General features: G+C 39.0%; 2 protein-coding genes and 2 pseudogenes across 2 annotated transcripts; all 4 read right to left on the bottom strand.

Moving 5' to 3' along the window:
* Positions 1-1,337: 1,337 nt before the first annotated feature.
* On the bottom strand, positions 1,338-12,197 carry LOC120738531 (myosin heavy chain, fast skeletal muscle-like). The gene is made up of 41 exons (XM_040039790.1): positions 12,128-12,197; positions 11,886-11,935; positions 11,570-11,792; positions 11,328-11,471; positions 11,086-11,242; positions 10,886-10,913; positions 10,695-10,806; positions 10,509-10,601; positions 10,358-10,421; positions 9,859-9,957; positions 9,665-9,768; positions 9,432-9,570; positions 9,228-9,346; positions 8,981-9,130; positions 8,726-8,896; positions 8,332-8,638; positions 8,122-8,198; positions 7,884-7,971; positions 7,684-7,801; positions 7,447-7,570; positions 7,240-7,376; positions 6,883-7,138; positions 6,445-6,687; positions 6,138-6,314; positions 5,879-6,024; positions 5,693-5,783; positions 5,200-5,589; positions 4,968-5,094; positions 4,723-4,841; positions 4,303-4,499; positions 4,027-4,210; positions 3,769-3,934; positions 3,511-3,635; positions 3,109-3,417; positions 2,817-3,020; positions 2,609-2,734; positions 2,351-2,521; positions 2,083-2,187; positions 1,897-1,992; positions 1,651-1,782; positions 1,338-1,462 (listed from the first exon to the last, which is right to left on the bottom strand). Exons 3-41 carry the CDS (start codon positions 11,771-11,773, stop codon positions 1,445-1,447), a joined length of 5,817 nt encoding a protein of 1,938 aa, XP_039895724.1. The 5' UTR covers positions 11,774-11,792; positions 11,886-11,935; positions 12,128-12,197; the 3' UTR covers positions 1,338-1,444.
* Positions 12,198-17,604: 5,407 nt separating this feature from the next.
* Positions 17,605-28,492, bottom strand: LOC120738515 (myosin heavy chain, fast skeletal muscle-like). Its single transcript, XM_040039786.1, has 41 exons — positions 28,461-28,492; positions 28,221-28,270; positions 27,905-28,127; positions 27,664-27,807; positions 27,422-27,578; positions 27,220-27,247; positions 27,029-27,140; positions 26,843-26,935; positions 26,692-26,755; positions 26,075-26,173; positions 25,881-25,984; positions 25,649-25,787; positions 25,445-25,563; positions 25,196-25,345; positions 24,941-25,111; positions 24,547-24,853; positions 24,336-24,412; positions 24,159-24,246; positions 23,959-24,076; positions 23,722-23,845; positions 23,506-23,642; positions 23,147-23,402; positions 22,710-22,952; positions 22,399-22,575; positions 22,143-22,288; positions 21,957-22,047; positions 21,464-21,853; positions 21,232-21,358; positions 20,987-21,105; positions 20,569-20,765; positions 20,293-20,476; positions 20,035-20,200; positions 19,777-19,901; positions 19,375-19,683; positions 19,083-19,286; positions 18,875-19,000; positions 18,618-18,788; positions 18,350-18,454; positions 18,164-18,259; positions 17,918-18,049; positions 17,605-17,729 (listed from the first exon to the last, which is right to left on the bottom strand). The coding sequence occupies exons 3-41, from the start codon at positions 28,106-28,108 to the stop codon at positions 17,712-17,714; spliced, it is 5,817 nt and encodes a 1,938-aa protein (XP_039895720.1). The 5' UTR covers positions 28,109-28,127; positions 28,221-28,270; positions 28,461-28,492; the 3' UTR covers positions 17,605-17,711.
* Positions 28,493-33,843: 5,351 nt separating this feature from the next.
* On the bottom strand, positions 33,844-45,120 carry LOC120738550 (annotated as a pseudogene).
* Positions 45,121-56,368: 11,248 nt separating this feature from the next.
* Positions 56,369-60,948, bottom strand: part of LOC120739214 — an 8,295-nt pseudogene continuing 3,715 nt past the window's right edge.

Genomic DNA, 60,948 nt, shown 5'->3' with positions numbered 1-60,948 from the left:
TTTGGGAACCGCGTTTTCGGGTGAAAATATCACAGTCCTTAAGATTAGTCGTTTTTAACATTTTCCAATAGCAGTTAAGTTTCTAGTTTTGGGTTGTTCTGGGTTTTTAATGCAGGTTACACGGAGCAACCACTTTATGCAGCCATCTTGGTCCGCGGCTCCATAGCGCCATAAATGAAAGTTAAACACAGCAGAAAATAAATAAATCAAAGACTCAGCGGTCCTGTTTCTCTATTTTCACCTGTATGGAAGGCGGTGCAGGTGTGCCGCAGTGGTCAGTGGAAGAATCCGCGAGTTTGTCTGTTGATTTCCCATTCTGTGGGAGCATACTCGGTGCTTGCTCGGAAGTTTAGGGGTTTTTTCGCTGTAAAAAAGAAGTTTTCTTCCCACACAATGAACAGCGAATGCTAATGTTTTTGTCACTTTTTACGGAATCAAACTCAAAGTAAGGCCAGTACTTCCACGCTTGAAACGCTGCACGCTCATACTCTCTCCCGCACTCGATATATTATCCATTGTTGATCTGCACACAGCTGTTGCCACGAACGTCGCATTTGCTTACGTCATTGTCATGAGACGCTCTCGCAAAAAACCACGGTTTTAGTAACGCAGTAATGCAGCGTGCTTACGGGAAAGTAACAGCAATCTAATGACCTTTTTTGCAATAGTAATCCCTTACTTTGCTCGTTACTTAAAGTAATCGGATTACAGTAACGCGTTACCTGTAACGCTGTCCATCTCTGGTGGACAGAGGTCACCAACTTTCTGGAGTCAGTCACTACAACACTCTAAACTTCATGTGGTCTTCAGATTAGCTCACGAACAGTGTTTAGAGAGCTTCATGGAATGGGTTTCCATGGCTACGCAGTTGCACTAAGGCCTTACATAACCAGGCACAATGCAATGCATAAGATGCAGAAAAGCACGCTGACACTGTTGCAGTATTCATGTTTTCTGGATGAGAGATGAATCGTACCGGTGTGAAGTTATTTTTCACAAGATGGCCTTGGCCCCTTAGAACTTGTGTAAAGCCAGAACAGCTGAAGCTGTTATAGCTGCAAAGAGTGAGCTGACATCAGGCGTTACGAAAAATGTATATTAAAAGTATCTTGGTTTGTGTGAAATATGTTTTCTTTAAAGGTTAACTTAACTCTGCCATCACTAATGCTGAACACAAGAAGGGAGAACACAAAGGGAAAAGTGCTGTCCTCATTTCACAGGACGATGTCATGTAGGTATGAATCACGATTATTCTGAAGAAACTATCGTGTTAAAAATTGTATATGTGAATGTGACTTTTTTTAGAATAAAGAATAAATTAAACTCTTTACATTTCATGAAATCATAATGAAAGTGTTTATTGAATTAATACATCATACGTGGACAATTTAACAGTTAGTTCATATTTTATGAACACTGCCAAAAAGTTCCAAAAGAATGTGTCTTATTCAGCACTTTCACCCTGAAAAAAATAATGAAAGGTAAAATTATTCAATACATGTTATCAACATTGAAACAATTCATTCTACATTGTAAATACAGTATCTACACTGTCTTCAATTCACAGAAAATTATTAACATAAAGCTCTTATATCAAACAACTCCATTAAACAACGGTACATTTTTTGTAAAACAAATTACATGAATTACCTTTCCAGCATCACGGCTCTTGGCTCTCAGTTTGTTGACCTGAGATTCAGCAATGTCAGCACGTTCCTGAGCTTCCTCCATCTCATGTTGGACCTTTCTCAGTCTGGACATGTGGGTGTTGGCCTGTTCCTCCTGTTCAGTGCAACAATATGTTTTATTTAAAAACATATCTGATCATATATGAGAGATATCTCAGTTATGAAGCTGTGAATTCCATATGTAAAAATCACAAAACATTGTACTTACAGCCTCCTCAGCCTGTCTCTTGTAAGCCTTGACTTTGAGCTGCAGCTTGTCCACCAGATCCTGAAGTCTGACCAAATTCTTCTTGTCCTCCTCAGTCTGCATAAACAACAAACTGTTACTGACGGCTGAAGAAGAAACAATTTAGGAACTTAAATGTAATAGATATTTAGGTAAATGTGTAATCACCTGGTAGGTGAGCTCCTTCACTCTCCTCTCATATTTGCGGACTCCTTTAACAGCATCAGCTCCACGTCTTTGCTCAGCTTCAACTTCAGTTTCTAGTTCACGGACCTTTAATGCCATGATAAGTAATCAGCTTTTAATAAATATTAAGAGTAGAAAGAAAATGGGTGGAGATCATGTGATGGCATCAAAGTGTTTATTTAATACTTGAATAATAACTCAAGAATATATGAATAATAACTATATATGCATATATATATGCAGTACATACCCTGGACTCCAGTTTCTGGAGCTGCTTCTTGCCACCCTTCATGGCGAGGTTCTCTGCCTCATCCAGACGGTGCTGCAGGTCCTTGACTGTGACCTCCAGGTTCTTCTTCATCCTCTCCAGGTGAGCACTGGTGTCCTGCTCCTTCTTCAGCTCCTCAGCCATCATGGCAGCCTGAAAGTATGGGTGGTGTTGGCATTATTGATCAAGCATGAACAAAAATTTTGAAAAGAAAAGAAGGCTTGTAAAGTACTAACTTACATCAGTGATAGCCTTTTTGGCCTTCTCCTCAGCATTTCTTGCTTCCTGAACTGCATCATCCACCTCACCCTGAACCTGGACAAGGTCAGCCTCCAGCTTCTTCTTGGTGTTCAAAAGACTGGTGTTCTGAATGAAAAAGAAACGGTTTTAATGATGTGATTCTCACTCTCTGATGTCTCAAAGTTCTTGTAAAGTAATGAATACCAACCTGAGAGTGAAGCAGTCCAACACGCTCACTAGCATCAACCAACTCCTGCTCAGCCACTTTGCGTCCTCTCTCTGTCTGCTCCAGAGCGGCTCTCAGCTCCTCAATCTCAGCCACCATTAGACCATTTCTGCGCTCCACCATGGCGACCTGCTCCTTCATGTCTTCCTGTCCTCTGACTGCGTCATCCAGGTGCAGCTGAGCATCCTGATAACAAACAAACAAAAGATATTATCATTGTTTGCTTGGAGGTTAATTAAAAATTCACACAAACACAAATGATCTACCAACTCACCTTGAGCTGTCCTTGGACATTCCTTAGTTGTTTCTGGGCCTCAGCAGCCTGTCTGTTGGCATGGCTCAACTGAATCTCCATCTCATTCAGGTCTCCCTCCATCTTCTTCTTGACTCTCAGGGCATCATTCCTGCTCCTGACCTCAGCATCAAGAGTGCTCTGCATGGAGTCAATCACCCTCTGGCTGTTCCTCTTGATCTGCTCCATCTCCTCGTCCTTCTCTGACAGCTTCCTGTCAATCTCACCTTTTACCTGGTTTAGCTCAAGCTGAACACGAAGGATCTTGGCCTCCTCGTGCTCCAGAGTTCCCTTTAAATAAAGGGTTATTTCAAAATAAACTGGAGAAGGGATACTTTTATAAATGTAATTACAAACAAAGTACATTTTTATAAAATACATTACCTCAGCTTCCTCCAGAGCTGTCTGAATTTCAGACTTCTCAGTCTCAACAGTCTTCTTGGCCTTTTCCAGCTCATGGATGCTCTTTCCTGTCTCACCAATCTGCTCAGTCAGATCTGAGATCTCCTCTACAGAGCAAACACAGCCAAGAGTTTTAGTACTTGGAGCTGATATATGCAAATATTTTTGCCACAACATAACATATAAATGAATATAAACATTAGAATCATATCCATATGATCTATAGCAAGATAAGCATACGCTGCAGGTTCTTGTTCTCTCTCTTCATGGTCTCAAGATGATCCAGAGCCTCTTCATATGAGTTCTTCATCTTGAACAACTCAGTGCTGAGAGAACGAGCCTCCTTTTGGGCTCCTTCCAGCTCTGCCTGGCTCTCCTCATACTTCTGCTTCCATTCTGCCAGGACCTAGATTAATTAAAAATTAATTAATTAAATAATTAGTTGTTGTAATGGGTGTAATTCTCCTTTGATGACAGAGGTTATGTTTAAAACTTTACTTTATCAAAGTTCCTCTGCTTCTTGTCAAGGTTGGCAGCCAGAGCATTAGCTCTCTCCACATCAATCATGAGGTCCTCCACCTCACCCTGCAGCCTCTGCTTGGTCTTCTCCAGTGAGGCACACTTGGAGTTCACAGCCTCAATGGATTCCTCAGCGTCCTGCAGGCGCTGGGCAAGCTTTTTCCTGTTGTTAAAAGAATTCTGTTTTTATTAAGGCTGAATTGGTTGGTTTTAAGTCTGAAAACTAATTTAAACAGTGAAAGTATCATGACTTACTTGGCCTCCTCCAGCTCCTCAGTTCGCTGGATGGCATCAGTCTCATATTTGGATCGCCACTGAGCCACCTCACTGTTGGCCTTGGACATTCCTCGCTGCAGCTCAGCCTTGGCCTCCTGCTCCTCCTCAAACTGCTCTCTGAGCAGATCACAGTCATGACGTGCTGACTGAACAGCATGAGCCAGGGCGTTCTTGGCCTGTTGAAGTGACAGTTGATTTCAGATTTCGATATTTTATTGTTGAAATCAATTTTAAAGTCTAATGCTGAGAGGATAACAAATTTAAGAGGTAAAACCTTAGAAAGAAATTAGAGGATTATCTGTCTCAGAGTTACTGAGTGTCTCTGTAACAGATTAAAACTTGTCTCTGTTTTTAGTAGTAAGTGATGAAATTTAACAGAAGAGAGAAAATATTTCAGACCTTCACTTCCTCCTCAACGTGTCTCTTCAGTTCCTCAATCTGCTGAGTGAAGGCCTGCTTGCCCCTTGTGAGCTGAGAAACAAGAGCTTCTTTCTCCTCAAGCTGGCGACTGAACTCACCTGTAGTTAACACACATGTATTAAGCCTAGTTTGTTCCATTTCACCCACCGATTGGTTGTAGTTTTAGGTACATGTAAATGACAAATTTCCAGAGACAGACTGTTTCTTTGTTATACATCACTTACCATTCTCTGTTTGAAGTCTCGCCTTCTGGGCATTAATGTCATTCAGCTGACGAACATTCTCATCATTTTTGGCTTTGAGTTCACTTAGTTGATCCTCAAGAGTCCTGCACATTTTCTCCAAGTTGCCCTGTCACCAAGTAATGCCATATCCATGTTAACAGTTAATGAGCTGCTTTGGCAGTCCTGAAATGTAAAAAAGAAAAAATCTGTTCTCTACAAATAATGTCCGCACCTTTGCTTTAGCAACAGCCTCCATGTTGCTGGAGAGGTCATCAATCTCCATCTTGTACTCGCTCTTCTCTTTCTCCAGCTTCTGTTTGACACGCTGGAGGTTGTCGATCTGCTCTCCGAGCTCTGCAACAGTGTCAGCCTGCTTCTTACGGAGAGCTGCTGCAGTAGCTTCATGCTGCAGAGTTGATTCCTCAAGATCACGACGCAGTTTCTGGAACTCAGCCTCTCGCTTCTTGTTCATCTCAATCTGAGCAGCTGTTGCTCCACCAGCTTCCTCGAGCCTCTCACTGATCTCTTCAAGCTCCCTGGAGAGGTCGGCTCTCTGCTTCTCTACCTTAGCCCGAGCTGCCCTCTCAGCCTCAATCTCCTCTTCCAGCTCCTCAATACGAGCCTAGTTTGAAATTATTTGGATTTATCGATTAGAACCTGCACTAAACTAGGTTTTTGACTTATAATGAACAATATTCTTTATGAACACTGGTCGTTAGTGTTACCTGAAGTTCTTTAATCTTCTTCTGAAGTTGAGCACCAAGGGATTGTTCATCTTCAATTTTGCTGAGAAGTTGGCTGATTTCAAAGTCCTTCCTTGGTGTGGAAGAAGTATGGTTTTACGATCATAGTCCATATGATTATTGCAATGCAATGTGTGTAAAGAAAATTATTTACAAAAAAAGCCCTACTTCTTGATTTTCTCATCAGACTGCTGCTTGTCATTCTCCAGATCCATTATGGATTCCTGGGCCAGTTTCAGATCTCCCTCCAGCTTCCTCTTGGCTCTCTCAAGGTCCATGCGGAGCTTCTTCTCTTGCTCCAGTGAACCCTCAAGCTATAAAGTCATGTCAGTTGATTCAAGTGGTTGGAAAGACAATGATTCAGCACTAAAATTCTTTCCATAAAAAACAAAAAACAACAACAACGTAATTTTTATAGTTTTCTTACATCATCAACTTGCTGTTCCAGCTTTGTTTTGGACTTGGTCAGAGTGTTGACTTTGTCTTCCTCTGCCTGGAGATCATCCAGTGTTTGCTGATGGGCCTCTTGTAAGGCTTTCTTCTCCTTAGTCAACTTGGCAATTGACTCATCTTGAGATGCCATCTCCTCTGTCAGGTTTTTCACCTGAAACAATGTGAATACATTAAGTTTAATTTTGTTCGAGAATTTGCTGATTACTTGAACGTTTAAGGTGTTTAAGGAGCAATATAACATGTTTTAATTGAACTAAGAATACAATCAAAATGAACTGAACCTTGTTTTCTGTGGCATGTTTCTCCTTCTCCACTTTGGCCAAGGTGAGCTCCAAGTCATCAATGTCCTTCTTCAGCTCAGAGCATTCATCCTCCAGCTTCCTCTTCTTAGCAGTCAGCTCAGCATTGATTTCCTCTTCATCCTCCAGTCTCTCACTTGTCTCTTTGAGTTTGGCCTCGAGCTGGATCTTGCTCTTAATGAGCCCCTCACACCTTTCTTCAGCATCAGAGAGATTGTCAACTTCCTATAATACATGTTGAACACACAAGTTAGATTATTTGTGAGTCACATTGTCCTAGTGTTTTCTTGATCGTACTTTTACCTACACTTTTGTTTTAGCAAATAAATAATCAGAGGATGAGACAAACATGTGGTCCTTTTATATCTACCTTATATACATGAACTATAGGTGCAATATATACTTTTCTCTACTACTTACTGCAGCCACTTGAAGTTGCAGGTCATTCTTCTCCTGCAGCAGGCTGACCATCTTCTCTTCCAGTTCCTTCTTCTTTGCCAGAGCAGTAGCCAGGTCTGTCTGCATCTTCTCATAGTTCTCCTTCATGTTCTGCAACTCCTTCTCAGTCTCAGCACTCTTCAGAAGAGGCTTGATCTTGAAGTATACTTTCAGCCATGGCCAGTTCTTGACATTCATGAAAGAACGGATGTTGTACTGGATGGAGTAGATAGATTCTCTAAAAACCAAACATGAGAGTGTTACTTTGTGTCGTTGAATCTTAATATGAGGAAGGAAATACAAAAGAGAATACAATAGAGTTTACTATGATAATATTACCTCCTCTCCATCATCTTCACAAACTCTTTCCTCATGACGTATCCTCTGCAGAGAGCCTGAGTCATGGTCACCAGCTCAGCCAGTTTCTCATCTCTCATCTCCTCAAGAGTGCCCAGCAGACCAGCTTTGAAGAACACCTATTTAATCATTGAAAACATAAGTACAAGTGCAAATGGACAGTGTTTTAATTAATATAACAAAGTGTACCTTTGTGTGCCCAAACATGTATTGTGTGTGATCCACATCAATGGAGCCAAGCAGCTTCTCTGAAGCTTTCTTGTTGTCAATGAACTGTCCCTCAGGGATGACACTGGCATTCAACACTTTGTATCTTTAAGAGAAAATCATGTTGTTACTTAGATTTTTCTTTCATCATATTCAAGTTTGTCCTTTACAAAAACAATGAAACAAATTTTCCTTTCCAATATTGTAATGTGCTGTCACCTCTGCTTGAAGTCACCATAGAGGATTCTGCTGGGGAAACCCTTCCTGCAGATTCTGATGCCCTCCAGTACACCATTACACCTCAGCTGGTGGATGACCAGGAAGTTCTCCATAAGACCTGAGAGTCAGAAATGCATAATGTTTCAAATCTTTTCTATATTCTTACTGTCATTTTTACAGTTAATATTACTGTGGGGTACCTGGGGTCTTTGTCTCATTGGGAATCAGGCAACGGACAAAGTGAGGATGAGTGCTTCTTAAGTTGGTCATCAGCTTGGCCAGATTCTCCTGTAGATCAGCATCATTAGATAATAGGTTAATACTATTTAAAAATGAGCATTTAATTTTATATATATATATATATATATATATATATATATATATATATATATATATATATATATATATATATATATATATATATAAATCTATACATACTCTGAAAAGAGCAGACACAGTCTGGAAGGAACCACCCTTCTTCTTACCACCCTTCTTGCCACCACCACCAGCAGCCTCTGTTTTCATAAACAGTAAATTTCATTATTGGAATTGAAAAAATATTTTTCACTGTATAATTTTAGCCTGCAGTTTGCACATCGTAGCTATCTGTACTGGACATGGGAGTTTGTGAGCACTTTTTTTTCTTACCTTCAGCTCCAGCATGGGCTGCGTAAAGGAAGCCCAGCAGTTTGTTTGAAGACTTCTGGTACAGCTGAACAACTGAGTCATTCAGTGGGTCCTTGTTCTTGTCCAGCCAGCCAGTGATATTGTAGTCCACTGTACCAGCATAGTGAACCAGAGCGAAGTGTGCCTCAGCCTTGCCCTTTCCAGGCTTTGGTTTCTCAAATGCTTTGGTCTTGCCAAGATGCTGATCGTGCAGCTTGTTCTTGAACGTTGTGTCAGAGGCCTTGGGGAACATGCACTCCTCTTCAAGGATGGAGAAGATGCCCATTGGCTGAGAAAATATCACAAATCATATTAAAATTTCAACAGAGGTAAGATATGCAACCACATGTACATTTCTTCCAGAGCAGCTGTTTACCTTCTCAATAAGCTCAATGCAGGCAGCCAAGTCCATACCGAAGTCAATGAACTCCCAATGAATGCCTTCTTTCTTGTACTCCTCTTGCTCCAGGACAAACATGTGATGGTTGAAAAACTGTTGCAGTTTCTCATTGGTGAAGTTGATGCAGAGTTGCTCCAAGCTGTTGAACTGTAATAGTACAACCATGTCTAACTTCATGGTAATAAAGTCTTTAAAGTTTAAGAAATGTGGTGAAATGTTTCAAGTGCTCACATCAAAGATCTCAAACCCAGCGATATCCAGCACTCCAATGAAGAACTGTCTGGGCTGCTTTGTGTCCAGCATCTCATTGATACGGATAACCATCCACAAGAACATTTTCTCATAGATAGATTTGCACAGAGCCGAGACAGCATTGTTGACCTGGCAAACAAGAATTTATAATTATACAAAACCATATGAATGCAGCTATAATGTTTATAAATATAATATGATAATATAAGGCCTTTTCATTAATTACCTGTGGGACAGTCTGACCTTTGGTCACCATCTCATTGCCAACCTTGACTCTTGGGTAGCACAAAGCTTTCAGCATATCAGCCGAGTTCAGGCCCAGTAGGTACGCAATCTTGTCAGCCACTGTTGGATTAAAACAAATCATTATAATACCTAATAAATACAAATACTTCAAACATTTCTCCATTATAGAAATTTTTCACAATACCCTCGGTGCCATCAGGTTCAGCCTGCTCTTCACGCTGCTTCTGCTTGAATTTCATGTTGCCATGATGCATCACAGCACCAGTCAGCTTGTAGATGCTTAACTTCTCATCACCACTAAAGCCCAAGATGTCAATAGCAGTCTGCAAGAAAAAAAATGAAATCAGCTATTAATAAATAAAACAAAAGAAGATATTTATGGTTAAGTATAAGATTCTGTGTCAAATGTGATTTTACATCTGTTGCAATGAACTCCTCCACATCATTGATGCTCTTGACAGTGATTTCACCCTGACTGATCATTGGATAGTCATAAGGGTTAGTTGTGATCAGAAGAGCCTCTGAAAGGAGAAATGAAGTTCACTTTTTTTTTGCTTAGAATGTGATTTTAATGGTTTTAAATTTTAAATTTAGGTGTCCTGTCAGCATACCCAGAAGCTCAGGCTTGTGGCCTGTCATCAGCTGATAGAAGATATGGTAGCTCCTCTCAGCAGACAACTGGAAGGTGACACGGGACTTCTCCAGCAGATCTAAGGACAACAGATTAATTTTGACACTGTAGACATGAGACATCACAGTCAAAACTGCAAAATGGATCATGTATGCATTCATTTCCTTGGCTGTCATTGGGCGTGTTTGAAACTTTTTTCAGTTCTGTTTCTTTACTTATAACGTGCTTCACATTATACCTTATTATACTTTAAATGTTCCGTGAAGTTGCAATATGTTCCTACTTATACTTACACATGATAACTGCTGGGTTACAGTATATAACTTATAATATATAGTGTAACCACACTGTTCATGCATCCGTGTGTTTCACCACAACAGACAATATTACTTCTTCTGAAATTAAGTGACTCATCTCTTTATGTGCTGTAAAATAATTTCTATCACAGATAATGGTAATTTACACTGGTTCAAACTTACATGTTTCAATATCAGCTGAAGACAGCTTGCCAGATGTGCCAAAGTGAATCCTGATGAATTTACCCTACATGGGTAGATCTTTATTAATATTGCCTTTCATGAGAGCAAGTAGTAAAAAGCTCATTTACATTAACTCGTTTTAATCACTTACAAATCGAGAGGAGTTGTCATTCCTCACAGTCTTGGCATTACCGTAGGCCTCCAACAGAGGGTTGGCAGCAACAATCTGATCCTCAAGAGAGCCCTGCAAGAATATATTGTTTTTATATGAGCTGATCTTCCAAAATTGATTTTCTTTTTCTGTCACAAAGACTTTGATGCAGAATAAAAAATCTACCTGCATTTTGCCAGGTGTTGGCTCAGCCTTCTTAGCTCCAAGAGCTGCAATTGTTGCAAAGTACTGGATGACACGTTTGGTGTTGACAGTCTTTCCTGCACCGGATTCTCCACTGGGGTTTATGGGACACATTGTTAAAATGCCTTTATATAGTTTTTATATATTTTGCATACAGTTTTTATTATACTCACGTAATCAGGACAGACTGGTTCTCACGATCTAAAAGAAAAACATATAAGCATGTCTTGAATAATCTTAGGATTCATTTATTTCCTATCACTTATAAGTAGCTATGTGCTAAGAAACATTTTTTCACACAATGATTAATGGTCATCTCTTTAAGTAGAAGTCCTAAATGCATTTAAAGGCTTTAGTAGGGAATTGAGCTTACCAGTGAGCATGAACTGATAGGCATTGTCAGAGATGGAGAAGATGTGGGGTGGAGCCTCAATCCTCTTCTTTCCTCTGTATGCTGCTACACATGTAGCATCATATACAGGAAGCCACTTGTAGGGATTGACGACAACGCAGAACAACCCAGAGTAGGTCTGTATCATAGACAATAAATATCATTTAAACATTTACAGATCAGCATGATACTTTCCTCTCACACACAGCAATGTGAAAACTTACGTAGATCATCCATGATGCATAACGCTCTTTGAGGTTAAACAGCACAGATGGCTCATTAAGGTGGGTCATCATGGCCATGTCCTCCATCTTATCAAACTTTGGAGGGTTTCTAGGGTGGATTTCATCCTCCTTTACAGTGACCGTCTGAATAGAAAATTAAGATCACTTAGAAAAAAATCAGCTTTCAAAGTTTGGCACTATATATTTGACAAATAGATAAAGTACATTGATAATTCATCTACCTTTCCGTCGTCTGTCTCAACAGTGGCTTTACCACCCTCCTTCTTGGTAAGTTTGCCCTTGACATACATCTCATCAGGAACAGTCACAAAGAAGGCCGTTTTGGCATCAAATGGAGCAGTCTGGGCCTCAATCCTCTCCTTTTCTGGCTTGCGGAGGTAAATGGCCGCCGCGCCATACTGCGCCATCTCCGCGTCTGTGCTCATGGTGGCACTTTACTAGAGACTGAAAATATGATGGATTGACACATAAATCATTTATTGTACTTATTATACAAACCATAATTGACATCCATTCTTTTTGATTCATGGAGTTTACCTCAGCTGATGCAAACAGAACTTCCTTGGTATCCTGTGTATGTCAAGGTGCTATAAAATAAGTAAACGTATATCAATGGACATTTTACTCTTTAGTTTAAGAATCCATTCAAAAAGTAAAATTTTCAGTGTCAAAAAAAAAATTTAATAACTGAACACTTAAAAATGTAAAATATAAACTTAATGAGAGCATATAATACACAGTAGATAAAACATGGTAGCTGAATCTTTTACTGTACTCACCCGTCTTAGATGCCTGTCAGTTAGAGCAAATGTCCAGAGCTGCTGCTTTTATACACAACGGCTCTGCTTCCTCAGCATTTACACTCTCCTTAGTTTGGTCATGAATGTCTGACACCTTGCTTCTTGATACTGATATGGTCAAAAATAAATTAATTGTTTTGATCCATTTTCCACATATGAAATCCCTCTTTTCTAATACAACATACTTTCAAAAACAAACAATTCAGCTGTATTCCTTAGTGAAAAAGATGTTGCGAATGTATTGTGGTTTATTTGGTATATTTCTTTAAGTGATTATGCTCCTAAATATGGAAAATATAAGAAATGTTAACAATATAGTTAGTGGTAAATTAAAATAGTGCTCTGCATGGTTTGGGGATTATTCATTCTAATAACTCTTGAAGATAAATGGATATTAATTTGATACAGTTTATACTAAGCTTGTGTGTGTGTCCAACTATCTTTGATATTTTGATAGCCAGTTTTAAACTTCTAGTGCCACTGGTGTATAATTACAGGACATAAAAATCATCAGACTTTCTGTTATTGCCAGAAGGGTGTTATATATAGCTACTGGAAACATAATATTAAAAAATTTATTACTATAAAATAATTTGTTATAAATACATTTAATTTCTGTGTGGATAGAAGTGAACGTACAGCTTTTAGCTTACAATTTTGATAAACTAATTAAATGATATATTCTTACAGGAAGGGAAATCTGGGATCATAGCAAGGATTAGCTTTTATTTCCAAAGCTTGCTCAAACTTGACTTAATGTTTGCTATCTTTCTAGCAGAACATGAGATACTATCATGGTCCAAAATAAATCCAGCAAAGGGTGGATGGAGGAGTGGTTTGTGGTTGGCACAAAAGACAGATATATTTATTTTTCAACAACACAGAAGTACCCACAAGTACCTATACCTATTGGTAAGGTAAGTCCATGGTCAAATATCAAATGCAGTATGTTGTGTGTTTTCACTGTAATTCCAAGGGCCAGTAGAATTGCAACAAAACTGCAGAGCAGAAACACAGCATTACAACCAAAAATGGAAACACTTTTTGATCTGCTTTTTATTCAGCCCTAGTAATACAGAAGAACACATTACATACAGTGCAGTCTAATGTCGCAGTGGTTTGTTAGGTGTACAGTATTAAGTGTCTTACTTCTTACTTACTAATATCTTAATACTTTTGTGAAAATACTATCGTAGTCCATATCGAGTCATAGATGAGTTTCTTTTGCTTGCACTTCTATCTGGACGAGTGCACTGAAATTTCTTAATTACAATGGAGCTACTAACTCTCTCTCATTAGAGAGAGCTAGCGATGAGTACTGTCTGATCACTTAGACATCTATGGATGCCACTAACATGCACAAAATCCCCCAATTTAATTGACAATTCTAGACATGAAGTCTCTGTGATCCCTTTACCATTCACAAAGCCTTAAACTCTAATGAGACAAGGATAAGATCCCTTTACTATGATGAATGACAAATCAAGTACTCTGCCCAAACGAAAGGTCTGATAACATTATCCGTGGCTTCTCCAGAACCTTTCACACGTGTCTCAAGTGCTCAGGATGAAGTCATTTGCAAAAAGCACAGAGTGTCAAATGGTGGGCATCATCCTCAGCCTCTCTGGTAGGGTCTATGCCAGCATGCTGCAGAGTGTGTCTTTTAGTTGAACCTTTAATTAAAGAGGAACAATGCCGTTTTCATCCTAGTCATGGAACACTGGACCTGATATTTGTGCCCTTTTTGCTATTCTTTTTATCCACATAACTTCATTATTATTCTCTTCTGTCACACCTTGCTATCCTGTTGTAGAGGTGAATAAAGTGTCAGGCAGGAACATGATTTTGAACCTGGAAATCAAAAGGATGATTCTGAATGTTGTCAGTACATATGCCCCACAAGTTGGATGTCAGTTAGAAAAGAAAAAGGAATTCTGGAGTAAGTTGGGTAAAGTGGTAGAGAGTGTTCCTGGGGAGAGAGTGGTGATTGTATCAGGCTTTGTAAAAAAAAATGGAAAGGGCTGTTGTGAACAGATATTTCAAGGAGAGGGATGACCATAGGGTGACATTAAAGAGCAGAGGAAATGTCCAGCTCAAAATTTCAAATCCTCTTCTACTCTTCATTTTACTGTGGGGATTGATGGTCCCCACAAGTATAGTAGTATGCCAATTTTCTGTCCTCACAAAAATGTCTAAACATGTACACACACACACACACACACACACACACACACACACACACACACACACACAGACACACACACAGACACACACACACGTGTATAGATAGATGTGCTGTGGGGGAGATATCAGATTTTGTTAGAGGTCTGTCCACATTTTCAGTTGAGGTAAGCTGTACTGCATGATCCGAAATAGAAAGTAGAAAGGCACCACCAATTGTGGCCTTATATGTGAGTGAGCATTACAGTATTATATCAGTGACACTGTTTTATGGTGACTTGCACTGCCTTAAACTCAACTTGTATTTTTACAAGCGAACTGGATTTTGGTCCGTCTTTTTTACTGCTTTGCCTTTCTCAAAAGTAAATGTATACCAGAGTTGTATATATAGAGCAGTGCAGCTACAAATACTATCCAGAAAAAATATGTGATGTTATTATGGCAGTTTTTGAATATACCTATTAAAGTTTGGTAATAAGATTAATTTGGACATTTTAATATAAACACATATATACAGCTCTGTCTGAAGGAATATTTTTATAACTGTAAATAGATTGGATGTAAAAGGTCAATCTCAGGCATTATCAGTTTTTGACTGTGAATTTGTGGTAATATTTAGCCTAAAATGTTTAACTTGCTAAAGATGCAAAATGGCATATTGTTCTACAGAGAAGTTTTTAATTACCCACCCAAGGCACTGAATTCAATTGTTTCAAAAACTTCCATGGCAACACATGTTTAAAATCAACCACTTAGGCATGCAGTCTTCTTTTCCAATCATTTATTGCAGAACGGGTCTCTCTCAGGAGCTCAGTGAATTCCAACATGGCAGCATTATAGAATACCACCTGTGCAACAAGTCCAGTAGTGAAATTTCCTTGTTTCTAAATATTCTACATTCAACTGTTAGTGGTGTTATAATGAAGTGGAAGTGATTAGGAACCACAGCAACTCAGCCGTGTATTGGTAAGCCACATAAATTGATAAAGCAGGGTCTCACATAGTGCACAGAGGTCACCAACTTTCTGGAGTCAGTCACTACAACACTCTAAACTTCATGTGGTCTTCAGATTAGCTCATGAACAGTGTTTAGGGAGCTTCATGGAATGGGTTTCCATGGCTACGCTGTTGCACTAAGGCCTTACATATATGGGGCGCCGTTTGTAAAGTGAAACATGCTGAAATTAACGGCAACATTTTTCCACATTTAGCTCAAAACCTTACAAAAACATATTTTTTTGAGTAATTTTTTACAACATTTAGTAAAATATTTGTAACTTTTCATCAAATGTTAAATATTAAATCTAAATGTTAAATATTAAATCTAAATATTATATTTAAATCTTAACGTTAAATGTTAAATCTAAATGTTAAAAGTTAAATCTAAATGTTAAATGTTAAATCTAAATATTATATTTAAATCTAAATGTTAAATGTTAAATCTAAATGTTAAATGTTAAATCTAAATCTAAATGTTAAATCTAAATGCTAAATGTTAAATGTTAAACCTAAATGTTTAGGCTAATATGCAAATTTATTGTACGGATCAACGGAAATACCAAAATAAAAGCTTCCCGAAAACCTCCGGTGCAAAATTGTGTCTGTTCTCCTCCTCACTTCTCCCCGCCATGTGCTGCTTCACTTCTTGCCTACAAGCATGTCCAGCGATTTTGCTGGACATGTGCTGCAGCGATTGTGAAGTGGAGACTGCAGCTGCTAAGAGTGCACTACTGCTAAACCTTTGGATGGCCGACAAAACGGATCTTCCGATGTTTTCAGCTAAATCGCCGGACCTGCTTTCTCATGGAGGGGTTATGGCTGAATTCCAGTGGAATGACGGTCCCGCCATAATAGTTCCATAACGTTCCAGCCCTAAACCTAACCTTATCCCTAACTATAACATTATTCCTAACCTTTACTAGCAGTTAAATGACGTAAAAAAGTGTTTTCCAAAGCGATTTTTAGAAAATGAACGAACATGTGTAGATTGAGTCCAAACGGTTCTCATAAGCTCTCCTTTTTCCGATGCCTAATTTAGGAACGTGTTGGGTACCCGAAAGCATAAAATGTTGACAATTTGTCACCTAGCGAAAATTATTACGCTTTGGGAGTGAGAACGTGTCTGACCACTACCGGCACACTTTTGCACCGGAGGTTTTCCGAAAGCTTTTATTTTGGTATTTCCACTGATCTGTGCAATAAATTTGCATGTTAGCCTAAACATTTAGATTTAACATTTAACATTTAGCATTTAGATTTAACATTTAGATTTAGATTTAAATATAATATTTAGATTTAACATTTAACATTTAGATTTAAATATAATATTTAGATTTAACATTTAACATTTAGATTGAATATTTAACATTTAGATTTAACATTTAAAATTCTGTTTTAAATATGAAAAGTTACAAATATTTTACTAAATGTTGTAAAAAATTACTTGTTTTGAGCTAAATGTGGAAAAATGTTGCCGTTAATTTCAGCATGTTTCACTTTACAAACGGCGCCCCATATACATAACCAGGCACAATGCAATGCATAAGATGCAGAAAAGCACGCTGACACTGTTGCAGTATTCATGTTTTCTGGATGAGAGATGAATCGTACCGGTGTGAAGTTATTTTTCACAAGATGGCCTTGGCCCCTTAGTTCCGGTGAAATGTTTCCACACACCAAGACATTTTGGACAGTTTCATGCTCCTAGCTTTGTGGGAACAGTTTAGAGACAGCCCCTTCCTGGTCTAACATGATGGAGTGCCAGTGCACAAATTGGATGGGGGAATTTGGTGTGCAAGAACTTGACTGGCCTGCCAGAGTCCTGACCAAAACCTGATTAAACACCTTTGGAATGAATTAGACTGTGAACCAGGCCTTCTCATCCAACATCATTGTCTGACCTTACAAATATATTTCTGGAAGAATGGTTGAAAATTCCCATAGATACATTCCTAAAACTTGTGTAAAGCCAGAACAGCTGAAGCTGTTATAGCTGCAAAGAGTGAGCTGACATCAGGCGTTACGAAAAATGTATATTAAAAGTATCTTGGTTTGTGTGAAATATGTTTTCTTTTAAAGGTTAACTTAACTCTGCCATCACTAATGCTGAACACAAGAAGGGAGAACACAAAGGGAAAAGTGCTGTCCTCATTTCACAGGACGATGTCCTGTAGGTATGAATCACAATTATTCTGAAGAAACTATCGTGTTAAAAATTGTATATGTGAATGTGACTTTTTTTAGAATAAAGAATAAATTAAACTCTTTACATTTCATGAAATCATAATGAAAGTGTTTATTGAATTAATACATCATACATGGACAATTTAACAGTTAGTTCATATTTTATGAACACTGCCAAAAAGTTCCAAAAGAATGTGTCTTATTCAGCACTTTCACCCTGAAAAAAATAATGAAAGGTAAAATTATTCAACACATGTTATCAACATTAAAACAATTCATTCTACATTGTAAATACAGTATCTACACTGTCTTCAATTCACAGAAAATTATTAACATAAAGCTCTTATATCAAACAACTCCATTAAACAACGGTACATTTTTTGTAAAACAAATTACATGAATTACCTTTCCAGCATCACGGCTCTTGGCTCTCAGTTTGTTGACCTGAGATTCAGCAATGTCAGCACGTTCCTGAGCTTCCTCCATCTCATGTTGGACCTTTCTCAGTCTGGACATGTGGGTGTTGGCCTGTTCCTCCTGTTCAGTGCAACAATATGTTTTATTTAAAAACATATCTGATTATATATGAGAGATATCTCAGTTATGAAGCTGTGAATTCCATATGTAAAAATCACAAAACATTTTACTCACAGCCTCCTCAGCCTGTCTCTTGTAAGCCTTGACTTTGAGCTGCAGCTTGTCCACCAGATTCTGAAGTCTGACCAAATTCTTCTTGTCCTCCTCAGTCTGCATAAACAACAAACTGTTACTGACGGCTGAAGAAGAAAGAATTTAGGAACTTAAATGTAATAGATATTTAGGTAAATGTGTAATCACCTGGTAGGTGAGCTCCTTCACTCTCCTCTCATATTTGCGGACTCCTTTAACAGCATCAGCTCCACGTCTCTGCTCAGCTTCAACTTCAGTTTCTAGTTCACGGACCTTTAATGCCATGATAAGTAATCAGCTTTTAATAAATATTAAGAGTAGAAAGAAAATGGGTGGAGATCATGTGATGGCATCAAAGTGTTTATTTAATACTTGAATAATAACTCAAGAATATATGAATAATAACTATATATGCATATATATATGCAGTACATACCCTGGACTCCAGTTTCTGGAGCTGCTTCTTGCCACCCTTCATGGCGAGGTTCTCTGCCTCATCCAGACGGTGCTGCAGGTCCTTGACTGTGACCTCCAGGTTCTTCTTCATCCTCTCCAGGTGAGCACTGGTGTCCTGCTCCTTCTTCAGCTCCTCAGCCATCATGGCAGCCTGAAAGTATGGGTGGTGTTGGCATTATTGATCAAGCATGAACAAAATTTTGAAAAGAAAAGAAGGCTTGTAAAGTACTAACTTACATCAGTGATAGCCTTTTTGGCCTTCTCCTCAGCATTTCTTGCTTCCTGAACTGCATCATCCACCTCACCCTGAACCTGGACAAGGTCAGCCTCCAGCTTCTTCTTGGTGTTCAAAAGACTGGTGTTCTGAATGAAAAAGAAACCGTTTTAATGATGTGATTCTCACTCTCTGATGTCTCAAAGTTCTTGTAAAGTAATGAATACCAACCTGAGAGTGAAGCAGTCCAACACGCTCACTAGCATCAACCAACTCCTGCTCAGCCACTTTGCGTCCTCTCTCTGTCTGCTCCAGAGCGGCTCTCAGCTCCTCAATCTCAGCCACCATTAGACCATTTCTGCGCTCCACCATGGCGACCTGCTCCTTCATGTCTTCCTGTCCTCTGACTGCGTCATCCAGGTGCAGCTGAGCATCCTGATAACAAACAAACAAAAGATATTATCATTGTTTGCTTGGAAGTTAATTAAAAATTCACACAAACACAAATGATCTACCAACTCACTTTGAGCTGTCCTTGGACATTCCTTAGTTGTTTCTGGGCCTCAGCAGCCTGTCTGTTGGCATGGCTCAGCTGAATCTCCATCTCATTCAGGTCCCCCTCCATCTTCTTCTTGACTCTCAGGGCATCATTCCTGCTCCTGACCTCAGCATCAAGAGTGCTCTGCATGGAGTCAATCACCCTCTGGCTGTTCCTCTTGATCTGCTCCATCTCCTCGTCCTTCTCTGACAGCTTCCTGTCAATCTCACCTTTTACCTGGTTTAGCTCAAGCTGAACACGAAGGATCTTGGCCTCCTCGTGCTCCAGAGTTCCCTTTAAATAAAGGTTTATTTCAACATAAACTGGAGAAGGGATAGTTTTATAAATGTAATTGCAAACAAAGTACATTTTTATGAAATACATTACCTCAGCTTCCTCCAGAGCTGTCTGAATTTCAGACTTCTCAGTCTCAACAGTCTTCTTGGCCTTTTCCAGCTCATGGATGCTCTTTCCAGTCTCACCAATCTGCTCAGTCAGATCTGAGATCTCCTCTACAGAGCAAACACACCCAAGAGTTTTAGTACTTGGAGCTGATATATGCAAATGTTTTGGCCACAACAAAAGCTGTAAATGAATATAAACATTAGAATCATATCCATATGATCTATAGCAAGATAAGCATACGCTGCAGGTTCTTGTTCTCTCTCTTCATGGTCTCAAGATGATCCAGAGCCTCTTCATATGAGTTCTTCATCTTGAACAACTCAGTGCTGAGAGAACGAGCCTCCTTTTGGGCTCCTTCCAGCTCTGCCTGGCTCTCCTCATACTTCTGCTTCCATTCTGCCAGGACCTAGATTAATTAAAAATTAATTAATTAAATAATTAGTTGTTGTAATGGGTGTAATTCTCCTTTGATGACAGAGGTTATGTTTAAAACTTTACTTTATCAAAGTTCCTCTGCTTCTTGTCAAGGTTGGCAGCCAGAGAATTAGCTCTCTCCACATCAATCATGAGGTCCTCCACCTCACCCTGCAGCCTCTGCTTGGTCTTCTCCAGTGAGGCACACTTGGAGTTCACAGCCTCAATGGATTCCTCAGCGTCCTGCAGGCGCTGGGCAAGCTTTTTCCTGTTGTTAAAAGAATTCTGTTTTTATTAAGGCTGAATTGGTTGGTTTTAAGTCTGAAAACTAATTTAAACAATGAAAGTATCATGACTTACTTGGCCTCCTCCAGCTCCTCAGTTCGCTGGATGGCATCAGTCTCATATTTGGATCGCCACTGAGCCACCTCACTGTTGGCCTTGGACATTCCTCGCTGCAGCTCAGCCTTGGCCTCCTGCTCCTCCTCAAACTGCTCTCTGAGCAGATCACAGTCATGACGTGCTGACTGAACAGCATGAGCCAGGGCGTTCTTGGCCTGTTGAAGTGACAGTTGATTTCAGATTTTGATATTTTATTGTTGAAATCAATTTTAAAGTCTAATGCTGAGAGGATAACAAATTTAAGAGGTAAAACCTTAGAAAGATATTAGAGGATTATCTGTCTCAGAGTTACTGAGTGTCTCTGTAACTGATTAAAACTTGTCTGTTTTTATTAGTAAGTGCTGAAATTTAACAGAAGAGAGAAAATATTTCAGACCTTCACTTCCTCCTCAACGTGTCTCTTCAGTTCCTCAATCTGCTGAGTGAAGGCCTGCTTGCCCCTTGTGAGCTGAGAAACAAGAGCTTCTTTCTCCTCAAGCTGGCGACTGAACTCACCTGTAAATAACACACATGTATTAAGCCCAGTTTGTTCCATTTCACCCACTGATTGGTTGTAGTTTTAGGTACCTGTAAATGACAAATTTCCAGAGACAGACTGTTTCTTTGTTATACATCACTTACCATTCTCTGTTTGAAGTCTCGCCTTCTGGGCATTAATGTCATTCAGCTGACGAACATTCTCATCATTTTTGGCTTTGAGTTCACTTAGTTGATCCTCAAGAGTCCTGCACATTTTCTCCAAGTTGCCCTGTCACCAAGTAATGTCATATCCATGTTAACAGTTAATGAGCTGCTTTGGCGGTCCTGAAATGTAAAAAAGAAAAAATCTGTTCTCTATAAATACTGTCCGCACCTTTGCTTTAGCAACAGCCTCCATGTTGCTGGAGAGGTCATCAATCTCCATCTTGTACTCGCTCTTCTCTTTCTCCAGCTTCTGTTTGACACGCTGGAGGTTGTCGATCTGCTCTCCGAGCTCTGCAACAGTGTCAGCCTGCTTCTTACGGAGAGCTGCTGCAGTAGCTTCATGCTGCAGAGTTGATTCCTCAAGATCACGACGCAGTTTCTGGAACTCAGCCTCTCGCTTCTTGTTCATCTCAATCTGAGCAGCTGTTGCTCCACCAGCTTCCTCGAGCCTCTCGCTGATCTCTTCAAGCTCCCTGGAGAGGTCGGCTCTCTGCTTCTCTACCTTAGCCCGAGCTGCCCTCTCAGCCTCAATCTCCTCTTCCAGCTCCTCAATACGAGCCTAGTTTGAAATTATTTGGATTTATCGATTAGAACCTGAACTAAAGTAAGTTTTTGAATTATAATGAACAATATTCTTTATGAACACTGGTCGTTAGTGTTACCTGAAGTTCTTTAATCTTCTTCTGAAGTTGAGCACCAAGGGATTGTTCATCTTCAATTTTGCTGAGAAGTTGGCTGATTTCAAAGTCCTTCCTTGGTGTGGAAGAAGTATGGTTTTACTATCATAGTCCATATGATTATTGCAATGCAGTGTGTGTAAAGAAAATTATTTACAAAAAAAGCCCTACTTCTTGATTTTCTCATCAGACTGCTGCTTGTCATTCTCCAGATCCATTATGGATTCCTGGGCCAGTTTCAGATCTCCCTCCAGCTTCCTCTTGGCTCTCTCAAGGTCCATGCGGAGCTTCTTCTCTTGCTCCAGTGAACCCTCAAGCTATAAAGTCATGTCAGTTGATTCAAGTGGTTGGAAAGACAATGATTCAGCACTAAAATTCTTTCCATAAAAAACAAAAAACAAACACATCATTATTATAGTTTTCTTACATCATCAACTTGCTGTTCCAGTTTTGTCTTGGACTTGGTCAGAGTGTTGACTTTGTCTTCCTCTGCCTGGAGATCATCCAGTGTTTGCTGATGGGCCTCTTGTAAGGCTTTCTTCTCCTTAGTCAACTTGGCAATTGACTCATCTTGAGATGCCATCTCCTCTGTCAGGTTTTTCACCTGAAATAATGTGAATACATTAAGTTTAATTTTGTTTGAGATTTTGCTGATTATTTGAACGTTTAACATGTATATTCAAAGAACAACATTACATGTTTTAATTGAACTAAGTATACAATCAAAATGAACTGAACCTTGTTTTCTGTGGCATGTTTCTCCTTCTCCACTTTGGCCAAGGTGAGCTCCAAGTCATCAATGTCCTTCTTCAGCTCAGAGCATTCATCCTCCAGCTTCCTCTTCTTAGCAGTCAGCTCAGCATTGATTTCCTCTTCATCCTCCAGTCTCTCACTTGTCTCTTTGAGTTTGGCCTCGAGCTGGATCTTGCTCTTAATGAGCCCCTCACACCTTTCTTCAGCATCAGAGAGATTGTCAACTTCCTATAATACATGTTGAACACAGTTAGATTATTTGTGAGTCACATTGTCCTAGTGTTTTCTTGATCGTACTTTTACCTACACTTTTGTTTTAGCACATAAATAATCAGAGGATAAAATAAGCATGTGGCCTTTTCATATCTAAATTTAACATACATGAACTACAGGTGTAATATATACTTTTCTCTACTACTTACTGCAGACACTTGAAGTTGCAGGTCATTCTTCTCCTGCAGCAGGCCGACCATCTTCTCTTCCAGTTCCTTCTTCTTTGCCAGAGCAGTAGCCAGGTCTGTCTGCATCTTCTCATAGTTCTCCTTCATGTTCTGCAACTCCTTCTCAGTCTCAGCACTCTTCAGAAGAGGCTTGATCTTGAAGTACAGTTTCAGCCATGGCCAGTTCTTGACATTCATGAAAGAACGGATGTTGTACTGGATGGAGAAGATAGATTCTCTAAAAACCAAACATGAGAGTGTTACTTTTAGTGTCGTAGGATCTTAATATGAGGAAGGAAATACAAAAGAGAATACAATAGAGTTTAGTATGACAATGTTACCTCCTCTCCATCATCTTCACAAACTCTTTCCTCATGACGTATCCTCTGCAGAGAGCCTGAGTCATGGTCACCAGCTCAGCCAGTTTCTCATCTCTCATCTCCTCAAGAGTGCCCAGCAGACCAGCTTTGAAGAACACCTATTTAATCATTGAAAACATAAGTACAAGTACAAATGGACAGTGTTTTGTTAATGTCTATTAATATAATGAAGTGTACCTTTGTGTGCCCAAACATGTACTGTGTGTGATCCACATCAATGGAGCCAAGCAGCTTCTCTGAAGCTTTCTTGTTGTCAATGAACTGTCCCTCAGGGATGACGCTGGCATTCAACACTTTGTATCTTTAAGAGAAAATCATGTTGTTACTTAGATTTTTTTTTCACCATATTCAAGTTTGTCCTTTACAACAACAATGAATTCATTTTTCCTTTCCAATATTGTAATGTGCTGTCACCTCTGCTTGAAGTCACCATAGAGGATTCTGCTGGGGAAACCCTTCCTGCAAATTCTGATGCCCTCCAGTACACCATTACACCTCAGCTGGTGGATGACCAGGAAGTTCTCCATAAGGCCTGAGAGTCAGAAATGCATAATGTTTCAAATTATTTCTATATTCTTACTGTCATTTTTACAGTTAATATTACTGTGGGGTACCTGGGGTCTTTGTCTCATTGGGAATCAGGCAACGGACAAAGTGAGGATGAGTGCTTCTTAAGTTGGTCATCAGCTTGGCCAGATTCTCCTGTAGATCAGCATCATTAGATAATAGGCTAATACTATTTAAAAATTTGCATTTAATTTTTTTTTATATATATATAAATCTATACATACTCTGAAAAGAGCAGACACAGTCTGGAAGGAACCACCCTTCTTCTTACCACCCTTCTTGCCACCACCACCAGCAGCCTCTGTTTTCATAAACAGTAAATTTCATTATTGGAATTGGAAAAAATATTTTTCACAGTATAATTTTAGCCTGCAGTATGCACATTGTAGCTATCTGTACTGGACATGGGAGTTTGTGAGCACTTTTTTTTCTTACCTTCAGCTCCAGCATGGGCTGCGTACAGGAAGCACATTAGTTTGTTTGATGACTTCTGGTAGAGCTGAACAACTGAGTCATTCAGTGGGTCCTTGTTCTTGTCCAGCCAGCCAGTGATATTGTAGTCCACTGTACCAGCATAGTGAACCAGGGAGAAGTGTGCCTCAGCCTTGCCCTTTCCAGGCTTTGGCTTCTCAAATGCTTTGGTCTTGCCAAGATGCTGATCGTGCAGCTTGTTCTTGAAAGTTGTGTCAGAGGCCTTGGGGAACATGCACTCCTCTTCAAGAATGGAGAAGATGCCCATTGGCTGAGAAAATATCACAAATCATATTAAAATTTCAAGGGAGGTAACATATGCAACCACATGTACATTTCTTCCAGAGCAGCTGTTTACCTTCTCAATAAGCTCAATGCAGGCAGCCAAGTCCATACCAAAGTCAATGAACTCCCAATGAATGCCTTCTTTCTTGTACTCCTCTTGCTCCAGGACAAACATGTGATGGTTGAAAAACTGTTGCAGTTTCTCATTGGTGAAGTTGATGCAGAGTTGCTCCAAGCTGTTGAACTGTAATAGTACAAACATGTCTAACTTCATGGCAATAAAGTCTTTAAAGTTTAAGAAATGTGGTGAAATGTTTCAAGTGCTCACATCAAAGATCTCAAACCCAGCGATATCCAGCACTCCAATGAAGAACTGTCTGGGCTGCTTTGTGTCCAGCATCTCATTGATACGGATAACCATCCACAAGAACATTTTCTCATAGATAGATTTGCACAGAGCCGAGACAGCATTGTTGACCTGGCAAACAAGAATTTATAATTATACAAAACCATATGAATACAGCTATAATGTTTATAATTATAATATGATTATACAAGTCTCCCTTTTTTAAATTACCTGTGGGACGGTCTGACCTTTGGTCACCATCTCATTGCCAACCTTGACTCTTGGGTAGCACAAAGCTTTCAGCATATCAGCCGAGTTCAGGCCCAGTAGGTACGCAATCTTGTCAGCCACTGTTGGATTAAAACAAATCATTGTAATACCTAATAAATACAAATACTTCAAACATTTCTCCATTATAGAAATATTTCACAATACCCTCGGTGCCATCAGGTTCAGCCTGCTCTTCACGCTGCTTCTGCTTGAATTTCATGTTGCCATGATGCATCACAGCACCAGTCAGCTTGTAGATGCTTAACTTCTCTTCAGCAGTAAAGCCCAAGATGTCAATAGCAGTCTGTAAGAAAAAAATGAAATCAGCTATCAATAAATAAAACAAAAGAAGATATTTATGGTTAAGTATAAGATTCTGTGTCAAATGTGATTTTACATCTGTTGCAATGAACTCCTCCACATCATTGATGCTCTTGACAGTGATTTCACCCTGACTGATCATTGGATAGTCATAAGGGTTAGTTGTGATCAGAAGAGCCTCTGAAAGGAGAAATGAAGTTAACTTGTTTTTTGCTTAGAATGTGATTTTAATGGTTTTAAATTTTAAATTTAGGTGTCCTGTCAACATACCCAGAAGCTCAGGCTTGTGGCCTGTCATCAGCTGATAGAAGATATGGTAGCTCCTCTCAGCAGACAACTGGAAGGTGACACGGGACTTCTCCAGCAGATCTAAGGACAACAGATTAATTTTGACACTGTAGACATGAGACATCACAGTCAAAACTGCAAAATGGATCATGCATGCATTCATTTCCTTGGCTGTCATTGGGTGTGTTTGAAACTTTTTTCAGTTCTGTTGCTTTACTTATAACGTGCTTCACATTATACCTTATTATACTTTAAATGTTTTTGCAATATGTTCCTACTTACACACATGATAACTACTGGGTTACAGTATATAACTTATATATACACTGTTCATGCATCCGTGTGTTCCACCACAACAGACAATATTACTTCTTCTGAAATTAAGTGACTGATCTTCTTATGTTGCTGTAAAATAACTAAACAGATCTGTTACATAATATTTAGGGTTTTTTTTGGTTGGTTTGGAGGGGGGGGGGGGGGGGGCATTCTGGACTTATCAGTTTGATTCTCATTCCCCAGAGCTTGAATACATTTAAGTGACTAATTAAATATAATTTCTGTCACAGATAATGGTAATTTGCACTGTGGTTCAAACTTACATGTTTCAATATCAGCTGAAGACAGCTTGCCAGATGTGCCAAAGTGAATCCTGATGAATTTACCCTACACGGGTAGATCTTTATTAATATTGCCTTTCATGAGAGCAAGTAGTAAAAAGCTCATTTACATTAACTTGTTTTAATCACTTACAAAACGAGAGGAGTTGTCATTCCTCACAGTCTTGGCATTACCGTAGGCCTCCAACAGAGGGTTGGCAGCAACAATCTGATCCTCAAGAGAGCCCTGCAAGAATATATTGTTTTTATATGAGCTGATCTTCCAAAATTGATTTTTTTTTTCCGTCACAAAGACTTTGATGCAGAATAAAAAATCTACCTGCATTTTGCCAGGTGTTGGCTCAGCCTTCTTAGCTCCAAGAGCTGCAATTGTTGCAAAGTACTGGATGACACGTTTGGTGTTGACAGTCTTTCCTGCACCGGATTCTCCACTGGGGTTTAGGGGACACATTGTTAAAATGCCTTTATATAGTTTTTATATATTTTGCATACAGTTTTTATTATACTCACGTAATCAGGACAGACTGGTTCTCACGATCTAAAAGAAAAACATATAAGCATGTCTTGAATAATCTTGGGATTCATTTATTTCCGATCACTTATAAGTAGCTATGTGCTAAGAAAGATTTTTTTTCACACAATGATTAATGGTCATCTCTTTAAGTAGAAGTCCTAAATGCATTTAAAGGCTTTAATAGAGAATTGAGCTTACCAGTGAGCATGAACTGATAGGCATTGTCAGAGATGGAGAAGATGTGGGGTGGAGCCTCAATCCTCTTCTTTCCTCTGTATGCTGCTACACATGTAGCATCATATACAGGAAGCCACTTGTAGGGATTGACGACAACGCAGAACAACCCAGAGTAGGTCTGTATCATAGACAATAAATATCATTTAAACATTTACAGATCAGCATGATACTTTCCTCTCACACACAGCAATGTGAAAACTTACGTAGATCATCCATGATGCATAACGCTCTTTGAGGTTAAACAACACAGATGGCTCATTAAGGTGGGTCATCATGGCCATGTCCTCCATCTTATCAAACTTTGGAGGGTTCCTAGGGTGGATTTCATCCTCCTTTACAGTGACCGTCTGAATAGAAAATTAAGATCACTTAGAAAAAATCAGCTTTCAAAGTTCGGCACTATATATTTGACAAATAGATAAAGTACATTGATAATTCATCTACCTTTCCGTCGTCTGTCTCAACAGTGGCTTTACCACCCTCCTTCTTGGTAAGTTTCCCCTTGACATACATCTCATCAGGAACAGTCACAAAGAAGGCCGTCTTGGCATCAAATGGAGCAGTCTGGGCCTCAATCCTCTCCTTTTCTGGCTTGCGGAGGTAAATGGCCGCCGCGCCATACTGCGCCATCTCCGCGTCTGTGCTCATGGTGGCACTTTACTACAGACTGAAAATATGATGGATTGACACATAAATCATTTACTGTACTTATTATACAAACCATAATTGACATCCATTCTTTTTGATTCCTGGATTTTACCTCAGCTGATGCAAACAGAACTTCCTTGGTATCCTGTGTATGTCAAGGTGCTATAAAATAAGTAAACGTATATCAATGGACATTTTGCTCTTCAGTTTAAGAATCCATTCAAAAAGTAAAATTTTCAGTGTTAAAAAAAATGTAATAACTGAACACTTAAAAATGGAAAATATAAACTTAATGAGAGCATATAATACACAGTAGATAAAACATGGTAGCTGAATCTTTTACTGTACTCACCCGTCTTAGATGCCCGTCAGTTAGAGCAAATGTCCAGAGCTGCTGCTTTTATACACAACGGCTCTGCTTCCTCAGCATTTACACTCTCCTTAGTTTGGTCATGAATGTCTGACACCTTGCTTCTTGATACTGATATGGTCAAAAATAAATTAATTGTTTTGATCCATTTTCCACATATGTAATCCCTCTTTTCTAATACAACATACTTTCAAATATAAACAATTCACCTGTTTTCCTTAGTGAAAAAAATATTGCCAATGTATTGTGGTTTATTTGGTATATTTATTTAAGTGATTATGCTCCTAAATATGGAAAATGTAAGAAATGTTAACAATATAGTTAGTGGTAAATTAAAATAGTGCTCTGCATGGTTTTGGGATTATTCATTCTAATAACTTTTGAAGATAAATGGATATTAATTTGATACAGTTTATAGTAAGCTTATCTGTGTGTCCAACTATCTTTGATATTTTGATAGCCAGTTTTAAACTTCTAGTGCCACTGGTGTATAATTACAGGACATAAAAATCATCAGACTTTCTGTGTGTTATATATAGCTACCGGGAACATAATATTAAATAATTTATTACTATAAAATAATTTGTTATAAATACATTTAATTTCTGTGTGGATAGAAGTGAACGTACAGCTTTTAGCTTACAATTTTGATAAACTAATTAAATGATATATTCTTACAGGAAGGGAAAATCTGGGATCATAGCAAGGATTAGCTTTTATTTCTAAAGCTTGCTCAAACTTGACTTAATGTTTGCTATCTTTCTAGCAGAACATGAGATACTATCATGGTCAAAAATAAATCCAGCAAAGGACAGGAGGAGTGGTTTGTGGTTGGCACAAAAGACAGATATATTTATTTTTCAACAACACAGAAGTACCCACAAGTACCTATACCTATTGGTAAGGTAAGTCCATGGTCAAATATCAAATGCAGTATGTTGTGTGTTTTCACTGTAATTCCAAAGGCCAGTAGAATTGCAACAAAACTGCAGAGCAGAAACACAGCATTACAACCAAAAATGGAAACACTTTTTGATCTGCTTTTTATTTAGCCCTAGTAATACAGAAGAACACATTACATACAGTGCAGTCTAATGTCGCAGTGGTTTGTTAGGTGTACAGTATTAAGTGTCTTACTTACTAATATCTTAATACTTATGTGAAAATACTATCGTAGTCCATATCGAGTCATAGATGAGTTTCTTTTGCTTGCACTTCTATCTGGACGAGTGCACTGAAATTTCTTAATTACAATGGAGCTACTAACTCTCTCTCATTAGAGAGAGCTAGTGATGAGTACTGTCTGATCACTTAGACATCTATGGATGCCACTAACATGCACAAAACCCCCCAATTTAATTGACAGTTCTACACATGAAGTCTCTGTGATCCCTTCACCATTCACAAAGCCTTAAACTCTAATGAGACAAGGATAAGATCCCTTTACTATGATGAATGACAAATCAAGTACTCTGCCCAAACGAAAGGTCTGACAACATTATCCGTGGCTTCTCCAGAACCTTTCACACATGTCTCAAGTGCTCAGGATGAAGTCATTTGCAAAAAGCACAGAGTGTCAAATGGTGGGCATCATCCTCAGCCTCTCTGGTAGGGTCTATGCCAGCATGCTGCAGAGTGTGTCTTTTAGTTGAACCTTTAATTAAGGAGGAACAATGCCGTTTTCATCCTAGTCATGGAACACTGGACCTGGTACTTCTTGCTATTCTTTTTATCCACATAACTTCATTATTATTTTCTTCTGTCACACCTTGCTATCCTGTTGTAGAGGTGAATAAAGTATCAGGCAGGAACATGAGTTTGAACCTGGAAATCAAAAGGATGATTCTGAATGTTGTCAGTACATATGCCCCACAAGTTGGATGTCAGTTAGAAAAGAAAAAGAATTCTGGAGTAAGTTGGGTAAAGTGGTAGAGAGTGTTCCTGGGGAGAGAGTGCTGATTGTATCAGACTTTGACAAATAAAAATGGAAAGGGCTGTTGTGAACAGATATTTCAAGGAGAGGGATGACCATAGGGTGACATTAAAGAGCAGAGGAAATGTCCAGCTCAAAATTTCAAATCCTCTTCTACTCTTCATTTTACTGTGGGGATTGATGGTCCCCACAAGTATAGTAGTATGCCAATTTTCTGTCCTCACAAAAATGTCTAAACATGTACACACACACACACACACACACACACGTGTATAGATAGATGTGCTGTGGGGGAGATATCAGATTTTGTTAGAGGTCTGTCCACATTTTCAGTTGAGGTAAGCTGTACTGCATGATCCGAAATAGAAAGTAGAAAGGCACCACCAATTGTGGCCTTATATGTGAGTGAGCATTACAGTATTATATCAGTGACACTGTTTTATGGTGACTTGCACTGCCTTAAACTCAATTTGTATTTTTACAAGCGAACTGGATTTTGGTCCGTCTTTTTTACAGCTTTGCCTTTCTCAAAAGTAAATGTATACCAGAGTTGTATATATAGAGCAGTGCAGCTACAAATACTATCCAGAAAAAATATGTGATGTTATTATGGCAGTTTTGAATATACCTATTAAAGTTTGGTAATAAGATTAATTTGGACATTTTAATATAAACACATATATACAGCTCTGTCTGAAGGAATATTTTTATAACTGTAAATAGATTGGATGTAAAAGGTCAATCTCAGGCATTATCAGTTTTTGACTGTGAATTTGTGGTAATATTTAGCCTAAAATGTTTAACTTGCTAAAGATGCAAAATGGCATATTGTTCTACAGAGAAGTTTTTAATTACCCACCCAAGGCACTGAATTCAATTGTTTCAAAAACTTCCATGGCAACACATGTTTAAAATCAACCACTTAGGCATGCAGTCTTCTTTTCCAATCATTTATTGCAGAACGGGTCTCTCTCAGGAGCTCAGTGAATTCCAACATGGCAGCATTATAGAATACCACCTGTGCAACAAGTCCAGTAGTGAAATTTCCTTGTTTCTAAATATTCTACATTCAACTGTTAGTGGTGTTATAATGAAGTGGAAGTGATTAGGAACCACAGCAACTCAGCCGTGTATTGGTAAGCCACATAAATTGATAAAGCAGGGTCTCACATAGTGCACAGAGGTCACCAACTTTCTGGAGTCAGTCACTACAACACTCTAAACTTCATGTGGTCTTCAGATTAGCTCATGAACAGTGTTTAGGGAGCTTCATGGAATGGGTTTCCATGGCTACGCTGTTGCACTAAGGCCTTACATATATGGGGCGCCGTTTGTAAAGTGAAACATGCTGAAATTAACGGCAACATTTTTCCACATTTAGCTCAAAACCTTACAAAAACATATTTTTTCGAGTAATTTTTTACAACATTTAGTAAAATATTTGTAACTTTTCATCAAATGTTAAATATTAAATCTAAATGTTAAATATTAAATCTAAATATTATATTTAAATCTAAATGTTAAAAGTTAAATCTAAATGTTAAATGTTAAATGTTAAATCTAAATATTATATTTAAATCTAAATGTTAAATGTTAAATCTAAATGTTAAATGTTAAATCTAAATCTAAATGTTAAATCTAAATGCTAAATGTTAAATGTTAAACCTAAATGTTTAGGCTAATATGCAAATTTATTGTACGGATCAACGGAAATACCAAAATAAAAGCTTCCCGAAAACCTCCGGTGCAAAATTGTGTCTGTTCTCCTCCTCACTTCTCCCCGCCATGTGCTGCTTCACTTCTTGCCTACAAGCATGTCCAGCGATTTTGCTGGACATGTGCTGCAGCGATTGTGAAGTGGAGACTGCAGCTGCTAAGAGTGCACTACTGCTAAACCTTTGGATGGCCGACAAAACGGATCTTCCGATGTTTTCAGCTAAATCGCCGGACCTGCTTTCTCATGGACGGGTTATGGCTGAATTCCAGTGGAATGACGGTCCCGCCATAATAGTTCCATAACGTTCCAGCCCTAAACCTAACCTTATCCCTAACTATAACATTATTCCTAACCTTTACTAGCAGTTAAATGACGTAAAAAAGTGTTTTCCAAAGCGATTTTTAGAAAATGAACGAACATGTGTAGATTGAGTCCAAACGGTTCTCATAAGCTCTCCTTTTTCCGATGCCTAATTTAGGAACGTGTTGGGTACCCGAAAGCATAAAATGTTGACAATTTGTCACCTAGCGAAAATTATTACGCTTTGGGAGTGAGAACGTGTCTGACCACTACCGGCACACTTTTGCACCGGAGGTTTTCCGAAAGCTTTTATTTTGGTATTTCCACTGATCTGTGCAATAAATTTGCATGTTAGCCTAAACATTTAGATTTAACATTTAACATTTAGCATTTAGATTTAACATTTAGATTTAGATTTAAATATAATATTTAGATTTAACATTTAACATTTAGATTTAAATATAATATTTAGATTTAACATTTAACATTTAGATTGAATATTTAACATTTAGATTTAACATTTAAAATTCTGTTTTAAATATGAAAAGTTACAAATATTTTACTAAATGTTGTAAAAAATTACTTGTTTTGAGCTAAATGTGGAAAAATGTTGCCGTTAATTTCAGCATGTTTCACTTTACAAACGGCGCCCCATATACATAACCAGGCACAATGCAATGCATAAGATGCAGAAAAGCACGCTGACACTGTTGCAGTATTCATGTTTTCTGGATGAGAGATGAATCGTACCGGTGTGAAGTTATTTTTCACAAGATGGCCTTGGCCCCTTAGTTCCGGTGAAATGTTTCCACACACCAAGACATTTTGGACAGTTTCATGCTCCTAGCTTTGTGGGAACAGTTTAGAGACAGCCCCTTCCTGGTCTAACATGATGGAGTGCCAGTGCACAAATTGGATGGGGGAATTTGGTGTGCAAGAACTTGACTGGCCTGCCAGAGTCCTGACCAAAACCTGATTAAACACCTTTGGAATGAATTAGACTGTGAACCAGGCCTTCTCATCCAACATCATTGTCTGACCTTACAAATATATTTCTGGAAGAATGGTTGAAAATTCCCATAGATACATTCCTAAAACTTGTGTAAAGCCAGAACAGCTGAAGCTGTTATAGCTGCAAAGAGTGAGCTGACATCAGGCGTTACGAAAAATGTATATTAAAAGTATCTTGGTTTGTGTGAAATATGTTTTCTTTTAAAGGTTAACTTAACTCTGCCATCACTAATGCTGAACACAAGAAGGGAGAACACAAAGGGAAAAGTGCTGTCCTCATTTCACAGGACGATGTCATGTAGGTATGAATCACGATTATTCTGAAGAAACTATCGTGTTAAAAATTGTATATGTGAATGTGACTTTTTTTAGAATAAAGAATAAATTAAACTCTTTACATTTCATGAAATCATAATGAAAGTGTTTATTGAATTAATACATCATACGTGGACAATTTAACAGTTAGTTCATATTTTATGAACACTGCCAAAAAGTTCCAAAAGAATGTGTCTTATTCAGCACTTTCACCCTGAAAAAAATAATGAAAGGTAAAATTATTCAATACATGTTATCAACATTAAAACAATTCATTCTACATTGTAAATATAGTATCTACACTGTCTTCAATTCACAGAAAATTATTAACATAAAGCTCTTATATCAAACAACTCCATTAAACAACGGTACATTTTTTGTAAAACAAATTACATGAATTACCTTTCCAGCATCACGGCTCTTGGCTCTCAGTTTGTTGACCTGAGATTCAGCAATGTCAGCACGTTCCTGAGCTTCCTCCATCTCATGTTGGACCTTTCTCAGTCTGGACATGTGGGTGTTGGCCTGTTCCTCCTGTTCAGTGCAACAATATGTTTTATTTAAAAACATATCTGATCATATATGAGAGATATCTCAGTTATGAAGCTGTGAATTCCATATGTAAAAATCACAAAACATTTTACTCACAGCCTCCTCAGCCTGTCTCTTGTAAGCCTTGACTTTGAGCTGCAGCTTGTCCACCAGATCCTGAAGTCTGACCAAATTCTTCTTGTCCTCCTCAGTCTGCATAAACAACAAACTGTTACTGACGGCTGAAGAAGAAAGAATTTAGGAACTTAAATGTAATAGATATTTAGGTAAATGTGTAATCACCTGGTAGGTGAGCTCCTTCACTCTCCTCTCATATTTGCGGACTCCTTTAACAGCATCAGCTCCACGTCTCTGCTCAGCTTCAACTTCAGTTTCTAGTTCACGGACCTTTAATGCCATGATAAGTAATCAGCTTTTAATAAATATTAAGAGTAGAAAGAAAATGGGTGGAGATCATGTGATGGCATCAAAGTGTTTATTTAATACTTGAATAATAACTCAAGAATATATGCAGTACATACCCTGGACTCCAGTTTCTGGAGCTGCTTCTTGCCACCCTTCATGGCGAGGTTCTCTGCCTCATCCAGACGGTGCTGCAGGTCCTTGACTGTGACCTCCAGGTTCTTCTTCATCCTCTCCAGGTGAGCACTGGTATCCTGCTCCTTCTTCAGCTCCTCAGCCATCATGGCAGCCTGAAAGTATGGGTGGTGTTGGCATTATTGATCAAGCATGAACAAGAATTTTGAAAAGAAAAGAAGGCTTGTAAAGTACTAACTTACATCAGTGATTGCCTTTTTGGCCTTCTCCTCAGCATTTCTTGCTTCTTGAACTGCATCATCCACCTCACCCTGAACCTGGACAAGGTCAGCCTCCAGCTTCTTCTTGGTGTTCAAAAGACTGGTGTTCTGAATGAAAAAGAAACGGTTTTAATGATGTGATTCTCACTCTCTGATGTCTCAAAGTTCTTGTAAAGTAATGAATACCAACCTGAGAGTGAAGTAGTCCAACACGCTCACTAGCATCAACCAACTCCTGCTCAGCTACTTTGCGTCCTCTCTCTGTCTGCTCCAGAGCAGCTCTCAGCTCCTCAATCTCAGCCACCATTAGACCATTTCTGCGCTCCACCATGGCGACCTGCTCCTTCATGTCTTCCTGTCCTCTGATTGCGTCATCCAGGTGCAGCTGAGCATCCTGATGACAAACAAACAAAAGACATTATCATTGTTTGCTTGGAGGTTAATTAAAAATTCAAACACACACAAATGATCTACCAACTCACCTTGAGCTGTCCTTGGACATTCCTCAGTTGTTTCTGGGCCTCAGCAGCCTGTCTGTTGGCATGGCTCAGCTGAATCTCCATCTCATTCAGGTCCCCCTCCATCTTCTTCTTGACTCTCAGGGCATCATTCCTGCTCCTGACCTCAGCATCAAGAGTGCTCTGCATGGAGTCAATCACCCTCTGGCTGTTCCTCTTGATCTGCTCCATCTCCTCGTCCTTCTCTGCCAGCTTCCTGTCAATCTCACCTTTCACCTGGTTTAGCTCAAGCTGAATACGAAGGATCTTGGCCTCCTCGTGCTCCAGAGTTCCCTTTAAATAAAGGGTTATTTCAACATAAACTGGAGAAGGGATACGTTTATAAATTTAATTACAAACAAAGTACATTTTTATAAAATACATTACCTCAGCTTCCTCCAGAGCTGTCTGAATTTCAGACTTCTCAGTCTCAACAGTCTTCTTGGCCTTTTCCAGCTCATGGATGCTCTTTCCTGTCTCACCAATCTGCTCAGTCAGATCTGAGATCTCCTCTACAGAGCAAACACAGCCAAGAGTTTTAGTACTTGGAGCTGATATATGCAAATGTTTTTGCCACAACAAAAGCTGTAAATGAATATAAACATTAGAATCATATCCATATGATCTATAGCAAGATAAGCATACGCTGCAGGTTCTTGTTCTCTCTCTTCATGGTCTCAAGATGATCCAGAGCCTCTTCATATGAGTTCTTCATCTTGAACAACTCAGTGCTGAGAGAACGAGCCTCCTTTTGGGCTCCTTCCAGCTCTGCCTGGCTCTCCTCATACTTCTGCTTCCATTCTGCCAGGACCTAGATTAATTAAAAATTAATTAATTAAATAATTAGTTGTTGTAATGGGTGTAATTCTCCTTTGATGACAGAGGTTATGTTTAAAACTTTACTTTATCAAAGTTCCTCTGCTTCTTGTCAAGGTTGGCAGCCAGAGAATTAGCTCTCTCCACATCAATCATGAGGTCCTCCACCTCACCCTGCAGCCTCTGCTTGGTCTTCTCCAGTGAGGCACACTTGGAGTTCACAGCCTCAATGGATTCCTCAGCGTCCTGCAGGCGCTGGGCAAGCTTTTTCCTGTTGTTAAAAGAATTCTGTTTTTATTAAGGCTGAATTGGTTGGTTTTAAGTCTGAAAACTAATTTAAACAATGAAAGTATGGTGACTTACTTGGCCTCCTCCAGCTCCTCAGTTCGCTGGATGGCATCAGTCTCATATTTGGATCGCCACTGAGCCACCTCACTGTTGGCCTTGGACATTCCTCGCTGCAGCTCAGCCTTGGCCTCCTGCTCCTCCTCAAACTGCTCTCTGAGCAGATCACAGTCATGACGTGCTGACTGAACAGCATGAGCCAGGGCGTTCTTGGCCTGTTGAAGTGACAGTTGATTTCAGATTTCGATATTTTATTGTTGAAATCAATTTTAAAGTCTAATTGTGAGAGGATAACAAATTTAAGAGGTAAAACATTAGAAAGAAATTAGAGGATTATCTGTCTCAGAGTTACTGAGTGTCTCTGTAACTGATTAAAACTTGTCTCTGTTTTTATTAGTAAGTGCTGAAATTTAAAAGAAGAGAGAAAATATTTCGGACCTTCACTTCCTCCTCAACGTGTCTCTTCAGTTCCTCAATCTGCTGAGTGAAGGCCTGCTTGCCCCTTGTGAGCTGAGAAACAAGAGCTTCTTTCTCCTCAAGCTGGCGAGAATACTCACCTGTAGTTAACACACATGTATTAAGCCCAGTTTGTTCCATTTCACCCACCGATTGGTTGTAGTTTTAGGTACCTGTAAATGACAAATTTCCAGAGACAGACTGTTTCTTTGTTATACATCACTTACCATTCTCTGTTTGAAGTCTCGCCTTCTGGGCATTAATGTCATTCAGCTGACGAACATTCTCATCATTTTTGGCTTTGAGTTCACTTAGTTGATCCTCAAGAGTCCTGCACATTTTCTCCAAGTTGCCCTGTGAAGATTAGCATGTTATTTATAAAAGAGATGTACTGCAATTAATTACATATATAAACACATAAATATATAACTGTTGACAATAATTTGAAAATTACTTTAAATTTAGAATAAGTAACTGTAACTAAAATAATTTTGGTTTATTCATGTTAACAGTTCATGAATACCTGCTTTTAAATGCTCAAACAAAATTTGTACTCTAAAAAAACCCCACACCTTTGCTTTAGCAACAGCCTCCATGTTGCTGGAGAGGTCATCAATCTCCATCTTGTACTCGCTCTTCTCTTTCTCCAGCTTCTGTTTGACACGCTGGAGGTTGTCGATCTGCTCTCCGAGCTCTGCAACAGTGTCAGCCTGCTTCTTACGGAGAGCTGCTGCAGTAGCTTCATGCTGCAGAGTTGATTCCTCAAGATCACGACGCAGTTTCTGGAACTCAGCCTCTCGCTTCTTGTTCATCTCAATCTGAGCAGCTGTTGCTCCACCAGCTTCCTCGAGCCTCTCGCTGATCTCTTCAAGCTCCCTGGAGAGGTCGGCTCTCTGCTTCTCTACCTTAGCCCGAGCTGCCCTCTCAGCCTCAATCTCCTCTTCCAGCTCCTCAATACGAGCCTAGTTTGAAATTATTTGGATTTATTGATTAGAACCTAAATTAAACTAGGTTTTTGAATTATAATGAACAATATTCTTTATGAACACTGGTCGTTAGTGTTACCTGAAGTTCTTTGATCTTCTTCTGAAGTTGAGCACCAAGGGATTGTTCATCTTCAATTTTGCTGAGAAGTTGGCTGATTTCAAAGTCCTTCCTTGGTGTGGAAGAAGAAAGGTTGTACGATCATAGTCCATATAATTATTGCAATGCAGTGTGTGAAAAGAAAATTATTTACAAAAAAAAGCCCTACTTCTTGATTTTCTCATCAGACTGCTGCTTGTCATTCTCCAGATCCATTATGGATTCCTGGGCCAGTTTCAGATCTCCCTCCAGCTTCCTCTTGGCTCTCTCAAGGTCCATGCGGAGCTTCTTCTCTTGCTCCAGTGAACCCTCAAGCTATAAAATCATGTCAGTTGATTCAAGTGGTTGGAAAGACAATGATTCAATACTCTTTCCATTAAAAAGCAATATGATTTTAATTTTCTTACATCATCAACTTGCTGTTCCAGTTTTGTCTTGGCCTTGGTCAGAGTGTTGACTTTGTCCTCCTCTGCCTGGAGATCATCCAGTGTTTGCTGATGGGCCTCTTGTAAGGCTTTCTTCTCCTTGGTTAACTTGGCAATGGCCTCATCCTGAGATGCCATCTCCTCTGTCAGGTTTTTCACCTAAGAATTGTACAGGATGTATTTAAATATAACTTAACAACTATATCTCAGGAAAGAATTAATATATTCAAATTTAGAGGTGTCTTTTTTTAAAAACTAAGATATAGATAAATTGAACCTTGTTTTCTGTGGCATGTTTCTCCTTCTCCACTTTGGCCAAGGTGAGCTCCAAGTCATCGATGTCCTTCTTCAGCTCAGAGCATTCATCCTCCAGCTTCCTCTTCTTAGCAGTCAGCTCAGCATTGATTTCCTCTTCATCCTCCAGTCTCTCACTTGTCTCTTTGAGTTTGGCCTCAAGCTGGATTTTGCTCTTAATGAGCCCCTCACACCTTTCTTCAGCATCGGAGAGATTGTCAACTTCCTATAATACATGTTGAATACACAAGTTAGATTATTTGTGAGTCACATTGTCCTAGTGTTTTCTTGTTGATCGTAATTTTAACTACACTTTTAGCAAATAAATAATCAGAGGATGAGACAAACATGTGGTCCTTTTATATCTACCTTATATACATGAACTATAGGTGTAATATATACTTTTCTCTACTACTTACTGCAGCCACTTGAAGTTGCAGGTCATTCTTCTCCTGCAGCAGGCCGACCATCTTCTCTTCCAGTTCTTTTTTTCTTTGCCAGAGCAGTAGCCAGGTCTGTCTTCATCTTCTCATAGTTCTCTTTCATGTTCTGCAACTCCTTCTCAGTCTCAGCACTCTTCAGAAGAGGCTTGATCTTGAAGTACAGTTTCAGCCATGGCCAGTTCTTGACATTCATGAAAGAACGGATGTTGTACTGGATGGAGAAGATAGATTCTCTAAAAACCAAACATGAGAGTGTTACTTTTAGTGTCGTAGGATCTTAATATGAGGAAGGAAATATAAAAGAGAATACAATAGAGTTTAGTATGATAATGTTACCTCCTCTCCATCATCTTCACAAACTCTTTCCTCATGACGTATCCTCTGCAGAGAGCCTGAGTCATGGTCACCAGCTCAGCCAGTTTCTCATCTCTCATCTCCTCAAGAGTGCCCAGCAGACCAGCTTTGAAGAACACCTATTTAATCATTGAAAACATAAGTACAAGTACAGATGGACAGTGTTTTGTGAATGTCTATTAATATAAGGATGTGTACCTTTGTGTGCCCAAACATGTACTGTGTGTGATCCACATCAATGGAGCCAAGCAGCTTCTCTGAAGCTTTCTTGTTGTCAATGAACTGTCCCTCAGGGATGACACTGGCATTCAACACTTTGTATCTTTAAGAGAAAATCATGTTGTTACTTAGATTTTTCTTTCACCATATTCAAGTTTACTCTTTACAACAACCATGAAACCATTTTTCCTTTCCAATATTGTAATGTGCTGTCACCTCTGCTTGAAGTCACCATAGAGGATTCTGCTGGGGAAACCCTTCCTGCAGATTCTGATGCCCTCCAGTACACCATTACACCTCAGCTGGTGTATGACCAGGGCGTTCTCCATAAGACCTGAGAGTCAGAAATGCATAATGTTTCAAAACTTTCTTCATTTCACTTTGTCATTTTTACAGTTAATATTACTGTGGGGTACCTGGGGTCTTTGTCTCATTGGGAATCAGGCAACGGACAAAGTGAGGATGAGTGCTTCTTAAGTTGGTCATCAGCTTGGCCAGATTCTCCTGTAGATCAGCATCATTAGATAATAGGTTGATACTATTTAAAAATGAGCATTTAATTTTTTTTTTATATATATATATAAATCTATACATACTCTGAAGAGAGCAGACACAGTCTGGAAGGAACCACCCTTCTTCTTACCACCCTTCTTGCCACCAGCAGCCTCTGTTTTCATAAACAGTAAATTTCATTATTGGAATTGAAAAAATATTTTTCACTGTATAATTTTAGCCTGCAGTTTGCACATTGTAGCTATCTGTACTGGACATGGGAGTTTGTGAGCACTTTTTTTTCTTACCTTCAGCTCCAGCATGGGCTGCGTACAGGAAGCACATTAGTTTGTTTGATGACTTCTGGTAGAGCTGAACAACTGAGTCATTCAGTGGGTCCTTGTTCTTGTCCAGCCAGCCAGTGATATTGTAGTCCACTGTACCAGCATAGTGAACCAGGGAGAAGTGTGCCTCAGCCTTGCCTTTTGCAGGCTTTGGCTTCTCAAAGCATTTGGTCTTGCCAAGATGCTGATCGTGCAGCTTGTTCTTGAACGTTGTGTCAGAGGCCTTGGGGAACATGCACTCCTCTTCAAGGATGGAGAAGATGCCCATTGGCTGAGAAAATATCACAAATCATATTAAAATTTCAAGGGAGGTAACATATGCAACCACATGTACATTTCTTCCAGAGCAGCTGTTTACCTTCTCAATAAGCTCAATGCAGGCAGCCAAGTCCATACCAAAGTCAATGAACTCCCAATGAATGCCTTCTTTCTTGTACTCCTCTTGCTCCAGGACAAACATGTGATGGTTGAAAAACTGTTGCAGTTTCTCATTGGTGAAGTTGATGCAGAGTTGCTCCAAGCTGTTGAACTGTAATAGTACAAACATATGTAACTTCATGGCAATAAAGTCTTTAAAGTTTAAGAAATGTGGTGAAATGTTTCAAGTGCTCACATCAAAGATCTCAAACCCAGCGATATCCAGCACTCCAATGAAGAACTGTCTGGGCTGCTTTGTGTCCAGCATCTCATTGATACGGATAACCATCCACAAGAACATTTTCTCATAGATAGATTTGCACAGAGCCGAGACAGCATTGTTGACCTGGCAAACAAGAATTTATAATTATACAAAACCATATGAATGCAGCTATAATGTTTATAATTATAATATGATTAAACAAGTCTCCCTTTTTTAAATTACCTGTGGGACAGTCTGACCTTTGGTCACCATCTCATTGCCAACCTTGACTCTTGGGTAGCACAAAGCTTTCAGCATATCAGCCGAGTTCAGGCCCAATAGGTACGCAATCTTGTCAGCCACTGTTGGATTAAACAGTATATCATACCCAATAGATACACTTCAGTTATTTGTTCATTATACAAAATTTTCACAATAAAAATCATATTATTTTGTCAATTACCCTCAGTGCCATCAGGTTCAGCCTGCTCCTCACGCTGCTTTTGCTTAAATTTCATGTTGCCATGATGCATCACAGCACCAGTCAGCTTGTAGATGCTTAACTTCTCTTCAGCAGTAAAGCCCAAGATGTCAATAGCAGTCTGTACGACACAAGAATGAAAGCAACAATTTTTTATTTATTTTTTTTAAAAACACTTCATTTATAGTTAAGTATACAAATCCAAAGACAAATGCAATTTTACATCTGTTGCAATGAACTCCTCCACATCATTGATGCTCTTCACTGTGATTTCACCCTGACTGACCATTGGGTAGTCATATGGGTTGGTTGTGATCAGAAGACCCTCTGTAAAATGCAATACCGAAAATCAGTGAGGTTTTCTTAGTATATTGTTTGCAATCTTTTCAAACATGAAATGGTAAGCAAAGCCTTCAGCCTTTATATTCAGGAGAAAGACATGTTTGTTACTTTGAAGATTATGCTTAAAAATTCATCTTTAAATTAGCTTATGGTTAAGAATGGATCAGGTCAGAGTAAAACATCCCCTAGTTGTGTACCCCTCTCTGAGCCTGGGTTTGGAGAGTTTTGGTTTTCTTGTTAAAATGCAATTCTTCTATTCCACCATTGCCAGGTGTCGGCTCATAGGCAATTCTCATCATGGGTTGGGGTTTTCTCTTTTATACTACAGGGTTTATACATTACCATATAATATCTGATATTGTGCAAAAATTAACTTGTATTTTAATACTATAATTAAATAATTAATTAGTTAATATTGATTAATTATAATTAATACACTATATTTTAATAGTACAATTAATAGTCATTATATACTGGTATACAACATTTAAAAATATTGTTGTTGTTATATGAACTGTCCATATATAGTTGAATTCAATTCAATCAAAGTTAGTTAGTGTCATAAATAATTAAAGTTGTCATACCCAGGAGCTCAGGCTTGTGGCCAGTCATCAGCTGATAGAAGATATGGTAGCTTCTCTCAGCAGACAACTGGAAGGTGACACGGGATTTTTCCAACAGATCTAAGAACAACAAATTCAGTTGGAGAGTGTAGACATGTCATGTAGACATAAGGCATGACAGACTAACATTTCATGTCAAGCCTACCATTTTCATAGTTTATCAAAAGATAGTCATGGGAGTGATTTCAATTCTGTTACTTTACTTATTACATAATTTACTAATTATGTACCCCAGTCTTTTTTTTTTTTTTGATGTACTGCATTGAACTAAATATATAAATATAAAATAAATTGAATTGAGTAGTTAAGAAACATTTCTAGCACAGATAAGTACAATGTAGACTGGTTCAAACTTACATGTTTCAATATCAGCTGAAGACAGCTTGCCAGTAGTACCGAAGTGAATCCTGATGAATTTACCCTAGAGTGGAAAATCTTTATTAGCATTGTCTTTTCTGAAAGCAAATAGTAAATATCTGACTTACTTTAACTCACTCTTAATTACTTACAAAACGAGAGGAGTTGTCATTCCTCACAGTCTTGGCATTACCATAGGCCTCCAACAGAGGGTTGGCAGCAACAATCTGATCCTCAAGAGAGCCCTGCAAGAATATATTGTGTTTATGTGAGCTGAAGTTTCTATTTTATTTTTCTGTTGCAAGTAGCTTGATACTAAATAAAGAATCTACCTGCATTTTGCCAGGTGTTGGCTCAGCCTTCTTACCACCAAGAGCTGCAATTGTTGCAAAGTACTGGATGACACGTTTGGTGTTGACAGTCTTTCCTGCACCAGATTCTCCGCTGGGGTTTATGGGACACATTGTTAAATTTCAGCTTCAGTATCTTAAAGTTTTGTATAGATTTTACACACAGATTTGTAATATACTCACGTAATCAGGACAGACTGGTTCTCACGATCTAAAATAAAAGCATACAAACTTCATGAATCCTGCTTTCATCATTTCTTTAATAATTATAAGGTTAATTAATAAAGTGCTAAGAAACTATTTATTTGCAAGGATTAATGACAACTTCAATAAACTGAAATTTAAGGTAATGTCTATAATTTATATTAAAACGTATTAACAGTAAATTGAGCTTACCAGTAAGCATGAACTGATAGGCATTGTCAGAGATGGAGAAGATGTGGGGTGGAGCCTCAATCCTCTTCTTTCCTCTGTATGCTCCTACACATGTAGCATCATATACAGGAAGCCACTTGTAGGGATTGACGACAACGCAGAACAACCCAGAGTAGGTCTGTATCATAGACAATAAATATCATTTAAACATTTACAGATCAGCATGATACTTTCATTTTACACACAGCAAACATAGGAAAGTGAAAACTTACGTAGATCATCCATGATGCATAACGCTCTTTGAGGTTAAACAACACAGATGGCTCATTAAGGTGGGTCATCATGGCCATGTCCTCCATCTTATCAAACTTTGGAGGGTTTCTAGGGTAGATTTCATCTTCCTTTACAGTGACCGTCTGAATAGAAAATGTAAATCAGCCTCAACTTTTACAATTACACAGTGCATATTAAACACATGAATGAAGTACATAGATTATTCATCTACCTTTCCTCCATCTGTCTCAACAGTGGCTTTACCACCCTCCTTCTTGGTAAGTTTGCCCTTGACATACATCTCATCAGGAACAGTCACAAAGAAGGCCGTCTTGGCATCAAATGGAGCAGTCTGGGCTTCAATCCTCTCCCTCTCTGGCTTGCGGAGGTAAATGGCCGCCGCGCCATACTGCTCCATCTCCGCGTCAGTGCTCATGGTGGCACTTTAATCAAGACTGAAAATATGATCGATTGAAAAATAAATCATATGTTTGTTATGCAACCCACAATTAATCTCCATTGTTTTGGTTTTATGGAATTTACCTCAGCTGATGCAAACAGAAATTCCTTGGTATCCTGTGATCCTGTGTATGTCAAGGCACTATAAAATAAGGTTAAAGGTAGATTCATGCACTTTTTATATTGACTTGATTTTGTAAAAGACTTTAAGAATACATTTAAAAACAAAATGTTTACAAAAATGTATCAGTGTGTAAAATAATTTAAGTAACTGATTTCTAAAACATATAATCTATTAACTCACAGCAGAGACATGGCAGAGGAAAATGTTGACTCTACTCACCTGCCTTAGAAGCCTTTCAGTTAGAGCAAACACTCAGAGCTGCTGCTTTTATACACATCGGATCTGCTTCCTCAGCATTTGCAGCTCACTAAGTTTGGTCACGATTCTCTGACACCTTGCTGATAGATATGGTCAAAAATAAGCTAATTATCATGCGTCATTTTCTACACATCAAATTACCATTTTACAGAGGATTTTAATAATAATACGTACAATAATAAATGTATATACATTTAATTTCTTTATTTTATTAAAGAACAAATTATATGTAATAATAATGGCAGATTAATTACATTATACTTAAATGGCATCAACTCAAATCTTTCTTTTATTAAAACTATTTTTACAATCAATATAATTATGGTTCTTATTTAAAAAAAAAAAAAGTATTCCAATGTCATTTGGTTCATATTTCACTGAAAGTATATAAATTGCATTTTTAGGAGATCAGTAATGCCCACAAAATGTCTAAAGCAAATTATAATACTGTATTGCATGGCTTGTAGATTATTTATTCAAATAAATCTTGAAGGGAAACAGATATTAAGTTCACATAGCTTATACTAAGCACATGCGTGTCCTGTTAATGTAATATCACAGCCAGTAATGGATTTAAATTTGGAGAAGTCTTGAAATGTCACTGGTGTTCTGTTACAGAGCATAGAAATCTCAGACATCTGAAATAAAATTCATGGTAAGACTTTCTGTTTATGCCAGACAGGTGTTGTATATCTCCTGGGAAATACATAGGTTTTAATTTTTGATGTATTGAGTGAGTGCTAAATGATTTTCAGAAGAGAAACCCTGTGGTTAACTTTCATTTCCAAGTTTTGCATGGAGTTGGCTTAATATTTGCCATCTTACCAGCAGCTTACCAGCTTATTTGAAAATAAATCCAGCAAAGGGAAGCGATTTGTGTTTGGCACAAGAGAAAGATATATTTATAGGACACATTTAGAAATGATATTAACACCATAACCCAACTTAAGCTTAATCTTAATTTATGTATTTATGTACTTTCTTTCTCTCTTTTTATTGTTTAATATTCATATTTAATTTGCTAAAAAGTATGGAGTTATAGATAAGGGATAAAGTACAAGATGTTGTGCATTTTAACTATAACTCTTGGAATCAGGCAGCAGAGCAAAAAAAAAAAAAAAAAAAAGAAATTGCAGAGTAGACACATGTGATTAAGGAGGAGCAAAAACAAAACAGGAAAACAACTGACTTCATCTGCTTCCTTTTAGCCCTGGCATTACAGAAGAGCATGACTCCCTTCCGAACCATTGTATAAATGATCACTTTGCTATCACTTGCTACCCATACAGGCACTAATATTTATGTAATATATATTTGATTGAACCCCGACCACCCCAAATAAAAAAAAATTGTAGGCAAACTTTGTCAGATACTGACCATAAAAAATCATCATGGTTAGATTTATAAATGAATTTAAATACACTAAATACAATACAGAGATAGAGTTAAAATAATTATTGTGAGTTTGAGAAGGGAGAGGAATAGCAAGGAGTGAAGTCAAGGTTTTGCTGAACCATCTTAACTCCTTCCCTTAACTCTTTGCTTCCATGATAATTCTTAAATTTGCTGGTCATAATGTAATGCTATATGGTTCTTTTACAACAAAAGACAAAAGATTGTAGGTTTTCTTTTCTTATCAAAGAACAGTAAGTACAGATGATGTAGTTCCTGTATGTTATGCAACCCTTCATAGAATCATGCTTTTTCAGCAGGATTAAACAACAAACATCCATGAGTGCATCAGGAAGATGGCCACAACTAATAGTGTACTTAGTGAATACGTCAGGCAGTTGAAACCCAAAAAAGAAGAGGAACAAGAACAGGAACCACCATGGAAGGATGGCGCCTGCCTTCTACCTTTGTTAGAAGAATTGGCTGATATCAAGAAATCCTACCAATGGCTGGACATAACTGGACTGAAATATAGCACAGAGGCACTAATCATAGCAGCACAGGAACAAGCTCCTGGCACAAGAGTCATAGAGACCACACTAAAGGGTGGGTCAGAACCCCAGTCAAACTGAATCGCTGGTCGCCTGTCATCCCAGATAGTTGCAGTAAATGTTTAGACGAGAAGGGCACTCTGTTTCACTGTGTATGGAGCTGTCCAAAATTACAGCAGTACTGGAAATCAATCACGCAAACTTTATCTAAGATTGTTGGAGTAAATATACCTGTTGAAGCAAAAATGTGTGTGTTGGGTATATACCCAAAGAATTGTGACTTTAGCACCAGACAGCTAGAGTTAATTGACTTTGGACTCCTGCAAGCTAGGTGGTTAATATCTTTGTATTGGAAGAAAATGGATGTACCCTCAAGTCATATGTGGGTGAAGGAGATGGCATCATGTATTGTATGGGAACGACTTACTTATATTGTCAGAGGAAAGGGAGTAGATTTTGAAGAAATATGGTTACTTTTAACTGAGTTTCTGAGACATTATGAAGGGAATTAATTTAGAAAATGATACTTGGTGCTGAGTTTTTTGTTTTGTATGTTTGTTTTGTTTTTTTGGGGTTTTTTTTGGGGGGGGGGGGTTGTGTGTGTGTAGGGGGGGGGTTGTTTGGTTGGTTTTTTTTGTTTGTTTTTTTTGTTTTTTGTCTGTTTCTTTGTTTTTGTTGTTTTTATTTTTCGTTCGCATCTTGCTTTGTTTGTTTTACCCATGCTGTGCATGGGTTTTGTTTTATTTTATTATTATTATTATTATTATTATTTTATTATTATTATTATCATTGTTTCTTTTAATTTGTATTTGTTTATTTTGGGGACTATGTTCTTTAATGCTTGTTCTGTAATATAAAACTCAATAAACATACTGTTTAAAAAATAAGGGGGTGGGTCAGAGAGGGTCTGCCACACAAAGCAAGACCACAGGTACAGGCTGTGCAAAGATGCCTCTGAGACAATCCAGCACATAACAGCAGGGTGCAAGATGCTATCAGACAGGGCATACATGAAACGCCATAACCAAGTGGTTGGCATAACATACAGGAACATCTGTGCCAAGTATGGCCTGGAAGTCATGAAGACAAAATGGGACACAACCGCTAGGGTTGTTGAGAATTAGATAAAAAAAAAAAAAAAAAAAATTATTTTTTTTTGCCTGTCCCATTTGGTTCTTTAGCCGTCAGAATTGTTGTCTAAAGACCAACAAGGATACCCAATGGATTTCCTTTGCCAAATGGATCATCACGGCCTTGCCGTATTGGTCCATTTGATCGACCTTTGTTGTTATTATTTATTTTATTATATTTTCAGTTGTTACAGATGGGACAGACATGACTGAGGGATAGGAAAGGGAGAAAGAAAGATAAAGGAAAAGAAAAACAAAAGGGAAGAGGGACAGTGAGAGAGGGCACTTAAAAAGAGAAAGAAGAGGGAAAAAAAGAAAAAAAAATCTCCTGGATCACCTGTTGAGAGAAAAAGAAGAGAAAACAAGCAAAAAACAACAACAACAGAGCAACATACTAAACACAACACCATCACATTAATCTAGCTAAGTGTAAACAGCAGTAAATACGAAATGTTGAATGTTGTTGTGTAGCAAGCAGGACCGACAGCGCACATTGTGCTTGGAAATAGCAGCCAATAAAGGTGTAGTTTATGTCTATGAACAGTGGACACCCGTGTGCACCTATTACAAGGTCTCCCCATGTAATAGCCCTGTCCCCCAAGGCATGAAGCAGGCATGGAGGAGATCCAGGCCCCAGACATCCAGAGGCCCCAGAGTGCGAGAGCCCAAGGAGGACCACCGGAGGGGCAGCTAAACATTTTCTAACCCCATATCGTCTACCACTGATAGTGGTCTACAGTCCAGAGCAATCCATTTTGTGAGAGAATTTGTAAGATGGTCCGATGTTGACTTACTAATTTTGGTCCTGAAGTCAGTCATTTCATCAAGTTTGGTCTGCCAACACCTTTTGTTGGTACTCGAATTGCTAGTGCTAACAGCTCCAACAGTTTCTATGATTGCTGCAACATGTTTTGCATTTAGATGGTACCGTAAGGTGCTACAGTGCTCAAAACTACGCTTTTATCAAGACTTCCGTCGGGCAGTCTCTTGAAATTAAATTTGCCTCTGATCAGAATCTTGTGATCTTGTGATTCTTCTATTTTAGTAGCTGTGTTCATCAGTGTAATCGGTATACCAGGAAATCATGCATTAACAAATGTTCCCCTTTGCTTCGAATGCAAAGTGTGATTAAATGTGTTAATTTTTTTTATGCATTTTCAAATAAATTAAGTGCAATTAACGCATTATATGTCCACCCCTACACACCAAAAAAATTCCAATTGGTGGTTTGACTCCTCACCAGAGTGGGTAAGAGAACAGGGCACTGTTGAAATGTTACTATGCAAGTAACCCGAGAGGAAGGGGTTGCTAGAGATCGACAAGGTAATACCACACAACTGCTACGGCAAGGGGCAGCCAGGTCATGAGGGAGATATCATCACCCCCTAAGTATGGTGGAAGAAGGAATGTTGAGTGCAAGAGCAGCCTCTGTTGCCGGTTACCAAGACTACGTGAGGTACCCTCTGAAGGTCTAAGATGTGAATGCAGCACTACGTACAATCCCTACTCTGACCATCATTGAAACCAACCCTCTGATCTACACCACAGCAGCAGCAATCAGATGCTTGACTACAAGATGAGTATGAGCAGTATTAACAGTACTAACCCTAACCCATCCACAGGGGTGAGAGGAGAATTATACAATGTTACAGCCCCTGGCCTTAAAGAAGAAGTGAGGCAGACCAATTAGCAACTGATTGGTCACACCTGCACCTTTAAAAGGCTGAGGAACAGTGTGCAGTTGCCCCGTATTGCTTTTGTCTTTGAGTTTTCTTTGTGGAAGCCTGACTCAATTGTGAGATTTACTTATATAATGTTAGTTTTACTGAAGCCTGAAAGGTTAATTTTGATCTCTACTGTTTGAAACCTGAAGTGAAAGCCGTTTGGGTTTTGCTCCTCCCCTGTGTTTTGTTTTATTTGTTTTTCTGTTAGTCAGTTTAGTTAGAAAGTCTTTCTAACTATTATTATTATTCTAACTATTATTTTCTTTTAAGTAGTTAGACACACACGCTTTACTAGAAAAGTGGTTTGGTATTGGTTGTTTGTTGGTTTGGTAATATAACAGCCTTTTAATCTTACCATCATGACACTATCTTTTATGTTACCTTCTCTGACCTCTAGGACTCCTAACATAAGTGGGGGGTCGTCCAGGAGACACAAACAGGGTCCCTGTGTCTGGAACTGAAAATGTTTTTGGCTTAGGGTAGTCTTTTCATTAGTGTTCAAGTGCTATGTTGGCTATATTTTGTTTGGCATGCTTTTTAGCGGCTCCGTCTTTTGAACATCTTAATAATTGCCACGAGTGGGATTTGCTGCACATTGTGGACCACTTTAAGTTGCAGGTCCTAACACCAGTCCTTAAAAATGATTTAAAAGCTCTAGTAGTAGCCAAGTTGATGGAAGCTGGTTTGATTCAAGCACCTGATCTGCCTGAGGATTCTATTGTGCCAAGCCAAGCTGCCTTGTTTCAAGAGGACGATAAAGATGGTCACAGTGTGGATGGTGAGGTGGATGAGTGGGGGAAGACAGCTTGTACACTCCCTAGCTATGATCCACTGTCTTCTAGGACTTCAAAAGGCCAAGATGGAGCTTGGCTAAAAGTGTTGTTATGTCTCCATTTGGAGGCTGAAGAAAATGGCCAGGCCAGGCGAGCTCAGCTGGAGCTTGAAATTAGGTGGCTGGAGATAGAGGCAGACAAAGCAGTAAAGCTGCGCAAGCTTGAGATGGAGTCCCAGCCTCTGCTGACTCTGTGGGTTCTACCCCCATGTCTGCTACAGCATTTGATGTCAGCAACCTAGTGCCAGGTTTTAGAGAAGCTGAAGTTGACTCATATTTTGCAGCATTTGAATGCATTGCTGGTGCTTTGCAGTGGCCTAGTGATATTTGGCTCCTTTTGTTCAGTGCAAACTTTCTGGTAAAGCTCAAATGGCGGTGGCCATTCTTCCTTTAAAAGACAGTCTAAATTATCAGTGTTAAAGTAGATGTCTTGCAGGCTTATGAGTTGGTCCCTGAAGCTTATAGACAGAAGTTTCGACAACAGAGGAAACCTTGTGATCAAACTTATTTGGGATTTGCCAGAGAGAAGGGAATCATCTTTGATAAGTGGTGTCTTGCATCAAAAGCCAATGATTATGACTCCCTATGTGAATTAATGCTTCTGGAAGACTTTGAAAACTGCATCCCTGAGCATGTTGTTTTGTATTTGAATAAACAGAAGGTGGCCAAGCTTGAAAAACACAGTCAAATTTCCAACAGAGTCCCGCAATGAGGTCCTTGGTTGTGGTGATAAGATTCCTGACCCTTGTTTCGAACCTTTCATTTTTCATGGATTGGTGTCACTGACATCTGATCCCCCTGATCGGAAACCAGTAAGTATTTTGGGACACTGGAGGATCCCAGATTGTCATTCTCTCTAGCGTCATACCTTTTTCAGCAGAGAGTACCTGTGGTTTCAACTCTGTTCTGCATGGGATAGAGCTGGGCTACGTTCCCAGGCCAGTTCACAAAGTCTATATAAAATCAGACATAGTTACAGGATTTTTCCCTGTTGCCATTTTCCCTGCCTTACCAATAGATGGTGTGGCCATGTTAATGGGGAATGACATTGCTGGAAGTTTAGTACTTCCATGTCTGGAGGTTTTAGACAATCTCCTAAATCAGAAGACCACAGACTTCTTCAGACTTCCTTCCAGATTTCCTAATTTTCAGAGGAGGGTAAACTTTAAACTGAGGAATACAATGTTTTGTTACTTCTAGATAAGGTAGAGCCAGAGGAGCCTCAGGGGCCTTGAAGAACACATCGCTCCCCCTGACCAGAAAACACTTGTTCTCAGCCCTACAAGCTGACGAAACATTACAAAGCTGTTTCAATCGTGTGGTAAGTGCTGATTAACCCAATAAAGACCAACAAGCCTATATTGTAAAACAAGATGTTTTAATGCATCAGTGGTCTCCATCAGTTGCAGAAAGTGCAGTTAAACAGATTGTTATGCCAACCATATATAGACATAAAGTCTTGTCCCTGGCTCATGCCAGTGGTCTGGAAGTGTGTCACAAAAACGTACTGGGTTTGATTAAAGCATTTTTTTTTAGCCTGGTATGAAGCATGATGTTTCAAAGTTTTGTCAATTTGGTTTACCATACTGCTGGTAAACCAAATCAGGGGATACACTTAGCTCCATTATGTCCTATTCCTGTAGTGGATCAGCCATTTGAACATGACCATGTCATAGTAGACTGTGTTGGACCACTACTGAGAGCAAAGTCTGGAAATCAATATCTGCTTACCATCATGTGTGCTGCTCTACGTTTCCCTGAGGCACTCTGCAGTCTATTTAGACTTACAGGCCAGTGGACACTCTTTCAAATGCAGCAGTTAACTCAGATGACAAATCTGTGAAGGTAAAAAGATATCTAGGAAAGAGGGTATTGGATTTTTTTAGCCAGATTGTTTAAGAGTGTTGATGGAGAAGTATAGAGAATGTCAGAAAGGGCTGGACTGTGTCTGGAGTAAGCATATTATAGAATGCCAAGAGAGTGGGATCCTTGTTTGCAAAGGTGATGGACAGGCTGACAGATTAAGTCAGGCAGAAGTCTCCATAGACCAGGGGTCGGCAACCTGCGGCTCCTTATAGTGCGGCTCCGTGTAGTTTGGGAAAATAAATTAGAAGTATTTAGCTGAAGTGTATTTTATTTATGTTAGTTCTTTTTTAACTTGTAGTTCTAAATTGGAAGATTATTGTGATATTGAAATATAAAAATACAATTATATTCTTTTATTTTTTCATCGCTCAAAATAATTGTCACACTCACAGAAGCCGGTGTACCCGCCAAAACGCCATGCATTTATCAAGACTTTCAACCCCAGGTAGGCCAATTATGGACCTTCGGATCCATGTTATGTCAGCAGCTGTTCTCTACCATGAACTATGTTAAAAACAAACACTGCTCACGCCTCACAGATGAAAGCTTACAGTCCTGCGTAAAGATGAAAGTGACTACAGCCCCGATTTGCAGACGCTGTGCGCAGAGGTTCAGGAGCAGAAGTTCCATTGTAAAGATACCACGGCAGACCTGACGATGTTTGCGTGAAGATGCTTTTCAGCATCTCTTTATTGACCACTTTTCACACACGGTTGCTGTATGCATACAGCCGGCTGTAGCTTTTCAGCTCACAGCCCGACACACACCAACACAACAGCATAGATAGCACAGATGTTAAGGCGGCGAGGCGTGATTGCGGGTGCTGCTCAGGTGTGTCCCCTCCCCTGCAGCGGCGTTGCAGACCGCACCCGACCACACACATTAACCTGGTAAAATACATATTTAGGCAGAATTTTGCAAATATCAATTTTTCATCTTTTAGCAGCATAGTGCTTTTTTTCCCAATTATTTTTTAAAAGTCAGGTCAAGGCTCCAAAAGCCCAAAGGCTGGCGGTTCACAACAGTTTTTGTTTGCTACATGGATCATTTTAGTTCAGCGTCTTTCCTTTTGTTATATTTCTTTAAGAGTTCAAAATGTGTTAATTACATAAATAAAATGTAATTTTCTCTGTAGCACTTCTTTGATTTCATAAGCAACACACCTTAGTTGTTCACACAAAGCATAAAGGTAAAAAACAATATATACAGTGTTATCTTAATTTTAGATGTCAAAATGTATTTGCAGCTCCCAGTGTTTTCTTTTGCGTGGAAACCGGGTCCAAATGGCTCTTTGGATGTGAAAGGTTGCTGACCCCTGCCATAGACTATGATGTTGGTAGATGACTGTTTGATCTGTAGTGAAAAAATAGGAAGTGGATGGAAGAGAACCTGGAGAGTTGGAAGTACACTAAAAAGAAATATAAAATTTAGTAGAACCAACCAACCAACCAACCAACCAACCAACCTAACTAACTAACTAACTAACTAACTAACTAACAAAACGTGTGAATGAGAAGAAGACAGATGTAACAGTCTTTGGGCCTTTGAATGTTAATTTATCTGTAGTCCAGTCTCTATGTCAAGTATTCCAGTCTAGGTTCAGTATGTGTTGTTTTATCCTATTTCTGTTGTATCCTATGAATATATTGTCTGCGTGTCCCTCTGTTTTTTGTCATGTTTTATCTATCTAGGGTAGTTAGATAGATAGATAGATAGATAGATACATAGATAGATACATAGATAGATAGATAGATAGATAGATAGATAGATAGATAGATAGATAGATAGATAGATAGATACATAGATAGATAGATAGATAGATAGATAGATAGATAGAGATTTCTTCTGAGCATGAGATGTGCCGTGGGGGAGATATCAGATTTTATTAGGGGCCTGTATAATTCATTTGATGACTGCCCATTTTCAGTTTAGGTAAGCTCTACTGCATGATTAAAAATAGAAAGCCACCAGCATGCCACAGCAGCCAGTGTGTTTGTGGAGCAGACCCAAATACAGACACCGGGGAGAAGCACAGCAAGTGTGGCCTTATGTGTCAGTAAGCATAAACAGATGTCAGAGACCTCTGGAATATATATAAAGTTGACCATGTGCCTGTGCAGTTGGCTGATTTAATCAGTAATGTGTGGCTTGTGTTTTAATCACATTCTCATGCTTTGGTTTTATGTGTGAAGGACATAGTGTATTGTGAATTTGCCAATTTAGAATGTATTGCTCATACTGTAAGTGTTTGAAGAAACCCTTGGGAAATATGCAATATGTAGCTTTTTTTTTGTGTTGCAGTAATAAGAGAAATTTGTGTTTACTTTCTGTAATGCTTATTCTTCGTGAAAGCTCAACAACACTTCTTTTGAAAGGCAATGTAGTATGGCATGACAATCTTACTGACAGTTGTCAAAACAAATTAGTGAATTAGAGAGAATTAACTGTATAAACGGAGGCTATATTAGGTTTATAACAGTATTATATCAGTGGCATAGCTTTGTGTCCACACTTGAACTGCCTCAAAATTAAACTATAAAATGCTAACTACAGATTTCAGTCTGTCTTTTTTATGTACGTTTCTCAAAAGTTATTGTAACTGTGGGGTCTTATTTTGACACTTCTACCTAATGTCCTTATCAAAGTTTGGTAATAACATACATTTGGACCTTTTATTATCAGCCTTTATATACTGCTGTATCTCAAGGAATATTTTTATAACTGTAAATAGATAGAATTAAGAAGTCAAAATCAGGCATCTTCAGTTTAATTTGAAGATGCCTGATTGAATTTGTGCTAATATGAACCTCGTTTTTTAAAAATATTAATCTAACCATGCCATGACTAATGCTGAAAGCTAGGGAGAACACTAAGAAGAAGCACTGTCCCCATATGAAAGGACAATGTCCTGTAGCTATAAATCATAAATCATCAATTCTGAAGAAACTACTGTGTTGAACATTGTATTTTCCAATTGAACTTTTACAGAATGCAGAGTAAATGATACTGAATAAATATCATTAAATCATAGTCAAAGAGTTTATTAAATCAGTACATCATAAGAAGTCAATTCAACAGGTAGTTCATATTTTATGAATGCCGTCAAAAAGTTTCAGAGGATGTCCATTATTCAGCACTTTCGCCCTGGAAGAAAGAAGAAATAAAAAAGACTTATTCAACATATATTAAAAACGTTTGTAGAATTTGTCTCATCTCAATTTATATAGCTGGATTGAAATTTACACAGGGCATAAAAATATCTACACTGTCTTCTACTTTCAATCCACATTAAATTATTAATGTATAGAACTTCTATCAAACAACTCTATTAAACAAAGCGAAGTTATCTGTAAAAAAAATAATAACATGAATTACCTTTCCAGCATCACAGCTCTTGGCTCTCAGTTTGTTGACCTGAGATTCAGCAATGTCAGCACGCTCCTGAGCTTCCTCCATCTCATGCTGGACCTTTCTCAGTCTGGACATGTGGGTGTTGGCCTGTTCTTCCTGTACAGTGTGACAATATGTTGTTGTTGTTTTTTAAAATATCTGGTCATATATGCTAAATATATGTCATTTATAAAGTTATGCATTCCATATATAAAATCACAAAACATTTTACTCACAGCCTCCTCAGCCTGTCTCTTGTAAGCCTTGACTTTGAACTGCAGCTTGTCCACCAGATCCTGAAGTCTCACCACATTCTTCTTGTCCTCCTCAGTCTGCATAGATAACAAACTGTTATTGACAGCTGAGGAAGAAAGAATTTAGGAACTTAAATTCTGCCAGGACCTATGTTAATGTAGGTTAATTACTTGGTTGTTATTATACCTGTATGATTATTCTGATGATATTGGTTATGTTTAAAACTTTACTTTATCAAAGTTCCTCTGCTTCTTGTCAAGGTTGGCAGCCAGAGCATTAGCTCTCTCCACATCAATCATGAGGTCCTCCACCTCACCCTGCAGCCTCTGCTTGGTCTTCTCCAGTGAGGCACACTTGGAGTTCACAGCCTTAATGGATTCCTCAGCCTCCTGCAGGCGCTGGGCAAGCTTTTTCCTGTTGTTAAAAGAATTTTGTTTTTATTAAGGCTGAATTGGTTGGTTTTAAGTCTGAAAACTAATTTAAACAATGAAAGTATGGTGACTTACTTGGCCTCCTCCAGCTCCTCAGTGTGCTGGATGGCATCAGTCTCATATTTGGATCGCCACTGAGCCACCTCACTGTTGGCCTTGGACATTCCTCACTGCAGCTCAGCCTTGGCCTCCTGCTCCTCCTCAAACTGCTATCTGAGCAGATCACAGTCATGACGTGCTGACTGAACAGCATGAGCCAGGGTGTTCTTGGCCTGTTGAAAAGACAATCAATGTCAGGTCCATCCATCCATCCATCTTCATCCGCTTTATCCGAGGCCGGGTCGCAGGGGCAGCAGCCTTAGCAAAGAGGCCCAGACCTCCCTCTCCCCAGCCACCTCCTCCAGCTTATCCGGGGGAACACCAAGGCGTTCCCAGGCCAGCTGAGAGATATAATCTCTCCAGCGTGTCCTGGGTCTGCCACGGGGCCTCCTCCCGGTGGGACATGCCTGGAACACCTCACCCAGGAGGCGCCCAGGGGGCATCCTTGTCAGATGCCCGAACCACCTCAGCTGGCTCCTTTCGATGTGGAGCAGCAGCGGCTCTACTCTGAGCCCCTCCCGGATGGCCAAACTTCTCACCCTATCTCTAAGGGAGAGGCCAGCCACCCTTCGAAGGAAGCTCATTTCTGCCGCTTGTATCCGCGATCTTGTTCTTTCGGCCACTACCCACAGCTCGTGGCCATAGGCGAGGGTAGGGACGTAGATCGACCGGTAAATTGAGAGCTTCGCTTTTACACTCAGCTCCCTCTTCACCACGACGGACCGGTGCAGCGTCTGCATTACTGTAGCTGCAGCCCCAATCCGTCTGTCGATCTCCGGCTCCCTTCTCCCAACACTCGCGAACAAGACCCCGAGATACTTGAACTCCTCCACTTGGGGCAGGAACTCATCCCCGACCCGGAGTGGGCACTCCACCCTTTTCCGGCTGAGAACCATGGCCTTAGATTTGGAGGTGCTGATCCTCATTCCCGCTGCTTCACACTCGACTGCGAACCGTTCCAGTGCGAGCTGGATGCCCTCACCCGATGAAGCCAACAGTCAGTGTCAATGTCAGGTGGACAACTTTAATGTTTAAATCAATTTTAAAGTCTAATGCTGAGAGGATGAGAAATTTAAATGGTAACAACTAGGAACCAAATTAGAGAACAGTCCAGCTGATTTAAAACTTATGTGTTTAAATTAGTAAGTGCTATGACAAAAAAGAAGAGAGAAAATACTTCCAACCTTCACTTCCTCCTCAACATGCCTCTTCAGTTTTTCAATTTGCTGAGTGAAGGCCTGCTTGCCCCTTGTGAGCTGAGAAACAAGAGCTTCTTTCTCCTCAAGCTGGCGACTGAACTCACCTGTAAATAGTAAACAGGTTCTAATATTAGTTTTCTTCATTTTACCGACTGGTTAGTCGCAATTTGTGGTCACCTCTATATTACGAATATATCTAAGTGTTTAAAATTGATAACGCCACCAAAAGAAAACTTCTTTGTTATACATCACTTACCATTCTCTGTTTGAAGTCTCGCCTTCTGGGCATTAATGTCATTCAGCTGACGAACATTCTCATCATTTTTGGCTTTGAGTTCACGTAGTTGATCCTCAAGAGTCCTGCACATTTTCTCCAAGTTCCCCTACAGTAACGAATTGCAAGATATGTTGTAGATTTTTTCAAGTTTAAAACTTGTGAATTCATCATTTACAGTTGAAAAGTGTACATGAAAAGCAAATAAATAATTCACCTTTGCTTTAGCAACAGCCTCCATGTTGCTGGAGAGGTCATCAATCTCCATCTTGTATTCGCTCTTCTCTTTCTCCAGCTTCTGTTTGACACACTGGAGGTTGTCAATCTGCTCTCCAAGCTCTAAATTAATTAAGTTTATTAATGAGAACTAAAATAGTAATTTTTTTAATTAAAATGCACAATATTCTTTATGAACACTGGTCATTAGTGTTACCTGGAGTTCCTTGATCTTTTTCTGAAGTTGAGCACCAAGGGATTGTTCATCCTCAATTTTGCTGAGAAGTTGGCTGATTTCAAAGTCTTTCCTTGATGGAGAAACCAACAGAGATTGTATTGTCACAGTCTGTATGATTGTTAGAATGCAATGAGTAAAAATGACATTCTTAACAAAAACAAAAAAAATGCCCTACTTCTTGATTTTCTCATCAGACTGCTGCTTGTCATTCTCCAGATCCATTATGGATTCCCTGGGCCAGTTTCAGATCTCCCTCCAGCTTCCTCTTGGCTCTCTCAAGGTCCATGCGGAGCTTCTTCTCTTGCTCCAGTGAACCCTCAAGCTATAAAATCATGTCAGTTGATTTAAGTGGTTGGAAAGACAATGATTCAATACTCTTTCCATTAAAAAAGCAATATGATTATAATTTTCTTACATCATCAACTTGCTGTTCCAGCTTTGTCTTGACTTTGTCCTCCTCTGCCTGGAGATCATCCAGTGTTTGTTGATGGGCCTCTTGTAAGGCTTTCTTCTCCTTAGTTAACTTGGCAATTGACTCATCTTGAGATGCCATCTCCTCTGTCAGGTTTTTCACCTAACAATTGTACAAAGGATGTATTTAAATATAACTTAACAACTATATCTCAGGAAAGAATTAATATATTTTAATTTAGAGGTGTCTATTTAAAAAAAAAAAAAAAAAAAAACCTCAGATATAGATAAATTGAACCTTGTTTTCTGTGGCATGTTTCTCCTTCTCCACTTTGGCCAAGGTGAGCTCCAAGTCATCGATGTCCTTCTTCAGCTCAGAGCATTCAACCTCCAGCTTCCTCTTCTTAGCAGTCAGCTCAGCATTGATTTCCTCTTCATCCTCCAGTCTCTCACTTGTCTCTTTGAGTTTGGCCTCGAGCTGGATTTTGCTCTTAATGAGCCCCTCACACCTTTCTTCAGCATCACAGAGATTGTCAACTTGAAGTTGCAGGTCATTCTTCTCCTGCAGCAGGCTGACCATCTTCTCTTCCAGTTCTTTCTTCTTAGCCAGAGCAGCAGCCAGGTCTGTCTGCATCTTCTCATAGTTCTCCTTCATGTTCTGCAACTCCTTCTCAGTCTCAGCACTCTTCAGAAGAGGCTTGATCTTGAAGTTCAGTTTCAGCCATGGCCAGTTCTTGACATTCATGAAAGAACGGATGTTGTACTGGATGGAGAAGATAGCATCTCTAAAAACCAAACATGAGAGTTTTACTTTTAGTATATAAGGATCTTATTATGAGGAAGGAAATACAAAAGAGAATACAATAGAGTTTAGTATAATAATGTTACCTCCTCTCCATCATCTTCACAAACTCTTTCCTCATGACGTATCCTCTGCAGAGAGCCTGAGTCATGGTCACCAGCTCAGCCAGTTTCTCATCTCTCATCTCCTCAAGAGTGCCCAGCAGACCAGCTTTGAAGAACACCTATTTAATCATTGAAAACATATGTATAGGTGCATATTGATAGTGGGTTTTTTTTTATGTTTATTAATATAACAAAGTGTACCTTAGTGTGCCTAAACATGTACTGTGTGTGATCCACATCAATGGAGCCAAGCAGCTTCTCTGAAGCTTTCTTGTTGTCAATGAACTGTCCCTCAGGGATGACACTGGCATTCAACACTTTGTATCTTTAAGAGAGAATCATGTTGTTACTTAGATTTTTCTTCCATCATATTCAAGTTTGTCCTTTACAACAACAATGAATTCATTTTTCCTTTCCAATATTGTAATGTGCTGTCACCTCTGCTTGAAGTCACCATAGAGGATTCTGCTGGGGAAACCCTTCCTGCAGATTCTGATGCCCTCCAGTACACCGTTACACCTCAGCTGGTGGATGACCATGAAGTTCTCCATAAGACCTGAGAGTCAGAAATGCATAATGTTTCAAATCATTTCTATATTCTTACTGTCATTTTTACAGTTAATATTACTGTGGGGTACCTGGGGGTCTTTGTCTCATTGGGAATCAGGCAACGGACAAAGTGAGGATGAGTGCTTCTTAAGTTGGTCATCAGCTTGCCCAGATTCTCCTGTAGATCAGCATCATTAGATAATAGGTCAAAAATATTTTAAAAAGAGCATTTAATTTTGTTTTTCTAAAATGTAAATCTATACATACAGAGCAGACAAAGTCTGGAAGGAACCACCCTTCTTCTTCCCACCTTTCTTGCCACCCCCAGCAGCCTCTGTTTTCATAAATAGTAA

This window comes from Simochromis diagramma, unplaced genomic scaffold (assembly GCF_900408965.1).
Source record: "Simochromis diagramma unplaced genomic scaffold, fSimDia1.1 OVJJ01000321.1, whole genome shotgun sequence".
In the NCBI taxonomy this organism is placed as follows: Eukaryota; Metazoa; Chordata; class Actinopteri; order Cichliformes; family Cichlidae; genus Simochromis; species Simochromis diagramma.
This window is presented reverse-complemented; position numbering and strand designations above follow the sequence as displayed.

Bases quoted from the DNA above. Each gene is read 5' to 3' on its own strand.
- LOC120738531 (XM_040039790.1), bottom strand. From the start codon at position 11,773: ATGAGCACAGACGCGGAGATGGCGCAGTATGGCGCGGCGGCCATTTAC. The intron at 7,972-8,121 runs GTATGTATAGAT...GCTGATCTACAG, and splicing joins CTGTGTCTGCTCTTTTCAGA to GAGAATCTGGCCAAGCTGAT. The intron at 7,377-7,446 runs GTACACTTTGTT...ATGATTAAATAG, and splicing joins ACATGTTTGGGCACACAAAG to GTGTTCTTCAAAGCTGGTCT.
- LOC120738515 (XM_040039786.1), bottom strand. From the start codon at position 28,108: ATGAGCACAGACGCGGAGATGGCGCAGTATGGCGCGGCGGCCATTTAC. The intron at 25,788-25,880 runs GTAAAATCACAT...TTTTTCTTACAG, and splicing joins AGGAGTTCATTGCAACAGAT to ACTGCTATTGACATCTTGGG. The intron at 20,477-20,568 runs GTAAGTCATGAT...TTTTAACAACAG, and splicing joins GAGGAGCTGGAGGAGGCCAA to GAAAAAGCTTGCCCAGCGCC.